General features: G+C 24.9%; 2 protein-coding genes across 4 annotated transcripts; one reads left to right on the forward strand and one right to left on the reverse strand.

The window, feature by feature from the left end:
- Positions 1–3,837: 3,837 nt before the first annotated feature.
- LOC145842614 (SUZ RNA-binding domain-containing-like) lies at positions 3,838–16,479 on the reverse strand. 2 transcript variants are annotated; one of them, XM_082950086.1, is made up of 5 exons: positions 16,387–16,479; positions 7,859–7,971; positions 5,147–5,281; positions 4,975–5,073; positions 3,838–4,401 (listed from the first exon to the last, which is right to left on the reverse strand). In XM_082950086.1, the coding sequence occupies exons 1-5, from the start codon at positions 16,432–16,434 to the stop codon at positions 4,260–4,262; spliced, it is 537 nt and encodes a 178-aa protein (XP_082806212.1). In that variant the 5' UTR covers positions 16,435–16,479; the 3' UTR covers positions 3,838–4,259. The 2 variants fall into 2 exon arrangements, with proteins under 2 accessions (XP_082806212.1, XP_082806211.1); XM_082950085.1 differs by having other exon boundaries at positions 5,147–5,314.
- Positions 16,480–31,776: 15,297 nt separating this feature from the next.
- On the forward strand, positions 31,777–57,691 carry LOC145841904 (activin receptor type-1-like). 2 transcript variants are annotated; one of them, XM_082949201.1, is made up of 13 exons: positions 31,777–32,116; positions 35,768–35,865; positions 37,477–37,600; positions 41,626–41,716; positions 42,061–42,179; positions 42,672–42,796; positions 46,085–46,211; positions 47,674–47,826; positions 51,127–51,271; positions 53,741–53,928; positions 55,633–55,769; positions 56,641–56,772; positions 56,945–57,691. In XM_082949201.1, the coding sequence occupies exons 1-13, from the start codon at positions 31,954–31,956 to the stop codon at positions 57,089–57,091; spliced, it is 1,749 nt and encodes a 582-aa protein (XP_082805327.1). In that variant the 5' UTR covers positions 31,777–31,953; the 3' UTR covers positions 57,092–57,691. The 2 variants fall into 2 exon arrangements, with proteins under 2 accessions (XP_082805327.1, XP_082805328.1); XM_082949202.1 differs by having other exon boundaries at positions 41,629–41,716.
- The last annotated feature ends 9,190 nt before the right edge of the window (positions 57,692–66,881 follow it).

The raw sequence follows: 66,881 nt of genomic DNA on the forward strand, positions 1-66,881 counted from the left end.
TATGTGACTTATTTGATACTTAACATTTATATTCTATTGTACTATACTTGACATTTATATTCTATTGTACTTAGCAAATTAAATTTATAATTAAGCATTTGTTTACAATTAAGAAATGGTTTGATGTCTATATTAAAATTTGTTTCTATAGGCTTTTACAAAAATATGCACTTGGTGCTGTAACGGATTTCTTCTTTTGAACAAAATATATAAGATATAAGAAAAATGTTAAGGAACAATTGTTTATGTTACTACAACTTTTTTTAATTTGACCTTTGCCCACATAAGGATAGACTTAAACTTAATCGCTTATTGTTAACAAAATTTCTGATATACTGAGGTATAACTAAACGTTCATTAATTAGTCAAGGAACATAAGTATACAAATTCTAAAGATATAGAGAGATGAGTTTGCATTTGAAAACATATTTTAAATTAAAAACATACAATAAACCTAATTTATACAGTATTAAAAAAATTAAAATAATTTTTATTTGAATATTTTAGAATTTAAAAATGCGTAACTAAACGAGAGTGCGTAACGTCCTGAGTGCGTAAAGATGCGAGAGGTTACTGTATACTAATAATTACTACACCTAGGAGTGGTACCTGCTACGTGTTAATTGGGTTCTGTTGACATTGATCAAGTCAAGAATGCAGCAAGTACTATTATCCTTTATTTTATTTAGACTACTACTTCTACTAAAAGCTTGAAAATTTAGTACTTCTTCTTTATTTTTAAGGTGTTTGTAAGTATTCGATACAATTAATTTAAAAATATTAAATTGTTAACTAAATTACTTTTTTAATAGATAGTAGTTTTTAGCTAGTTTTAGGATTATTGTTTTTAAAGGAAGTTATTTTATTTAATACTTTTAGTGTATTTAATTTGCCGCTTACTTACGTGGTGGTCTATCCTGTTATAGTTGAATCTGTAAGTATATGTAAATATTTTAAGTTATAAACAGTTTAAAACAAGTCTAATTTATTTTGTTCTACCTGAGAAAAGATTATTCCAAAACTTAAAATAACTAAACATAAAAAAAAAAGTATTTGAGTAAAACATCATATTTAGTTTTGTCTCTCTACTAATGTGTAGTTATCTTTGTATATATAATTTTTTTACTTAAACTTCTTAATGCTAAATAACTTTTTTCCTCGATGTAGATCAACGACGGAAAGGTCTTTCTATACACCAGGTGCTTTGAATAAAATACCTAACATTGATCTTTAATCGTGTTCAATAAATTTAAACTTTAGATCTATAAAACGAAAGGTATAAATCGTACAGAAGCTAGATACGCATATGGTTTGTGTTGGTAGCAAGTAAAACCACCCAGAGCATGTGTTAAAATATATCCCGGTTGTGGATTTTTAGCAGTACAAGCATATTCACGGAAACAAACCACCACTACTACGAAGCTATAAGAGCAAATGGACACGATCACGAATTAGCCTTTAGCTAGAACTACGGGAAAAGCAAAAACAAGAAAAAAAGAAGTAATCTACTTAACTTCAATTTTCTTATTTGTAAAAGTGCAGCGACCCGGGCTGCTATATGCTTGCTAGAGACCGTGGGTAAAAATTTTACGATACTGTAAATTTTTCAACAGAAAGACTGTTCTAGTCTTGTTACAAAATGTGAAACAACTAATAGTGGCAAACTATAACTGTTTTTTAAGATGAGTTCACAAGTTTACATTTCAAGTACATATATAGTACGTTGCTTTATTTAAGTCAGACTCATAAGTAATCTAATCTACCAAACTAATCATTTTCCATGTTATTTACATTACAACTTTGATAACTTTATTTAAAGAATATTCATTTTATGTAGATCAGTTTGTTATTAGTTTAAGTCGTGATCGATAATAAATATATTATTTATAAACTTTTAAAAAAATGACTGACTAGATTTTTAATAATTTATTTAAGTTACCAGTTGCTTCTTATACAACAGTCTCCTCTCGCGAATCTATGCACATTGTGTTCACAACAAAAGTGCGTAACTAAGGGAGAGGTAGCAAATATACTGGCTGTTTTCTTATATTACATTTAATTAAACTTAGTTTGAAACTTTCCCATATTTTCTTTTTCCAACACATTTTTCATACAGACTGTAAAAATGTCATATGTATACAAAGTTTTTTTCCCACTTTGTTCCATACCCAATTAAGAACAAACTTGTCTTGGTATTAGAGAAAGGTGTTTCTCTACTACCGTGTAAGCCAAGTTTAATCTCATGTGTGCGAGGAACAAATTAACTAAAAATAAAAGATTTGTTAAATTGATATGCAACTTTACGCTGTAATGTGAGGAATTGATCATTGTTTGATTCAAATATAAAGGGGAGGACTAAGACACCTAAAGCATAAACAGCAAACAATTTAGTTCAAGAAGTTCTTTATGGAAAAAACTAAAATTAAATTATAAAATTCTCAATTTTTAAAGAACATATTTCCTCCTATAATTTTTAAAATATTTATTTAATTTTTTTTAAATATATTCCTTTAATTATTCTTGCCAAAAAGACCTGGAAACCTTAAATCAGGATTGCCACTCGTTTTTTCAATTTTTTTCCAGGTTATCCAAATTTCTTCCAGGTTTTTAAAATTACACATATTTGGGTCTATTTTTAGTTATAAGTTAATTTCTATATATGAAACTGTGTTAAATAGTATAAAAACGTTGAATGATACTGTAAAGTTACTTTAACTGTGTTTTTTAATAATAAATTTTTTGATGATGTCAAAAGAATCTTATTTGTATGACAGATTTTTTGTGTCAAATCGAAATTTACTTCTGAAAATGTTTAGTTATTAAAAATTCCAGGTTTTTTGATCAAAATTCCATATTTTTCCAGATTTTTTTTCAAAATTTCTCAAATTCCAGGTTATTTTTGCCTAAATTGTCGAATTCCAGGTTTTTCTAGGTAAAGTGGCAACACTTTTTAATTTGAAAATTTAGATAAAAAAATCTTAAATTTGATATGGAGTTTTTAAATAACCTGAAAATTTGAACTATCTTAACATGTAGTCAAGGAACATAATATAACTAAGTTTTAAGATGTATAGAAGTGAGTTTGCAATTAAACTTTATATTAAAATAAGATAAATTATTAATTCAATACATACAACACGTTTAAATTGCAAAATATTTAAAAAAAAATCAATTCTGTTTTGATAGTATTTATGAGAATTCTAAAATTCGTAATTTAACGAAACTACCTAGATTCGCAAGAGTTTATTGTATTTTATAACTATATCCTAAATAGTTCTTACAAAAAAACTAAAACATTTAAAATACTTTAAGTTGACAAAATTGACCATACTTGAAAACAGATTTTGTTTTGTAATTAAATTATGATTAAAAAACTAAGACGTGTCAGCGTTGTTAGCTTTAGAAATTAGAAATACAAATATGTTAAATTTAACAAGTTTAAGAACGGTTAATCGATTTCGTTTGATAATTACTTACAGATACTTAAGAGTTAATGGTCTTACAAATGCGTGAAAGTTTTTATCTAATAATTAATATTAAGAGAAGTTTACTTATTTTTTTAAATAAACCATTACTTAGTAGCTGTCAATTGTATATTTAAGTAGTTTACATGTAACTAAATTTTTTTAATAAAAACTTTTTTTCTTATATCAGTAGAATAATTTTTTTTTAAATGTTAATAATAAAATGATGTTAATTGGAAGAAAACGAATAAAAATATATAAAAAAAAAGAAATAGAATATTGTGAACCTTTTTATTTGCAACACATGAAAAAAATCAATAATTTTTAAATAACTGAAGATATTACAACTTCTATAAAAAACATTAAGTCTGTATGTTACTGTTCAAGTTCTATTTTTGTTAATTTTCAAATACATAAGTATTCCGCTATCATTTATTTTTAGACTGAAATACATAACCATCTTTTTTATCACTCACTAAGATTGATATTTACAAAGTAAATAACTATCGTAACAATCATTTTTGGCGCTTAACTAACCTTAAAACTAGCACATCTAGCTGGAGGTCTCAGTTATTGTTTTTTTTTTTTTTTTCTAAAAACAATTTTATTGCAGAACTAATATTTATAACTTGCCATTTTCTATAACAGTTTAATTTAATGTTGTAGAAAAATTTAAAGGAAGGTGGTTTTAAGTGATACGGTAATTTTAATTTAAGTGAACTAAAAAAGTTATTAGAAAATTGGACCTGGAATTATGAAAACAACATCACTTAAGATGTAATAAAATGATTAAATTCATCTTAATTTGTTGTTTAAGATCTGTGTTGGTGACAACCCGTTACTTTTTCTTCCAGCCTTCTTACTGCCATGGTTAACCTGACTATTTCTGTTTTTGTTACCACGGTTTTTGTTGTTGCGTCGGTTGTTATTTTGTGTTCTGTTTGTATTTTACATTGCCATCAAATTCACACAATAACAAAATATTTTTGATTTTTAAGTAAAAGAAGGTTAAGTTTACTCTATTAGTATATTTAAATTAAAAACAAACATTTAAGCTTTACTCTCTGTATTAATCAGAACAGTGTATTAATTAAAATAATTAAACAACGGTTTATTACATTAATATAATATAAGTTAAAAAACCAAGTTGACTGTATTTTAGTATTTTTAAAAGATTTTTTAGTAATATAAGATTAGTTTTTTTAATTAAAATCAATATTTTTTTAACTTCATAGTTGCAATATTTATTTCATATATTATTTTAAGAAAGATAAAAAATTAAAAAACATAAACATGACATACTTTACTTTATATTTAACAAAAAACGTAATAAACCACAATCAAACTATGAATTGTATTCAATAAAACGATATAAAATTATAAAACAAATCGTTAGAAATGAGGCCTCTTTAACACATAATAGTGTTTCACAAAATAAATATAAATGTTTATTAAAGTTTTCTTGAATAAAGCTTCTTAAATCATAATTTAGTTAAATACTTAGGTTAACCTAAATCCTCCTTGAGAATTTGAAGCTTGTGGATTGTCAATCTTATGATCAATCTGCGTTGTAATCGGACCGTTGTCTTGTTTTCCCATGATACGCTCCCTAAAATATATACCTAGTTAAACTTAAGGTGGTAATTTTAAAAATACAAAAACAATTAAAATGATAAATTTACCTGACTCTATTGTAATTTTCTTCCCTTTGTGCATATGTTTTGATGTTAAGGTGTTGGTTTTTGGTAGAGTCTTCAACCTTTTCTTTCTGTTCTGGCCTCTTTAGTATCTTCATTCTGATTGGTGGAGAGGCTGGTCTATTATTCAAGACATGTTGAGGTGGAACGAATCTAATATATATACCTAACTATAATGACTGTTATATTATATAACTATTTCACATAAAAAACTACTATTATGGAAATCTTAACATTTGTGAAATTATCATATCGTAAATCAAAACTGGACTTGTTTTCTTAAAATAATTACTTCATCTACATTATCAGGTAGAATTTAAGTATTGTTAATCCTAAAGAAGTCTGGCGCTTTCAACTGTTTACAAGTGATTTAGCAGGAAAGTAAAATCAAACTTTTTCTGGTAGTTTTGTAATGACAAACCAAAACATAGTCAAAGCTAGTTTTAAGAATTTAATTGTTTAATATTCTCTAAAAAATGTCATATTGTAGTATAAAAAAATTAAAACAAGCACTTTGAACAGGGTGGGGCCACTGGTTTTTGAGAAATTTCTTCCAGGTTTTTTAGTCGATTTTTAGTTTAAAGCTAAATTCAAGGTAAAAAACTGTGTTAAACAATATAACAACATTAAAAAGATACTGCAAAGCTACTTTAAATGTATTTTTTTAATAAAAAAATTATGGCAATTCTTTTATATATATGATTGATTTTTCGTGTCAAATCAAAATTTTACTACTTAACAGTTAAGTTTTTTAGAGATTTTTGTTCAAAATTCTAGGTTTTAAGATTTTTTTCAAAATTTCTTAAATTCCAGGTTTATCCAGAATTAAAGGTTTTATAGCCACCCTGTTTGTCAATAAAAAAAAGAGGGTTTTAAACAAAATATATTCAGCCTTAGCATTATTGTATTTTAGGTAGAAAACTACAGCATAACAGATTTTAAAAACCAAACAATTTGTTTGCTACTTTTTGATTAGTTACTATAATATGTATTTCAGATACATTATCAAAAACAATTTATAATAGTACATTTCGGCTTATAGTTTTGATATTTTTTTTATATATGAAAGCTTTAAAATAAAAAATAAACATAACTAACAATATTTAAAAAAAACACCTTTGTATATAAAAAATTACTTAAATTGTATACATTAATGTTTTAAAATAACTTTCTTCATCTCATAAATGTTTACAAAAGTATATATAAATTTTGAAAGTTTAAAATAAGCTTAAATGTCGATCAACCAGCAAAATCTAAAAATACTCTGTATTTATATAAAATTATATAAATACATCCCAGTATATTGAGCATTTATTTTTAGTTAAGGCAAATAACTATATAATTTTATATATTCATTTATAAGTGCAGTACAATAATAAAACAATACGTTTATCAAATAGGATATTAATTCGGTGTTTTTTTATGTAATGTAGGTTAGAAATAAAAGTAAAAAAAGGCAAACTCTATTTAAGTATCTTTCAGACTTTTGCTTAACTTAGCAATAAAAACATCAGTAACATTAATAACTAGTAGAGTTTTTCTACGTAAGTACTGCTTTTGTTAATTTTTTTTTCTCTATGAACATAAGTATATTGTTATGCTTCATACTCGTTATACTCTTACATTTTTCAAGTAAGACAGTTGTTTTAAAAAAGATCTTTTTTTAAGTTAGTTGTTTTAAAAAAGATCTTTTTTTAAGTTAGTTGTTTTACTATAAATACAACCATTAATACTTTACGTTTTAATTCTATAAAAATAATGATTAAAAATAATTTTATGTTCAGCCCTTAAAAATTGTACGAAATAAAATATAATACATCTTTATCCAGTGAAAAATATTTACAGAAAACGAATATACTAAATCTACCTGTAATAAGTTATTAACTGTTAAAACTTTTTATAGTATAATTTAAATGAAAAAAACGTATAAGTTTTGATATTATATGATATTTAAACAGTTTAATAGAGTTACTGACAATCTAGCCTACTTTTGAATACCTGTAAATCACTTCTTAAACATAAAATATTATAAATATGAATCAATTAAAATACTTTATAAAAGTATAGGATTCTAAAAAAATTCTTAGCTGTACTAATTGAATAAATTCTTAATTCAATCAAAGAAAATATCTATTAATTTTAGTATTTACCAAAACAGTTACAGCCATGGTTGTAGTTATACAGTCATGAAACTTATAGAAAGATAACATAAGGTTTGATATGTTTGCTTATGTTCAGGGTTGCCACTCATATTTTAAAAATTTTTTCCAGGTTTTTAAAAGTCAACATTTTTGGGTCAATTTTTAGTTTTAAGTTAATTTATATAAAAGAAACTGTGTTAAATAGTACAAAAACATTTAAAAGATGCTTTAAAGTTACTTTAAATGTGTTTAATAATAAAAAAAATTTGATGATGACATATAAATCTTATTTTTATGACAGATTTTTTTCTGTCCAATTGAAATTTTAGTACTTATAATGTTAAAATTATTAAAAATTCCAGGTTTTTCCAGGTTTTTTGATCAAAATTCTAGGTTTTTTTCAAAATTTCTTAAATTCCAGGTTTTTCCAGGTTATTTTTGCCTAAATTGTCAAATTCCAGGTTTTTCCAGGTTTCCAGGCAAAGTGGCAAGCCTGTTATATTGCTAATTATATTACTATAGATAAAAAGTATTAAATCACAAAATTAAAACAAACGAATTGCTTTCCATTACAACTTGTGGTCTTTGCAGTATTTTAACAGATCCAACTGAAAGGTTCATTTGTTTATTTTTAGGCGCACAAATACTATGTAAATCCTTGTCTGAATCCTGTAAGTTATTTTTTTATTTTCAAACTCAATAAGTTAAACAACTTAACAACTTTTTTTTTTGGTCATACCATTTTGCAATCTAATTGGGAAGTTCTTACTTAAATTTTAAAAAAATCAATAAATGATTAAGGGCATAGGCAGAGTACACTACATTATTTAGAAATTCCTATTGGCTTTTCAAGTATACTTTATGAACCATTATTTATAAAAACAATAAACTTTTGAAATATCGTCAGTTTAATATTAAGGCTTGATTATACCACTTCAATCAACAGACCACAAGCTTTTGGTAAACTGATACCTGAGTTTCAGTCTACCAAAAGCTTCTGGTCTATTGATCGAAGTGGTATGATCAAACTTATATGTTAACTAAGTTTGTCTCATGGCATTCGAAAACCCAGGTTTAGGCTCTGTAGGCTTGTGTTAAGGGCATAGGGGGGTGAACACCTTTTTTTGAAATTTTATCTTATTTTATATAATTTTTACCAAGTCACAAAATGCTTTTTACTGATTTTAAAAATTCAAAATAATTTTTGAGATAAAGCCGGTCAAAGTTGGAGGCAACAATAGGTTCCATATGGGAGGCTCAAACTAAAATGGCAAAAATAGACTATTTCACTAAAAATCTATCTTCTATGTTTTTTTAGATAATTACCTCAAGCTTTCAGGAAATACTCCTTGATATATTTAGAAAATTCTGTCGGAAAGAATTTCAAAAAAATTTAAATTTTATATAAAAATTAACAAAAAAAAACTTTTGGACGATCTTGGTTGCGTTTGCCTACGACCAACTTGCTATACAACAGAGACTTTTGGATTCACTCAGCACCCATTCTCAGAACATGACCAAGCCAGCAAAGCCTGCGCTGACTGAAGGTAAAGTAAATGGTGGTAAGACTAGTACATCTCAACACTTCCTTGTTGGTGATCTTTTTTTGCCGAACAATTCTAAGGATACGACAAAGGCATTGTAGGTCAAATGTATAAATTTTCTTCTCCTGCATGCTAGACAATTTCCATGTTGCACTACCGTATAGTAGAGTACCGCATACACAGGAAAAAAAAATTTGCTTTTGAGCAAATACTTAATTTTTGGTTATCCCTAACTCTTGCAGTCAAATGAGCAAAAGTGCTGGAGGCTTTACTAATGCGTCAATCTATTTCTGTGTCCAATGAAGCATTTGACGCAATATATGAGCCAAGGTATACATAGTTGTTTACATTTTTGATATCCTTGCCATTGATTTTGATTGATGGTGTAGTTTCTGTTCCTTGACTTAGAACTTTTAATTAAATCAGGGCATGCTAATGAAAACGGACTCAGTAGTGTCTGCAGGTCTTGGGCAGACTAAGCCACAAGTGCAGCATCATCAGCAAAGAGAAGATCACATATTGTCAATCTTCAGATTTTGCTTTGCTCTTAGACTTGCAAGATTGAAAAGTCTCTTATCAGTGATCTACCAAATCCACTATTTAATATCTGGCCGATTCTAGTTCCAGATCTTTTCTCAAATTAAGATCCGGCCGGATCCAAAATGTTTTAAGTTTTACATAGTTTCAATAGAGAACAAACTTATAAAATTTATTTATTATAAAAATATTTTTAGTAAAAATTGTTTATTACAATTTTTTTTTTGTTTTAAAAGACACAATATTATTGTCTAAATGTTTTATTAAAACACTAGGTAAAAGAACGTTGTAAAAAAACAAAAATCTACCTATTCAAAATCTCTGTTTAAATATTAAATTTGAAGCTACTTATTTAACTGCTGCATGCGTGGTTCTTACTGCTGTGTTATTATATAAAAAAATTCAAGCAGTTCATCAAGGAGACTAACAAGATTACATTCATAAGCTGTAAAAATATTTTTGGGATTAAATTTGTTATTACCCACGTAGTTCTGGACACTTATTTTTAATTTTTTTTATCTTTTCAGCATTAGGTAGGTAGGTGGAGTTCCACCTTGTTTCAACATCTTGCACCAGTAACAAAGCTTTTTGCCTTGACACTGATGAAACTAAAGTGATTTGGATTTTTTTAGTTTCTCGCAGGCTGTAGAAGAATGCTGAACTTTATGAAAACAATAAATCTTTAATTGTCAGTTTAATATGCATGTGAATGAAACAGGGTGCTAAATAGGATTCTAACATCAACATACCAACCTTCATGTTAAATGTATTGTTGCGCAGAAAAACGTGAATGCCATTCATATTAATATCCCAATTTTCAAGCATCTCCTTTATGTTTTTACAAATATCAAAGCCAGTGTGAAAACCTTCTGTTTTCTTACAGTGCAAAGCTTGGTGTTAGTACTCCAACCTTTGATTTAATCAATGTGCTGTACAATAAAGATATAACACCCACATGTCACTTGTAGTGACAAAAACAAAGCTTCTGGTAACTTAGTTTGTTTTTTTATCTTCAAAGTCTGAGGGAGTATTGTATCAGTGAGGTACTTAGTGCTCAGAATCAAGTAACCTGGCACTAAAGTAGCCAACAGGTCTATGGAACCTCGATTGCTAGTAATTGAAAATATTTTTCCAACTTTTCAAAATTATTAAAATTGAAGTTTTTATCAAAAAATATGGTAATAAAATATTTAATTATAAGAAATTGAATTCAACTCTAAATCTTACTTAAATTAAAATCTAGAATATATATTTACTGAAATTTTAAAAGTTCTTAAGTTTATAAAACTATCCTGAATTATCTTAGGTATCCTGACCATGTGTAAACCCTGTTTTTAATAACTTATTTAAAAGAAGAACCAAATGGTATCTCCCTAAATTTATTATCATAAAACTTAAAAATATTTTCTACTCAAATTTTCATCAAAAGTAGATAAAATAATGGTCATAATTAAGATGAGAACTTGATAACATTTTGATAAACTACTGTATGTACTGCAGTTTTGAAACAAATTATTGATTAACTTTAGTTTAATTAGTACATTTCGCTTGACTAACTTTATATATATTAAATACTCAAACCACCAAAAATCAAAGTGTTTAAAATTGAAAGAAGCTGATCGCAGAAAAACAAAGTATTTCTTAACTAATTGTATACGGACCCAGCCAGAACCAGATTATTTTTTAAATTTAGGATTTGGCAGGATCTGCTTCTGGATCTTGGATCCGGTAGATCACTTTTCATTAGTTTTTGGAGCTTTATACCAGTTGTTGAGGAACGAAAAGCATGCGTTAATAGCATTAAAAAGAAGATTCCAAACAGAGTTGGAGCAAGCATGCACCCTTTTTTACACCACTTTTGATTTAAAATGGATCAGAAACACTACCATCATATTGGATGGATCTAGTCCAAAAAGGTTCTAGTCATGAATCATAGTCTAAAAAACTAGAAACTTAACCAGATATTCTGGATTTAGTGATGAAGAGCTAAAAAAAGGTCTAAAGTGTATTTAAGGTTTATTTTAAAACTTATTTATGCTAAATATCACAAGAAAATTTTTGAAGGTTGCACTAGATATTACTTGAAAATTTAAAAATTATGATAGATATTCTGGATTTTGAAATAAAGAGCACATCGCGGTAAACAGAAATTTCTTTTGCAATTTAAGATGCACAGACTTTGAATAGCTTGAAGACCCTTTGATCTAGCCAAGAAATTATTACATTACCATAATTTAATATCAGGATATTGTAATGTGATATTCTAAAACAGGGGTCGGCAAACTGCGGCCCGCGGGCCAATTGCGGCCCGCGAAGGGTAAATCTGCGGCCCGCGAGCACGTTATTTTTTTGAATGGAATGCGGCCCGCGAAAGAAAATTTTGTGGCCCGCGAGCATGTAAAAGTGGCCCGCTGAGCAAAAATGTATTTCAAGTAAAATTTTTTTCGGTAATTCGATTTAATTTGTTTAGTTTGGTTTTAAGTCTCTGTATAACATTTAAAAATAATTAGAAGAAGTTGCTACTTTAATTTAAAAATGTGAAAAAGACAGATTAGCATTCTAACAGGATATTTTTCTGAGTTTCATAATAACTTCTATTTTACAACAGCAAGTAATTATCTGAAAAAAGAGTGCTTTAATTTAATAGCAAGTTATATTATACCTATTTATTAAATAAACTAAATGCAAATGTTTTTCATTTTGTACAAAAGTGATGCACAGTAATTAACTAAAGTGTCATTTCTTTATATCTTAGATATTCTTTCCAATATTTTTTATACATAAGTTTCTTTTATATATTTTTTTTTGTAAATGTTATGTTTTAGTGTAAAAACATTAAAAATAACATAGTAATAAAAAAAAAAGGTTTATTTAAGTTTTGTTTTGACACATTTTAATTTTTTAGAAGTTTTCTTTGCACTTGAACTAATTTATATGCACACCAATTTAAAAAAATTCTCACATTTTAAACCACTTTTTTTTAAAATACTTTAGTTAGTTTAAGTTCACTTTATGCATAATTTTCTAAGTTTGTTTTTTCTACATGTAATATTTAAATTTGTACAGACACAATTAAAACAATATATATGACATAAACTAATATAGTTTTTGTTAGGTATACACTTTCATTTTTCAAACATTGATTTTGTCAAACTAATTTAACTTTTATGCTTTGCATATCAATACACACATTTGCTGTTTTTTGGAGCTACCTATTTAATTTAAACTAGATTTAGGAATAGTTTATAAACATTGACACACAGTCAGACTATCACTATTTGAGGACTTTAAAATCTCAGGCCAACTAAGTCAGTTTATAAGTTTTTGGCTAGCATTGTTTTTTGTATAGAAAAATATCTCAGGAATGTGTTTGTTAATTCAGGCTGGCATTTTTGCTTAAAAGAGTGGCAAATTACACTTATGATGTAAGTTTTGCTCAACCCAAAGTGTTAATTTCAGTTTTATTATATGTTATAATATATCAAGTTCAAGCTTTGAACTTGAAAATTTATGCTTAAAAATTTCGAAAAAAACTTGAATTTGAGAATTTTTGAAAAAGCCTTGAGTTTCAAACAATTTTTACATGTAAAGTAGTGAAATTTCGATTTGACACAAAAAATTTAGCAAATAAACATTTCTTTATTAAAAAATATACAAAAGTAGCTTAACAGTGTTTTTTAATATTGATATATGTACTTTATAAAACACTTTTTAAACTTTAATTAAACTTTGTACTAAAAATAAAAGAAGGAATTGTACTTCTAAAAACTTTTGGTGCATTGCACCTTTACTTGTAAAATTTCACCGATTGTTGTGCTTCGTGTTTGAACTAAACCAAAAAATTATACTAAAGTGTCAAAGTTAAAAAAACATCTCTAATAAAAATTCTCAGATGAGCAATAGTTTTTCTATCAGTGCTCTCATCTTAACATATTGGTTAAAGTCATAATTTGGTTTATGCGACTTTATAACCTTAATGCATTTTCAAACAGGACTTTTTGTTGTCATTGAAGAAATAAACAAAAGTTAAAGAATTGATGTAATGCTTAATTAAAAAGAGGTTTTTCTCTTCGCTAATGACTCAATTAAGTTTTATACTTTTGTTAAAAGTGTTTAAGAAAGTTAATTGTCCATTCCAGCTGACTTATATTTTTTTGGCGTGTAATTTGTTTATTGTTAATAAGTTTCGTTACTTCTTTATATTGTGAACTTTTTTTATAACTGGGTTGCTAATTAAACAGGCTTTTTTAAAAGCTTGAAAACTCAGATGTGTGAAAAATTTTATTTTAAACACTTTAGATTAATCTTAGATTTCCCAGAATAGTTTTTATGACTGTAGTGTAGTTTACTAATTGTAGTTTTTTTTTTGTTTTTTTACACTTTGTGTACTTTTTAATGATGATGATATTTTTACTAGGTACTTGAACTTGATTTACAACGATATACTAGATTTTCAAACTTTTAGTGAACTTAGGCTGGTTTGATACAACTCAGACATTTTTGCTTTTAAGTGACAACCATGTAAAAGACTAGTTACTAATAAATATTTTATTTAAGTATTTAAGATTAAATTATGTTAAAGAATTTGTTCTAGCTTTCTATAATCAAACAGGTATTAATTTTATTAAATTAACAAATTACTGTTTTTTTTAATGAATGTAAACTATTTAACATGCAAAAACTTTTTTTTGAAGTTAAAATTCTTAGAAATATGAAAAAAGGGGTTGATAATATAACAAATATATAAAAGTAACTAATAAATTGTCTTTTAAGTTTGGTTTTTATAGAGAGTTAAATTGTATGTAAAATTACAAAGGTATCAAATTTATCTTAGTAAATGCTTATGAAAGTACATAGTTTATTAACACTTAAGTATATTAGTCAATGTAAACTTTATTCTAATTTTATTTAATTTAATATAAATAGTCATTCATTCTATGTATAGCTTAAAGTTATTTAAAATGATAAGGTGAATAAAAGTATAACTTTTCTGTAGTGTGACTAAAACTAAAACCAAAAGATTATTCAAATGTCACTAAAACTAAAACTGCGGCCCGCGAAGACTTTGTAAACTTGAAATTTGGCCCGCGACCACCAACTGCCTGCCGACCACTGTTCTAAAACCATAATGAAGGGCAATAAAAGATTATTATCATGGTGTGTTAACAAAGGTAAATATGTTAGCAGAAGATTATATGCAACCAAAATATTCAAATATACAGTTTAGCTGACTTATTTTTAAAAAGTTTTAGAAAAAAAAGAAAATTTCTTAAAAATTTACTCATAATTAGACTAAAAACTATTTATAAAAATTTTAATAGGAAAAAGACTTATGTGAAACAGTCATTCTTTGCATTTTCAGCGTTCTACAAGGTGCTTATTAAACTCTATAACTTTGATCACTTATACCTTTATGGTTAATTTGAACTTAAAAACAAGGTTAAAAAATAAAGTATGATCAAAAAGGTGTTAAACTCAAAAAGTAGTAAAACTAACTGGTAACTTAGTTGTTAGCGTAAAAAATGTGACCAAACTTTTAAGAAGATGCTTCAAAGCTTCTGAATAATTAGTTTTAAATTGTTTTAATTTTTACATATACTGATACATTTTTTAATTTAGTAGAGGCAAATAAAACTAAATCTTAAAAAGTAATAATACTTAGATTACGGTTTTAGGTCAAATCCAATTTTTACAGACATGAAAACCAAAATATATTATAATACAATGGTTTTAAGCATAGATATTTTTTAAATGTAAATTAATAAATGTTAAGGGCATAGGGTGGGGGGAGGGTAAACACTCTTTTTTGGTTTTTTATCTTATTTTATATAGTTTTTACTAAGCTACAAGATGCTTTTTACAGATTTTAAAAATTAAAAACAATTTATTCTGTCAGAAAAGAATTTAAAAAAATTAAAAAGCTAAATTTAATAACAAAAAAAATAAAAAAAAATTGTTTTTTTTGTTTATTTTTTATATAAAATTTTTATTTTTTAATTTTTTTTTAATTCCTTCCGACAGAATTTTCTAAATATATCAAGAAACATTTCCTGAAAATATGAGGTAGTTATCTTAAAAAACTTAGGAGAAAATAGATTTTTAGTGATTTCTACTTATTTGCCGTTTTAGTTTGCGCCTCCCATAAGGAACCTATTGTTGCCTCTGACTTTGGCCGGCTATATCTCATAAATTGTTTTTAATTTTTTAAATCTGTAAAAAGCATTTTGTAGCTTAGTAAAATTATATAAAATGAGATAAAAAACCAAAAAAGGATGTTTAACCCCCTATGCCCTTAAGACACTGTCAAACTTTGAGTAATTATTCATCATAAATTGAGAATAAATAAAAAAAGTAATATTTAAATAATTTTTGTTTTCAAAATTATAAGTTTTATTTGTATGAAGACTTAAGAAACACTTCATAAAATAACTATTAACAGTAAAATTAAAAACATACTATATACAATAAACGCTCTTTTTCTACAATTTTGATTTAGTTAAAATAAAAGTCATTAAAAATCTATGTTCCATAAATCTAAGTTGTTAAACTTGTGGTTATTTTACTCACTCTTTTCAGGCTGGACATTGGACATTCTAGGTCTATGAACCATAGAATTTACGATGGCTATATTTACAAAATTCTATTTATGAAAAGTACTAAGTAAAATCATGTAAATTAAAATATTTACAAAAAAAAGTTTGATAGAATAATTTATAATTGAAGAAACAAAAAGTAAAAAGGATTACTTAGTTACTTTAACCAAAAAGTTTTAAAATTGATTTCATTAAAACTTATTTAAGTTTTTATATCTACATCAGATTGACTAGTTTAAATGAATTTTTTTACATATAATTAGTAAAACTATGCTATCATTTTACTTTTTTATTTCATAAGAACAGTTTTTAATTGAAATATAAATGCTTAATGTGCTGTCATTTTACATATATACAACCAAATTTTTAAATAGTAGCTTTTGATCAGAAATGAATATAAATGAACTTACAAAATTGTCAACATCTTCCCAGTTTTCACACACAGGGCTTTTTGACATGTCCTTTTTATTCTTAGTTACTTTGTAAATGTAATCTTACCTTCTAAAACATTTGTTGTAGTATTTTAGCCATAGTTTAAAAAATTTAAGAGATAATTAAAAACTTAACTTTTTAATATATAAATATAATATATAATTAATATAAATACCTTAAACAAACTATTTTTAAATAACAAGATTAATCTTAAGCTATATAGGGGGTCTACCTGGATTTTACAAATCAATCTTGTTTTGTAAAGTTTTATCCGAGCTATCAGACATTTCAACCCTTAAAAAAGCCCAAACTAAGTTATGAGATATAAGCATTCAATTGGTGAACTTAATAGGTTTTTTATAGAAAAAGCAAACTGAACTTCAAAAAAAGACTATTTCACTAAAAATATAGTTTCTCTTCATTTTTAACCAATCTTCTTTAAATTTTACAGAGAGTCTCAAACTAATACTTCAAGTTATTCAACGCACAATTTTTTTTATAAAATTGTTATTAATAAAATAGTGTTTTTATATTTCATAGAAATTTGAGTATGAAAAATGTGCGGTTCAAATGTTTGTATCAGAAACTTGTTATAAAAATTAGCATATCTTAAAAGTTAAATATAACCTTTAAACTCAATAAAAACTGGCTTGTAGTTTATACTGCAAGCTTTCATTTTAAAGCTTATCTTGTTTTCAGTAAAAAAAAAATGACCTCACCCACCCTATGGCCTTAACTGTTAAGCTTGATTTCTTATATTATTTATAATAATAACATTAGGTAGAAAACAAAAACATAGAAAAAAGTTTTAAAAAAAGATAAATTCTATCTTTGTTCACCTTATTTGAGTTTTACGAATCTCAAAAAATTTAAGCAAAATAGAAACTTTTAAATAAGCAAGTCTAAGCAAACTTTTATAGAAGTCTATTTAATTCTAAATATTGTATTTTATACTATTATTTTCAAGTCCTAAATATTATAAATTAATTATTTAGAGATATTAGGACAAAATAGAAAACTTCAGTAGTTATTCATAGAAGTACCTAAGACAATCATTAAAATTATTACTTTCAGTTATTAACTATCACAGAGTTACCACTCTCAGTGTTAAAAAACTGCCTGAGTGACCAAAAACTGTCGTGAGTGACCTCAAACTATACCAAGTCATATTTAGTGTTTTATAAACCATTAAAAAAAGTTTACCCATGGTAGAAAGCTTTTAAATAAATTTTAATACAAAAAATAAAATATACAAAAGTATTGATATTATTAACAATAACTAGAGTTCAATTTATTTTCAACAATTCACAATTTAAACTTGCATGTATAAGTCAGACAACACTAATATATGCTCATTTTATAATTTTTGTTACTGAAAACAAGTACTTATAAGTTATAAGAAAACTACTTTATTTGTGATTTTAAGACAAATAAACACAAATTCTAATTAGCTTTAAAAATAACTAAAATTTAATAGTTAAATAACTATTTTTACTGCATACTTAAACTTTTATATGTCTTAATTGTTTTTCAACACAAATTCGAATCATGATACACATGAAGTTCAGATATAAACTAAAAATTACAATAGTAATTCTTAAGTAATAAAAGGCTAGCCATCTATCTGGAGTTATTTATATTAAAAACAAAACAACCCAAAACCAACTAAGTTCTAAAAAGTTCTTAGTATCCTGACTAGTGCTGAATTACCCTTAGATTACAAAAATTTAAAAATACCTTGTGTGGCAACCCTGCAATCATTTGCTAAGTTTTTTTCTGCAACATCTTAATTTAATTATAAACAATCCTATTGTTAGATATCTTATAGTTTTGAGAAGTTTTTTTATTAAAAACAACATTTCTGTTCTGCTAGTTATAATTTTTACTTTATTTCTTAAAAAACCTTACAGTGGGATATCTTCTTATAATGCCATAAACATTTCTTAACAATTTAAGATTAATTAATTGCTAAAAAAATGAATAGGATATATATTAGGTTATTTTTGTATCATTTTTAGTAAATAAACACTGAAAAACTTCTACAGATGTTTGTATCAGAAACTTTAGTAAACTGGCTATATCTTGAAAACTTAAAAAATTCATGTGCTATAAAAGTATTTTATAATACATACTCTTTAGCTTTCAAATAAAGACGATTTAAATTTTTTTTTTTATGTTTGACCACTTATGGCCTTATTAGTGATATACTAGGATTGATAAGCAAAATATTACTTTTGTTCATTTTGTTCAATTTATTAGTCTCAGAATATAAACTTAAAAATTAGGCTTATTTGTAAATTTTAAGTTCTTAGAATCATTAGCAAGAGTAAGAATAAATAAGTATATGCACAAAAAGCTAAAATTTGTATGATATACACAAGTTTCCCATAAAAACTTATTCTAATTAAAATTAAGTTTAAAATAGTTATAGTTATACTGTAAAAGTACACATTTATTTCAAAAACAGAATTAGGTTTTCATTAAATTAGTTTTAATAATCAACTCGATGATTACGTCTTGAAAATAAACAAGCTTTGAACAGAGTTCGCACTCAAATTAGAAAAAAATGTAGGAATATTCATAAAAAAAGAAATATCTGAGAAAATTATTTTTTTTAATTTGTGTGGTAGATGGTGATGAAATCAACTATATTAGTTACTTTTTAATGTTCACATTTTTCTTTAATTATTTTAATATCAAACTTTATATTAACATAACTACTCTTTTAATCAGAGTTATGTTTACTAGTATAAAATATAATTTGAAGTGTAATAGACTTTGTGTATATTTTAAATAGTTCATAGCTTAAAATAACAACTGTATGCTTGGACAGTAAATCAAAAATCCAACAATAATGTCCATCTGATTATTTTTAGTTGCATATTTAAGCTTACATCATAAGAAAATTCCTACCTACTCTCTTTAATTTCTTTGTCAATATAGTTTTTAGCATATGGAGTAATCAGGATTGCCACTCGTTTTTTCAAAAAACATTTCAGGCTTCCAAATTTTTCCAGGTTTTTTTAGGTACACATTTTTGGGTCTACTTTTAGTTTAAAGTTAAGTTTAAGGTAAGAAACTGTGTTAAATAATATTTAAAAAATTGAAAAGATAGATACTGTAAAGCTACTTAAAAAATGCTCTTTAATAAAATAATCTTGATGATGACAAAAATGTTTTATTTATAGGATAGATTTTTTGAGAAAAATCAAAATTTTACTACTGAACATGTGAAGATTGTTAAAATTCTAGGTTTTTCAAGGTTTCTCAAAGTTTCCAGATAATGTGGCAACCCTAAGCATTGCTAAAACTGAAAATGTATGAAAACTTTGTAGGTTTCATTTGTTAATTTTAAGCTACCAAACTATTATAAAATATAGTTTTTTAAAAATTATGCAAGATCCTCTGATGAACAAATAGAACAAATACCCTCCACCTTTTTTAGTACCTAACCAATTCAAGCTACTGTAAAATCTGTAATTTAAAAACATTTTTTGGGAGACAAAGTTGAAGATGATTGAAAACAAGGTGTCAATAGTAAGTTTTTTTTTAACAGAATAAAACCATTTTGAACAACTTAACTTCCTTTTTTTTTTTTTGATTAGCCGCCAGATGCTATTTCGAGTTTAAACCAGGGTTGCCACTCGCTTTTTCAAAAAAATTTCCAGATTTTCCTATTTTCTTCCAGGTTTTTGAAAGTACACATTTTTTGGTTTATTTTTAGTTCTAAGTTAATTTCTATAGATGAAACTGTGTTAAATAGTATAAAAACATTGAAAAGATACTGTTAAGTTACTCTGAATGTGTATTTTATTAATAATTTTTTTGATAATTATAAAAAAATCTTATTTATATAATAGCTTTTTGTGTCAAATCAAAGTTTTACTAGTGAAAATGTTTAAGTTAGTAAAAATTCCAGGTTTTTCCAGGTTTTTTTAATTAAAGTTCCAGGTTTTTCCAGGTTTTTTGATCAAAATTCCAGGTTTTTTCAAAATTTCTCAAATTCCAGGTTTTTCCAGGTTATTTATGCCTAAATTGTTAAATTCCAGGTTTCCAGGTAAAGTGGCAACCCTGAGTATAGTAGTGTATATAAATTATTGTATCATTTGCTTTATTTTAAAAATAAAAGCAACTAAATATTTGAGTTTTATTGATTTATGATAAATAAATTTTATATATGTATTTTTTATATATAATTTTCAAGCCTCTAATTATGGTAAAAAACAACATTGAATTTAATATAATTTTAGCTTGATATTGGTGCAACATGATCCTAAGAAATTACTAAAAAATTTATATAACAAAAAAAAACATTTGTAATATTATCAAAAAAACTTCTATCATCAGGAAAAAAATGGGTAATTACCTAGGATGATGTCACACCAATATCAAACTGAAAATACACTATATTTGATGTCATTTTAAAAACTAGTATTTTATAAATATATATATTAGTTAAACTTATTTATCTTAAAGTTATAAAGCTTTAATATTTAATTGCTTTTATTTGACAACATTAAGCAAATATATTACAACATTAATTTATATTGATTATGATTTTGTTTAATAAACTCAATTAAATACTTCAGTTTATCATAACTAAATTTATTTCTTACTGTGTATTTATAAAGCTTGTTTAAAACAAAGTTTTTTTTTTAAGATTAAACATATTAGGCTTAAACATTGATCTTTAGCATATAAATATGGCTGAAAAAGACATCAAATATAATATATTTTCAGTTTGATATTGGTGTTACATCATCCTAGGTAATCTATTTTCTTCAAAAATACAATTTTCTTTTTTCTTTATTTATTGATTTCACATTTTTTTGTGCCTTAACTGTTCAATTGTGTGACCTGATGGCATAGGGATACTAATGTTGGCTTTGAAAACTCTCTATGGGTTGAAAGTTGCAAGTTCAAAACTCAGTGCCAACACATACACAAAAAATTCCAGATTATTTTAATTTATACCAGATTTGCACACAAACAAACAAAACTAAAATTAAATTGAATATGTCTGAAGTATATATATGGGAAAGGAATTAGGACCTTCCCATCTATGAGGCCAAACAATATGTTAAAATATGAAGCATAATAAATTAACTTTCATTTATAAACCTTCACCAAAACACTAAACATTTTTAATGTGATTTATTCCCATTGCTTAATTAATACTTAAAATTAATTGATAAAAACTTGTTTTTAAATATTATACTCATTTTATGTTCTATTTTTTATTGATGTAATCCTATTTATAGCTTACAATAGTAAATACATTACTCATTAGAGTTTATTAGTATGTCACTAAAATGTTTTGTTTAATTACTAAATTTAGTTTGTTTCTCACAAATTACAATTTTTGGTATTCAAAAATCTTGTAGAAAAGAGTACTTCAGCTGTAAAGCCTAGGCGCTTGTGATTAGTTAAAACTTAATTTCTTTTGGTCTAGTTTTAATTAATATTTTTGTTGTTATATGTTTGGGTAAAGTAAGTAAAAGGTTTATGTCCAAATTTAAATAAAGATTTCATACTAACAAAAGTTATACCCAAATCTATTAAAAGGATAAAAGCGAAACGTGTTTATGTTAAAAAATAGATTAGAACTAAATAGGTAATTTTGTAAAATAAAACTTGTATATATGTATTGTTTATTGACCGACAAAAAAGAACGCTCAAAATATATGGTCCCAGGACCTGACCTGGTGCACGAAAAAACCTTTTAGTTATCGAGTCGTACACCACTTGGATACCTTTTAAAGTCAAATATATACAGATTTTTGTAATCGTTTAAATCTAAACTAATAGCTTGTTAAAAAGTAGTTAAGGTAAAAACATAAAGTAATATACTTTATAAAATCAATTTACAGTGACAGTAGCTGAAAGAGTTGTCGGAAAGCATTTCACTTTCACATTTTCTCCGAGTTTTTTATGAGATAACTGTGGTTTAAGCTTTTAATTTAAAAAAAACAAATTAAAACACGCTTGAGTTAATAGCTACAAGTATTAAACTTATATTTCTGAAAAGTATGAGCTTAATTATCAAACTTTTTAATAAAATGTTAGCTTTTAGCCATCTCTAATCTATATTTCATTCTGTTTCACTAGTAATTTAAAAATTTTTAAAGGTGTAACATTTTTATTCAAAATATAAAGATCAGACAGTTATGTAGTAGACAACTATGTAAATTTCTAAAATATAATATTAAAAGCTACTACGCAAACTACTCCATTATTTTAAAAAAAATATTAAAACCCATCTGAAAAAAGTCCCTGGATCAAGCCGGATTCGGATTTTTTTTCTAAAATTAGGATCGATTATAGATCATAGCGAATTAAGTTGAATGAAATATATGACAAAAACTATTTGCACAGTAATTTTCTTTATTGTATTAACATAAATTCCACGGAGTTTTGTTAAAATAATAAGTACTGCATGAATAGAATAGAAGATAAAGTAGATAAATATGTGTATATACTAAAATATAAGCCATAGTTTTGTAGATTAACATTAAGGATTAACTGAAATACATTAAGGTTACATAAGGTTACATGACTAATATTTGTATAAAGTAACAAGGCAATTAAGTTATAATATAAACCTTCCCTTAAAAAACTTTTCACTAATTTTTTATGCGTAGAAGGTAAAAAAAGCATGCTTGTGTGTGATTTAAATACAGGCTTCTAAAATTAGTTGAAACTTAATATATAAAAAAATGATAAAGTGAACTAGAGACAGGCAAACAAGTTAAAGATTAAAAGATAAGAATATATTTAAATTAAGTATTAACTTAGGATATTTGGATAACTACATAAGTTTATATAAATTATGTGTACATGTGTTTAAGTTGAAATAAAAAGTAAGAAAACGCCTATAATTGGATATTAATTAAAAAAGAATTTACTGTTGTGTACGGTCAGTAAAATCTGTCACATATGCATACTTAAACAACAATAGCAGTCAAAAAAAGAAAACAATTACAAAATAAAAAACAACATTTTTCGAACAGCTGTGTACTGTACACAACCAATGGTTATTAATATTGCTAAAAACTTACATTTTTGAAATTAAGTTCGGATCCATACCCGGGTTTTGCCCAACTTCAGATCCGGATAATTTTTTCAAAATAAGATACGTGTGAGATCCGGCAAATCATTAGTTTTAACATTTAAGTTATAGTAAATCTTTACAATCAATTTTATAAAGTTAATTACGAACAGATACTTGTTTTCATAAATTTTTAAATTTACAGGTAGTAATAAAGTGTTCAAAAAATTTATAAATTTAAAGCGATTTACTTGGAAGTTGAAGTTACTGAAAAATATTTCCTAGTAAATGTTTTAATTTTAACTTAACAGTCTATAAAAACTTTAACATAAGCAGTAAGATGTCATAAAAAGTTAAAATGACATCATGTTCATTTGTAATAAAAAAACTAAACTTTACAGGAAGTAATAAATAATAAACAATTACAAGTAAATGTTTAAACTTTAACTTTGTTGTAAAGTAAGACTTGTAAAAGACTATAACTTTAAAATGATTTACTAGAAATATTACTAGTAAAAGTTTAAGTTTTATTCAATAACTAGCATTTGAATCATTTTAGAAATGTAATTGTTTTTTTTATCATTTTATTTAACTTTTTATTTTAATAAGTAGGTTAAAATGTGGCATTTTTTCTGGATTAAAAATTTTTACGTTAGTAGCTAAAGTTTCATTATAAATTGAAATGAGATCACGTTTTTGTAATAAAGACACTAGCCTTAACTTTACAGATAATAATAATGGGTTTACTATCATTTCTAACTCGCTATCATTTCTAACCCGATCACTTCTAACCCGATCACTTCTAACCCGATCATTTCTAACCCGATCATTTCTAACCGAATCACTTCTAACTCGATTACTTCTAACCCGATCACTTCTAACCCGATCACTTCTAACCCGATCATTTCTAATCCGATCATTTCTAACCCGATCACTTCTAACCCGATCACTTCTAACCCGATCACTTCTAACTCGATTACTTCTAACCCGATCACTTCTAACCCGATCACTTCTAACCCGATCACTTCTAACCCGATCACTTCTAACCCGATCACTTCTAACCCGATCACTTCTAACCCGATCATTTCTAACCCGATCACTTCTAACCCGATCACTTCTAACAAGATCATTTCTAACCCGATCACTTCTAACCCGATTTAACCCAATCATTTCTAACCCGATCATATCTAACCTAATCATTTCTAACCTGATCATATCTAACCCGATCTTTTCTAACCCAATCTAACCCGACAATTGTTAGCCCGATCTATATTAATATATTTGTTTGTTATTGTTTTAAATAAGGATTTGTTTTAAAAACAAATTAATCTCAACAAGGTTGTTTTTTTAATGAGATTTAGTTAGTTTTGTTTAAAATAAAACTTAATGTTCAGATAGTTTTGTTAAAATTTAATTTTTGATATTCTTTGTTATTGGAAGTTTGTTATCGTACGCTAGACCTAGGTATAAAAATATGGGCCAGTTATATTGAATGCCACATAACAAAGAGACGCGAAACTTATATACCTTTAACTCAAAAACTATAGTTTTATCTAATATTTATAGATTAACAGCAAAAGAATTTAACAATTTTGTATAATACTAATTGACTTATTTATGATTAGAAGGAGAATGTTTTTAACAAATTTGGTTTTAACTTCTTAATAAGCAAGTTTAACATCAATTCTTTCATCGATCAGTGAGTTCTAATAAAACCAAACATAGCTGCACAATCTTTCAATTTAGAATTAACTTTCACTTTCTTTCCAACAAAAAACCTTCACTTAAAAATTCAGCAACACAAACGAATTTCGATTTAGTAAACTATTTCAATGATTTTAGTGCAGCAATCAGCAAAACAGTCTGAATTATGCACTTTTTCATTAAAAGTTGTTCATGGTTACTTTTATAAAATTCTTTCAGAATATACTAGAATGTCAGAGTTAAAACAAAGAACATAAGTTCATGATTAAAATTTATTTTTGTTCAAAAATCAACCGGTTATACACATCCTGACTTTTAGAGTTAGGTTATGTACATTTGTGCAACCGTTTTGTATTTCATTGTTTTCTTATCATTTATTTTTGTCGCTTTGCAAAAGCATAATCGATACAATTAAAATAAAAATTATTGGAATTAAGGTACAGACACTTGTAAAAAAAATAAAAAAATAAAGTGCATTGACTGACCACTAAATTTAAAGTCCAAAGCACATTAGGAACACAGGTTAAAAAAATATCTATCGAAAATATTGAAAAACCTTGTATTATTTACAGAGGAAAGGCGCTGCTAACAAAATTAAACTATAGAGTTACCCAAATTCTACATATTATATCAATGGTTTACAATGGTTTATTTTCGTTAGGTTTATAAATCAATGGTTTTTTTCGTGGTAATTAATTATTTAAATAAACTTAAAATGGATTAATTATTAACTGTAGTTAATTAGTTTTAAAAAGCATTACGGAAATTCTAAGTCTTCTGTCTTCTAAAGATTAAGTATTAAGTTTTGATAGTCGTCAATGTAAGAAATATAATGAGTTTTGCAGCCATTAAAGACTACTTCGTACTGTACTTATTTTTTGAAGAGATTTTAATAGTTAATATACATTTCTTAATTATGGAGACCAGATTGGCAAGTTGCATTCAAATTTAAGGCGAATTTATAAAAATACAACTTTTTAAGAATATTAGTATCAGTATATATGAAACTCGAAATAATACAGTTAATAAAATTTAGTAATCGTAATTAGTATGGTGGTTTCATTTAAACTGTTATTATTAAATTCTTAGTTCTTAAAATGAAAGTGTATACTGTTTAAATAGTCAAAAGTAGAGGTAGACGTTTTTCAATATTTAGAAACCGTCATTTACTAGAGCTTCAATTTAATTTTCTTTCTTTAAGCCAATGGTAATTTATATTTAAATATTTGATAAGATATATTACATAATAAACTTAACTATAAAAGTTAAGTGTCAAAAACTTATTGTTTTGCTTTTTTTTTCTTTCAAAATATGATGTATATAGAGAAAAACAAATTTACATTTATCATGAAAGTTTAAAAAATTTCAAAATTTAACATTGCAAAAACAGCTTCTCACGATTAATAGTAGAAACTTCTTTAAAAAATTTCTTGATATCTTTTAAAAGTTATTGTACTACAGGTTTCCAAAAACACAAGAACTTAAAATTATTCAGCGAAAATTAAATATGAAATATGAGTATAAGTTACTTGATTAATTTATTTATTTTTAAAATTTATAATAAAATAATAAAATTTGTTTGTATTGTGAAACTCTAATATAGGTTTCAAAGAAAGTTAGAGGTGCAAAAATTATTTTTAGAAATTTAGAGGTGCAAAAAAAATACCGTGAATAAAGTCAATAGATTTCAAGCTGGCTTTACTGTAATGAATAAAAAGTAAATGTGTTGCGTGTAATAATCATCTGAAAAAATAGTTGATTAAAGGAAACAAAAAACTTGATGTAGTTTTTATAAACTTTTGCTTCTAGTTATACTTAATATAACTATAATTAATTTATTACCTTATTTCAAAATGTTTTTCAGTACTTATTTCGTTTATACTTACGTTATTTCAACTGTTCATAAGTAAATTTCAAAGATTTTTTGTCTACTAAAGTACTAATTTAAGTCGTAATTAAAATATTTTGTATGTTATATAGATTTTAGTGAAGGTTTTAAAGAAGATAACCTGGGCGAGATTTGATTAACCTCGGACTTGTTATACAAATAAACATGTCTGTTTAATTGTTAGTGACTTTTTTTGCTTTAGGACTAAGTAGGAATTTATTAATGATGTGAAATCAAGACACTCAATCGACGTAATATGCTTTTGCAGTTTGTTATACGACATAACTGTTTTAATATCTAGGTTATACCTAAAATTCAGGTTTTTACACTTAATATAACAAAAGTATTTAATTTCTACTAGTGTTTGTTTAAATTCCATTATCTTAATAGGCCTATGTAAGTTGTATAACAATTTGTAAAAGTTATTAAAATGAAGCTTAAAATAACCTACTATAAATCGCTAGTACATTAGTCAGCAATAATACAACATTTACAACAGACTTACATTGTAGTTTTTGGACCGTAATATAAATGTTTTTGTATCTGAATATTACAATTGTCAAGGTTTACTTTTTAAAATTTACTTATGTTAAAATTATTATAGTCACGTGAATTATTATAAGATCCAACTTAAGTATAGTTATAAGTGCTTACTTTAAAATCTTACAAAGAATAGTTCAAAATATTGTAAGTAAACGATTTAGTGAATTGTATATTATTAACGAAAAACGGCTGTTAAAGTAGATTTAAAAAACAAAAAAATATGAAATAATAAAAAAAAAATTGAAATTATGTGTAGGATGAAATATTAAAAAATAAGGTGATAAATTTTAATAAAACTTATGTTTAGTTAATACTAAAGTTAAAGTTCACATTAAAATAATAATGTTTTCAAGAAACTAAAATAAAAATACTTTAATAATTTTATAAGACTATTAGTTTTTAAAGCAATCTATATTAAAAATAAGAAATAAAATAAACAAGTAGAATGGGTTAGAAATGATCAGGTTAGAAGTGATCGGGTTAGAAGTGATCGGGTTAGAAATGATCGGGTTAGAAATGATTGGGTTGAATCGGGTTAGAAGTGATCGGGTTAGAAGTAATCGAGTTAGAAGTGATCAGGTTAGAAATGATCTGGTTAGAAGTGATCGGGTTAGAAGTGATCGGGTTAAAAGTGATCGGGTTAGAAGTGATCGGGTTAGAAGTGATCGGGTTAGAAATGATCGGGTTAGAAGTGATCGGGTTAGAAGTACTCGAGTTAGAAGTGATCGGGTTAGAAGTGATCGGGTTAGAAGTGATTGGGTTAGAAGTGATCGGGTTAGAATTGATCGGGTTAGAAATGATCGGGTTAGAAGTGATCGGGTTAGAAGTGATCAGGTTAGAAATGATCGGGTTAGAAGTGATCGGGTTAGAAATGATCGGGTTAGAAATGATCGGGTTAGAAATGATAGCGGGTTAGAAATGATCGGCTCCCTAATAATGTGCATTTATGCGGCTCTGGTAGTAAGCATATAATGAAACAATGAATATCGAAATGGAAATGAAACACTATTAACCATTTGTTCATGGGGTGCAATGGCAATGCAACTATGGACAATTTAAGTTCTTAAAAACATATGCAAGACATTATATTTTTCAAGTATATATTAATTTTTGAGATAAGGTTCTTTTTGATACTTAATTGAAAAATCGAGTTGTCAGATTTTGTATGTTGAGCTCTCTGATTTTGCAACCTCAAAAAGCAACTGCTTGTTAAGTAAAATATCTTTAAGTTAAGATTGTTATGTAAAAAAGGCTTCTGCTCCTATGGCCTTAATACTGATAACTTATTTATTTAAAGCTTGAGTTGGTAATTAACTAGGATGATGTTGCACCAATATGAAACCAAAATTATATTCATATTATTTAATTTCTCTGCCATTAAAAAAAAATATTCGGTTATGATTAACTTTAGGTGGGCACCAATATCAAAGTGTAATTCGATATACAGGAATTTTTAAGCTTTTTTTAAATAACTTTCAGTTTTATATTGAAAATAAGTATAAAATTATGTACTTATACTACTGAATGTAATTTTAGGTGACTCTTCAACTGTATATAACAGTGTCATTTCAACAATGCGACTTTTAATGATTTTTTATTCCTTTAGTATTATGGTTTATGTAGGTTACATATCGCTGTGAATAAATTATAAAAATTAAGTCGGTTCCTAGGCCTTATTAAAATCTAACAATAGTGTCATTACAATTAAGTGTCATTTCAAATTATATTTTACATTAATAGATAAATTAATATTTTCTGTTATTTTCAATAATAATAATATTGGAAAGCTAAAGATATTTTATAATAACAAATTCTTTTTTTTTGTAATATTATTAAAGTATAGATTTTTAAAAAACTTGAGATCAGTAATAAAAACTATATTAAATTAAATAAAGCATAAATAGTATTATTTTAAATTAATTACTATTTTTGAAAAAATTATGTTAAATAGTTGTCATTTAAATATTATCCATCAATATTTTATCGTATTTGTAACTTCATCATTGATTTATAAACTTTTACCTATTTTCATTTTATACGATTTTTTTAAACTATTTTGTCATACAATAACTTACTTTAAAATTAAAAAGCTAGTATTTAGTTATATGTACAACACTACAGTAATATCAAGGACTTTATTTATGAAACAAAGTTAAATAAAAGTATTACATTTTTGACATAGGAAAAAAATTGCTGTTTGCTAATAAATCGTTTAAAAACTATTTTAATTAAAAATTAATGTTTATAAACATATCAACTCTAACATTTGTACCTTAATTTCATAAAAAAAATATTCAAGTTATTTTGATTATTAAAAGTTTTTTACAGTTATTAAATGAGAGTTGTTTTTTACCAGGAGCTTTATGTTTAAAAGTAAAGTTTTTCATAGTAAAAAAGTGTATTTTGTTTTTTTGTTTGTTTATTATTTTGTTTATGATTTTTTTTAAAGTCCAAGTATTAAATATTTTTTTTTGAAATTAAGGTACAAATGTTAAAGTTAATATAACTATAAACAGTAGTTTTAAATTTATATAGTTTTTAAACGATTTATTAGCAAACAGCATTTTTTTCCTATGTCAAAAATGTAATAGTTTTATTTAACTTCGTTTCATAAATAAAGTCCCTGATATTACTGTAGTGTTGTACATATAACAAAGTACAAGCTCTTTAATTTTAAAGTAAGTTATTGTATTTACTTAGTTGAATTTCCACTATAATTAAGAGTTGAATAAGGCCTAAAAACCGACTTATTTTTTGTAGTTAATTCACAGCGATATGTAACCTACATAAACTATAATACTAAAAGAATAAAAAATAGTTTAAAAGTCGCATTGTTGAAATGACACAGTTGTATACAGTTGAAGAGTCACCTAAAATTACATTCAGTAGTATAAGAATTTATTATTATAAAATATATTTAGCTTCCTGATGTTAATATTATTGATAAGAACAGAAACAATCAATTTATTTATTAAAGTAAAATATAATTTGAAATGACACTTAGTTGAAATGACACTATCGTTAGATTTAAATAAGGCCTAAAAACCGACTTAATTTTTATTATTAATTCACAGCGATATGTTACCTACATAAACCATAACACTAAAATAAAAAAAATACTTTAAAAGTCGCATTGTTGAAATGACACTTTTATATACAGTTGAAGAGTCACCTAAAATTACATTAAGTAGTATAAGTACATAAGCAGGGCTTTGCCCTGCTTATGTACTTATTTTCAAAACAAAACTGAAAATAAATTAAAATAAAGCTGAAAAATTCATGTACATTGAATTTTACTTTGATATTGGTGCCCACCTAAAGTTAATCATAACCAATTATTCTTTAACTAAGTCAATTTAACGAGAAGAAAAAAGACTTGTCTTAGGACCTGGTGCACCAAGAACCTTTTGGTTATTGAGTCGCACACCACAGATCTTGTCTAGGACGCTAAACCATAATTTATCAAAACAAAAAAATAGACTATTTCTTTTATAATCTATCTTTCCTATGTTTTTTAAGATAATTACCTCAAACTTTCAAGGAATGTTCTTTGATAAATTTAGAAAATTTTGTTAGAAAGAACTTTAAAAAATTAAAAAGGAAAATAAAACAGTTTTTTTTTTGTTTTTTTGTTAGAAAATTTTTATTTTTTAATTTTTTTAAAAATTTTGTTCCGACAGAATTTTCTAAATATTGCAAGAAACAGTTCCTAAAAATTTGAGGTAGTTATCTCAAAAAACCAACTAGAAGATAGATTTTTAGTGATTTCTAGTTATTTGGGCTTTTAGTTCGGCCTCCCCAACAAGGATCCTATTGTTGCCTCTGACTTTGACCGGCTATATCTCAAAAATTATTTTGAATTTATAAAATCTGTAAAAAGCATCTTGTAGCTTAGTAAAAACTATATAAAATAAGATCAAATATTAAAAAAAGGTGTTCACCCCCCTATGCCCTTAATTGTCAAAGAAGAAATGCGTTAAGAAATAATTAAAAAGAATATTAATGAATATATAACAAAACTAAATTGTATTATAATATTAGCTGGTTCAAAGACATGATGTACAAAGGAACCTTTTGCTTATCAAGTTGTACACCACTTGGGTACTGTTTAACATCATTGTCCAGAACTAATTGATAAAAGTTAAATAGAGTAAAAACTTAGTTTGAATAAAAAAATTATATCTAAATTATAATAGCTTGTATATTAGCATATAATGTTCTCACAAATATTACTTTAATTTAAGCACAACAATAATTAAAAAGTTTGAATTAAACAACAAAATTTTAAAATCAATTTGCAATTTTAGTTAATAATTTAAAATAGTTGTTCATGAAATAATTAAAATTGACCTGTTTTAAAACATGAAAACTCCCCTCCATGAGAGCAAGGGGCGGAAAACTAAGAGAATTGGAGGGGGATTTGAAGATGACAAATTAGAAATTCCTAACTATAAAAACACTGGGAAAGAGTGTATGTGCATTGATGACTGTGGTGGTGCACCTACTTGTGAACTTCTTCCAAAAGGTTTTTTTTAATGTATTTTTCAAAATATTTGTGTCTGTTTATTATAAAAAAATGAGACTTCTTTAATCATTTAGTTTAGTTTTATAGCAAACTAGTATTGTGAAAAATATTGTAATATTATTTTTTACTTAACTTATTTATACAGGGTTCCTTATAAATTTTCAAAGTAATCCAGTCTCAAAGACCAAAAAATCTGTTTAAAGATTTTGATATAAAATCTATTTGCTAAAAGGCCCTGATTTTTATTAATAAAATTTTTATTAAACTATTTATATCTATCTATATAATATGTCATTAAACATATTTTTCTTATTCTTGTTGATAAATTATGTAGTTTTATTAAGTTTATTGTAGCTATTATTATAAACAGTGTTTTTATATTAAATTTATTAACCTGAAAATTGGTGTTTGCGCTAATTTTATTTTACTTATCTACTGTGCACAAATTTTTAAGACTTAGAGTACCACTGACTTAAGCCAATGTTCATCTTTCAATTACTTTTAGTAGCAGTTTTTTAGTTGATATTATTGTACTTTCTTCTTCATTTATTCCAGTTTACTTTTATAAGTTTGTTTTTACTCAGTTTTTGCAAACATTTTTTTACTTGTGTTTGAGTAAATATATAATAACAGAATGAAAAGCCTTTGCTACAAACATTGGTAAACTATGTGTAGAAGCAGCAAACTAGTACATCAGTATAATAAAAACAGGCCTAATCAACATTTTATTTTTTAAAAGTTATAAATTAAAAATTAAGTTTAGTGCAATCTGTTGTACTGGAAATATAAACTAAGTATAATGAAGAGTCAATTAAAAAGTCAAATAAATGCTTAATTTTTTTTTTAACTGAGTTATTGATTTATAGATATATTTATAAGACTATGTTTTACTCTACTAACTCATGAGACTAATGAGCCCACCAGCTATAATAAATATCTAAATCAAATAAAATTCTGTTTGAATAAGACTTTTATTATAACCAGTTATCTCATTAATCTTATCAGTTGAGTGAATTATTGTATTGTAAATAATTTTGTAATTTTTCACCTTGGAATAAGTTAAGGGCATAGGCGGGGGTAAACACCCTTTTTTGGTTTTTGATCTTAATTTATATAGTTTTTACTAAGCTACAAGATGCTTTTTACAGATTTAAAAAATTCAAAATAATTTTTGAGATATAGCCGGTCAAAGTCGGAGCCAACAATAGGTTCCTTATGAGAGGCCCAAACTAAAACGGCAAATAACTAGAAATCACTAAAAATCTATCTCCTCCTACGTTTTTTGAGATAACTACCTCAAATTTTCAGGAAATGTTCCTTGCAGTATTTAGAAAATTCTGTCGGAAGGAATTTAAAAAAAATTATTTAAAAAAAATTTTATAATAAAAAAACAAAAAAAAAACTGTTTTTTTTGTTTATTTTTTATATAATTTTTTTATTTTTAATTTTTTTAAAAATTCCTTCCGACAGAATTTTCTAAATATATCAAGGAACACTTCCTAAAAGTTTGAGGTAGTTATCTCAAAAAACGTAGGAGAAGATAGATTTTTAGTGAAATAGTCTATTTTTGCCGTTTTAGTTTGCGCCTCCCATAAGGAACCTATTGTCGGCTCCGACTTTGACCGGCTATATCTTAAAAATTACTTTGAATTTTTTAAATCTGTAAAAAGCATCTTGTAGCTTAGTAAAAACTATATAAAATAAGATAAAAAACCAAAAAAGGGTGTTTACCCCCCCTATGCCCTTAAGATCTTTGATTGTTACTCTAACTAAATTAAGAGTATACAAAATAAATAGTTCTTTGACAAATATAATATTATGTTTGAATTGATAAAAACTATCTTTAAAAATAGTATCCTCTATAAAAATTTGAGTAAAAAAGTCTATAAATGATAAAAAAGAGACATAATTGTTAATAAGTTCTACCATTTTAAGAGCTAATACAAGTTTGCTAAAAATAGTTTTTACCAGCCAGTTCATAATTGATTTAACTTGAAAAAAAATTAATTACATAAAGTTGAAGAATACTTATATCTTTGTTATAGGAAGGTTTTTAAACAGATATATATATCATTTGCAACTTAGTATATAGAGATTACTCATTTTTTATTCTAATTCACAAAGCTTTTAAAAACTATACGAGTTTCATTGTCAACAGGTAAATGAAAATGAATTTGAAAGTTTTTTTCTTTTTAATATCTTTTTAATTGCACATGCTGTCAAAGCTATGACATAGTTAAAAACTATAAAGTTTTGAAACTATTTAAACAAAGCAAACTCTACAGCCTGGAATTAGTATTCATTGAGGAAGAACAACCTAGGTTAAATACGCAAATAGCATTAAATGGAAAAGTAAAATTATTAACAATTTATTAATTAACATATCTTTACTTTACTTTTATTTGCTAAGCTCTAAAGTTTGTATTTATTTGAATTTATTCATGGGTCATAATTTAAATTTATTTTTTAAACTGTTTCACTAACCAAATTAAAAAAAAAAACATTTACCACTTGACAATGGAACTCGTATAGTTTTGAAAAGCTTTGTGAAAAAAAAAGAGTAATCTCTGTATACTAAGTTGCAAATGATATTGAAACACTTATATCTTTAATCCTAAACAATATTAAATGACTTTTAAAGGTTAAAAAATTATTTACTAAGTAACCTTACAGTGATCACTTTATATATTTTTTAAATTCACTATGTTTTTATACATTATAGAACAAAATGAAAAGTCATTAACTATATGAAAGTTTTTTATATACTTAAAATAATTTTAAAACATGTTTTAACTTTTAAACTCCATCCAAATCACAATTTAAAAAATAATGATCCCTTTAAGCAGGGTAATCATAATCTTTGAAAAACCTAAAATTTGACTATTTAGGCAAAACAACAAGGAAAATCTAAAGTTTGAGAAAATTTGAAAAAGCCTGGAACTTAAAACAGGTTTTATATGTAAAATAATGATATATATATATATTAGATACAAAAAATCTGTCTGTCATATACTAAGTATATGAAAAGTAGTTTTTATTGTAACATTACAAATTTTATTTATTATAAAACACATTCAAAATAGCATTACAGTATCCTTTTCGTATTTCTAAACAAAAGTTTTTGCCTTAAGTTTGATTTTATACTAAAAATGAACAACAAGTTTGTAATTTTAAAAAACCTAGAAGAATATCAGAAAATCTATGGCAACCCTGCTTTAAGTAAAATTAGTGTTGTATTGATTTCTGGATTTTTTTTTATTACTTTCTTTAATTTTTTTAAGCTTTAAACTTTAATTATATAACTTTTAACTCATAACTTTAGTATAAGTATACTTAAATACACAAATAAATTTTGTCACAGACAGTTATAAATATTATTGAAAAATAGTCCAGCACTGTTAAAAAAAATTAATCCAGAGAAAAAAATTGTTTTTTTTTATGACTTACTCAATTTTATTATAGAATTCTATTGTTTTTATGTATAATTGTTTATTGAGTGAAATCTAGTGTAGTAGAAACGTTGTTTAAGATATATTTTATTTCATATAATTGAAATTTTACTAACAAATATAGCAATGATAAGCGTTTTTTATTAAAACATTTCTACCTTGACTTTGAGAATAGATTAATTTAATTCAAACAATTCTGCAGCAAAATGCTACAAAGTGATCAGAATAGATGATTATGGAGATGTATATGAAAGAGCAGGATGTTTAAACTCTGAACATACTCATTTACAGCAATGCTATGTAAGTCATACTGAAATTTATATTTAAAAATTATTTAAAACTACAAAATATCAAAAATGAAGTTCAGTAGTTCATACCACTAGTTCTATAGTTTATTCAACGATAAAAAACGCTCAAAGTATTTGGTCCTAGGACCTGGTGCACAAAGAACCTTTTTGTTATCGAGTCGTACACCACAGATACCTTTTAAATGTCTTGTCCAGGACAAGTGTAATTTAAATAAAAATTGTGTAATATAAATTAAACTAAAGTGTAATTTAAATTAGTTAAATTAATTCATATTCAAGTATAAAGTAATACTTAAAGAAATAAAAGCAAAACTAAATTGCGATGAATTGTTCTGATATTTGTTAAAAGGAATATAAAAAAGCTTAATTATATTGATAATAACTTTATTACTCTTTACCCTTAAGCTTAACTTTAATTTTAAGATTAGAAGTTAAAAAAAGTAAAAAGTTAAATTAAAAGAAAAGTTTTATTTTTTTTTGTGACAAAATAACTAACAATCTTCTTTTTGTTCATGATTTTTTTGTAAATGTTAAGTAAAACTTTTTATCCTACAATTAGAATTAAATAGTTCTCATAGTGTCTTTATTTTTAATTATTTTTTAGTTATTACATGTTTATATACTACAAATAAAGCTAGCTTTTTATATTTTTAACTGGATAGCTAAATATTTTACTGACTTTTAATAAATACCTTACAATTATTTTTTAGTTTAAGTATTAATTGTATTTGATTTAACAAAAGTTAAGCTTTATATTTCTGATTGACTAAGTTTACTTTTGGTGTCAAAATTTACTACCATATTTTTACTAAATTAAGGAGTTTCGAAAAGGATTATAAAATATTTTTTTGGAATTATTTTACTATTGAAAAAAAAAAGCTTATAAAAGCAAACTAACCTTTTTAAATGAATATTTAAGATTTTTTGAAACTTTTGTGACATTCATATTTAAAGCCTTGTTTTAAATAAAAAATCAATGTTTGAAAATTCATAAAAATATGTAAATAGAAGTCAGCTTAAAAATGTAATGTTAGTTTTTCCTTAAAAATATATTCAAGTTAATTTCAGTGTGATTCTTCAGTTTAATTGTCTGTAGAATTTTACAGTTTTTAAATATATATATCTTAAATTGTTGATAATCTTTAAATGTTGTAGAAAAATATCGGTTGGATATCAGTTTTTTTTTTCTAAAATACATTGTTTTTTGTTTAGTAAGAAGTTTCATATCAATAGTGAGTCAACTTTAAATAAAATACGTTCTTTGAAGTACAAAATTAAGTTAGTTTCCTACTATAGTTATAAATTTAATAAAGTTAATAAAAGTAAATTAAGTAAATGTGAATAAATAATTAGAAGTTATAATCTTGGCTGAGTAAAATAAACAAGCATGTGTTTATGTATATGCTTATATACAAATGTTTTTAAAATTTAAATATCACAGTTGTTTTACCTGCAAAAATTATATAAGCTAGTAATATCTCAATAAAACTTCTAAACTTTTTCATTTTATTGGTTTTTCTTTTCGAACCAAGTTTTGGAACCTTTTTGTAGAATAATTATTTTTGATGGTTAATTTTTAGCTTAAATTTTCAAAATACCACAGGGTAATCCAAGCTTTGGAGAACCAACTTCATTCGGCTGTTGTGACAATACTACTATGTGTAACAAGTATCTTAATTTAGATTTACCTCAGGCTGAGTTGACACCAAGTGAAATTGAGTTTAATGGTTAGTACATAAAATAGTCAGTAGTTTTACGATAAAGCTTGAGTTTTTTTTCTGCTAATTTTAACTATCATAATTAAACTACGTAAATTTGAAATGTGCCATCTAGCCTAACTTAAATATCAGTTTATTGAAATTTAGCTTTTTTTTTAATGCCATAAAAATTTTGAGAGTTATATAAGTTAAATTTTTTCTGAATAGTTACACATTTTTTACCTATACATAATAAACAAACCTTTTTTAAATTGATATAAACTAAAGTAAAAAAAAATAGTTAAATACATTTTTGAAATTTAACTGTAGTTTAAAAGTTTTGATTTTCAGATAGTTTTAAGTACTTTAATCAAATAATTATTAAAAAGAAGTGCAAGAAATTTAATAGTTAAAGACAATATTAATTTTGACTTCAAAACTTATAATCTTTTTTATTAATAGAACCTGTTAAGTTGTAGTTTTATTTAAAAAAATTAAGGCTAGACTTAAAATATAAAAATATAGATGAAGTTGTGTAAAATGATATTTAGTAAAAGTTTTTTGGTATAGCATTTGTTAGTGTTCAATATTTTAAGTTAACATAATAACAGTTTAAGAGTTTTGTATAAAAAACAGCAGTAATCTGTTTTGAGAATTACAGGGTTGCCACAAGGTCAGGAAAATCAGGAAAAGTCAGTAAATATTAAGAAAATGACAAAAGTGCTGAAAAAATGGGAGTTTTTGAAAAAATGTAAGGAAATTCAATAAATTTCACAAAATTAAAAAAAAACGTTAGATTTTGTTTGTTTAAATTTACAAAATTCCTTATTTTTCAAAGCCTCCAAATGGTGAAAAATCAATTGAAAATCTTCTAAAGTCAGACTAAAATTGCGAAATTTTCCTAGGAATTTACAAAATTATTTATTTTTCAATGCCTTCTTCTGGTAAAAATTAGTAAAATGTCCAATAGAAAACTGCAAAGTTTTTCTATTAATATACTGAACAACTACCCTACTTGAGCAAGCAATTTTTGTATGCTTTTTGGTATTGATGATCTGTGGCAAGGACACTTCCATAGTGAAATTGTGATATATACACAAAAGTATATTTTGCGGAATTGTAGAATCAAAGTGTTTTTAAGTAAATGATTAAGTTCTTTATAATTAATTTAAGCACTAAGTTTGATGTTTTATGTAACAAATATATGTGTATAATTTGCCTCTTTATATATTTTTAAAAGTTGTTTAAATTTGAAAAATAAGTTATAAGAGAGGTATATATGCCATGGTTAAAATTTCTTATTTATGATTTTTTGTAGAATAACTGATGTTTTTAAAATAAAGAAGAGTAGATTTATTTGTTACAAATTTTATACTAAATGATAAGAGTAAATATAAGATTGAAAGCTTTATATAGTTTCAAGTGTTTTATTATGTATTTTAAAACAAGTATAAATTAAGAGTTTGATTTAGAAAAATGCAGAAAATTTTAATAAAAAGTCAGGAAATTTTACTCAGCTTGATCTGTGGCAACCTTGGAATTATATACAGTGACCTCTCGCAAATCTACGCACTCGTTTGGTTACATACTCTTGTTTAATTGCGCATTCGAGAATTCTCATTAATTACAAAAACATTATTTGAAAAATCTTTAATATTGTAAATTTGATGCAAAATCAGCAAAAATTCTCTGAAAAGTACATGATATGAATATCATATATGTGTAGATTCGCGAAAGGTGACTGTAGTATATTTTAGTTTCGTTTTGTCATATTTACTTTTTGTTTATATGTTAGTCGAAATGTTTATAATTTATAGTAGGGTAATCGAATAGGTAGGAACTAAATCTCGATAATAGAGTCAAAATTAAAAATTAAGTATTAGATTTTCTCAAACTAATTAAGTTTAATTAAAGAATACATGATCTTAATATTTTTAAAGCAATTATAACACTATTTTATATTTATTCTTGCAAGACTTTATTATGCAAACTAAGTTTCGGTCAAAGACCTCGTCTTAAATATAATACATAAGCGAAAAGAAAATATATAAGCTAACATTCTGGGTCAGTATAGAGATTGTTTTCAAAAAATAAAATTTCAATTTTTAGATTCATGTTGCTTAATTACATTGTTGCCCAGAAACCTGGAATCCTAAAAAAACCATAATTTGACAATTTAGGCTAAAATAACCTAATATTGAATAAAACTCACTCAAAACCTGGAATTTCAAACAGTTTTTACATGCTAAGTAATGAAATTTTGATTTCGCACAAAAATCTATCATAAAGATGTTTTTTTTTGTTGTCATCAATATCTTTTTGTTGAAATTAAATTTAAAGTAGCTTAGCAGTTTCTTTTCCAATGTTTTTATACTATTTAAGACTATTTTTACGTTATACTTAATTTTATACTAAAAAACTTAAAAAGTCGTAATTTCAAAAATCTGGAAGAAATTTATCAAAAATCTTTGGCAACCCTGTAATTAGTTATTAATTTTATTTTGTGGTTTATTTTTTAATATATAGTTACAAAGCTAGTTGGAAAATTAGGTAGAATTATCCTTTTTCAAATCTACTTGTCTACATATAAGTATTAGCAAAATAAGTTCCATAGAGTTTTTTTCTTATTAAAATGAGTCACGATATTTAGGATGCCTTAAATCTAATGACGCATTTGCTGTCATCGTATCCTTTTGCGCTAATTCTGACTATACCGTGTTTTTTTGATTTCAATTTGTAAGTGACTTATTCAAATAACTGTTGATTCGTTATTTGTTTTCAAAAATGTTTTTCAAATCTGACTTCTTTGCTTATTTGTTTACATGCCTATAATGATTTTTTTATACATTAATGTATTTTTTTATTTTAAGCTCTTTTAAATGCTAAAATTACAAACATTTAGAACAAGTATAATGGTTTGAAAGTTTTATCAGTTCAGTTATTATTCTTAACATGCTAAGAATATACACCGAGTTTGTGCCGAGAATTACCTGGATAATAGGTTCAAAATTCTATCCCGAGCTAGAAACATCTACCATCTATCAGTTCTAGAATCTTTGTTTATTAGAACTCACGAGCCAAAAATTTGCAAATAAAGTGATAATTACAATTTAAAACTTTATAAATAGCGTGTTTTTAGTAGTATTATTGTTGTCGTTTTTGTCGTATTTTGTAATGTGCTTTTTATTTAATTTAGTTTCAGGTAAAAATTTCTACTATTTTAAATGTTTTTGTTTTAGCAATTTTGTCTTATAAATTACTTCAAATTCGCTTATTATAACTTATTTCTATTTTAAACTTTTTTTAAACAGACTTTTATACTTTATGACGTAACTATTTTTAGCTAGACTTTTCAAATTCATTGTATATAACTAAAATACACTACAATATTAATTGTTTTTAGCAATATTACTCTGATGATGCGCTAAACGAAATTAATTAATAAACTTTTTTCTAAAATGAGTGAGTTATGTTTAAATTTTATAGTTAAAACCAGTACCAAAACCAAACTATTCATAAATTTAAAGTATAAGCTTCTTTAGGTGCGTACATTATCGATTTCCCTACTGTACTTTAATTTTTAAACATTTTTGGTGCCTGTAAACTTTTTTTCATATGTAGATTAGGATTTTTATCATTTTCATATTTGCCCAATTGGTAGAAATTAAAAAAGAAGCTTCTTTTAATTAGATGTCGCCCCTTTACAGGTTAATTAAATATTTATTGTTTGCCCTTTACTAGTTATTGTCCCTAACAGCCAATATCGCCCAAGAGGCAACATTGCCCACTTTTAGAAACCCTGGAGTAGATAATCCATATATGTTTTACAAAAGATTTAGTATAAATAAAATAAGCTTTTTAATGAGAAATTATGAGTTGTTATTGGCAATTTTTTTACTATAAATTCATAAAAAAAGAAAAGTTTACTATCTTATCAGTGTTATACTTTGTGTTGTTTTTCTGATCATTTAAGATTAAATTTTTTTTTAAGTATTAATAAGTTGATTATAAATTTAATTGTCAATTGTACCTTCACTTACAATGATTTTTTTTAGAAGATCAAAGAGATGTAATAATAGAAGGTGGAATAGTATTGGGATTCTTTTTTTTACTAGTAGTTGCAATTGTTTTTGCTTATCAATTCAAGTAAGTTTTATAAGTATGTTTTATAAATTTCTATACATAAACTCATATTGATAGAAAGTAAACGTTTTAGAAAAAAAAAATATTATACTACAGTAGGTTTGAGATTAAGTAATTGTAGATTTAAAAACTTTATAGTAAATTTTGGAGAAATAGTTTTAATTCTCAGTTTATTTCTTTAAATTATTTACTTAATTTTGATTTTTTTGTAATGTTGTTGAGGCATCTTCATTGTTGACTCAAGAGTATTTGTCTAAATATGTAGTGGTAATTCAAGTGTAATTTTTGATTAATTATGTGGTTTTATCGTTGTTTTTCTGTTAATAGTATGACTTTTCTTGCTAAAGATTGAAAAGAGAAGAAAAAGATCGTAGAAAACAAATAGAAAATGAAAACAGAAATGCAAGTTGTCTTATTCTTACTAATACAAATAAGAAGGGAAAGAAATTTACTCCGTATAAAATAGGTTGTGATAAGATTTAAAGAACTAGCTAAGGGTGTTGATAATTATTTTAATAAAAAAATTGATAAAAAGATATAAGAAATAAAACTGAAAAACTAATCTATATCATTTTTTGTACTGAAAATAAAAACAATCTTTAAATAATTTGATTACCAAACTCCTTGTTGCAAAACAAATTAATGTTTTTATTACTTTTTAGTTAAAAATTTCAATTAAGTTAAATTTTCTTTAACAGAAATTTTATGTAAATGTTATTTGAGATCTGTTTGTTTTATACTAAACAAGTTAGTTAAATGTTGTACTTTTTAATACACAATGTTCTGAAAAGAAAAACGATTAATAATACTAATACCTTTTGTTACTATTTTATATTTTTTTCTCTCGAAGTGTAGTTGGTTTTTTTTGCATCAACTTAATTGAAATCTGCTTCTATAAGTTTTGTAAAAGTTATTTTCGTCTAACTGTAATTTTAGCCTCATATGTTTAATCAAACAGATATTGAAACAAGTTCTGGTTGGCCACTTACTTCTTCAGGTTCTGGTTTTCCCTTACTTATGCAACGAACGATAGCGAATCAAATAAAAGTTTTGCATGAAATAGGCAGTGGAAGATACGGAACTGTTAGTTAAGTAAAATTTTTTTTTACAATCAAATAGTATAAAGATATTTACCACTCACTTGCTTAACATAGCATTAATTTTTCTTTTAGCTTCATAGTTCTTATATTTATACAACTCACAGGTTTTGTAGTAACATTTTTATAACAAAATTTTTCTTTATTTATATAATACACACGCTTCTTATTTATTTTTTTGGTTTTGAAATTATTTTTAGCTGATATTTATACCAGTCATATACAACTTACCCCTCTGCATGTTACTTATGTATTTTTACATGTATTTTTTGTTCTGTGTCTGCATGAATTTCAGGGCTCGTGCGCGTCAGGCTAAGTCAGGCTTAATCAGTTTTTTTGAAAAAGGTTGAAAAACGTCAGGCTAAATCAGTTTTTTTATTAAAAAATTTGAGAATCCCAGTTTTTCTCAGTTCAAATGCTTGAAAATTTTTGATTAAAAAAAATTGAGAAATCTTTTTAAGATCAAATTGAAATGTGAATTTATTTCTAAATAAAGATTTATTTATTAATTCTGTTCTTTTGTTGATGTAATTTGTATTAAAGTTGAGTATCACTAAGGCTTCCGTAAGCACAGCCTGCATTTACTGTTTCTTGTTTAGTTATTTCGTTAGTTGTTTGGTTTGTTGTTCCTGGTTTAGGAACCAGAACAACTAATAAAATAACTAAACCAGGAACAGTAATTACAGGCTGTGCTTAAAAGAAGCCTTAGTGATACTCGAATCTAATACAAATTGCATCAACAAAAGAATAAAATTAATAGAAAATTAATAAACTGGAAAGAATATAAAATTTAAACAAATAAAAAATACTAGTTTAAAGTGGTTTCTGTTTTTTTCATCGATTTTAGAGTTTTATTGATACTTAATTTAAATAAAATTTTTTACATATTTTTTAGTTAAACTGTTACTTATTTAAAAGTTTAAAAACAAAAAAAAAGAATATTTGGTAAGTTAATACATCAAGCTATCTAAAAAAAATTTCAATTGAATATCAAATAATTTATTTTTTAAGTACTTTAACATTCTAAATTTTTAGTTAAAAAAAAAAAACTTTGTAAAAGTTATTAAAAATCAAAAATTATTTTTTTAAGTTTTAGATGTTTGTTTAAGTATATGCTTTCGTCAATTACCCTTCGTACTAAACAAGTATTAGATCAGTAGGATTCTTTTATTTGTTTTATTTTTTGTTTATTTAATTTCAATCAAATTAAAATTTACGTTAAGTCTTAGCACTTGTTATATAACTTAATACCTGAATTATGTGCGTTGTTGCTATTTGATTTAAATTGAGCCATAAACAGCTTTAGTGCTAGGTTTGATTATATGAAGTTTAAACTTTAGAAAAATAAAAGTTTACATTTAACTAGTAAAAAATAACTTAAAGATTGTATCTGTAATTAAATATACCTTTAAGCTACTAAATAAACTAAAAATATTCATAAATGTTGAAAAAGTCTCATAAAGTATAATTTAAATACAAACATAATAGAACTGTATAAATAAAAAAAGAAACAACGAACAGTTTTTTTATTACAAGAGCTTTTTATCTTTAAATAGCTTTTACAGCGCTTATATATTTTGATTTTACTGCTTAATAATAAGTTGATCATTTTTTATGTTTAAGATTTAAAAAATTATAGTAGTGAGCTAGTTTTTTTATGACATTTAAAGTAGAACAATAACTGAGATATATAATATAGAAATTGAGATGTCAAGTAAGAATAATAAAATTTAGACATCAGTTACAGACTTTTTGGCGCCACTAAAATATTTGATACTACCTGTTCAAATTTGAACTGATTGTTTTGAAAGAAATATTGTTTTCATGCTTTTCAAAAGATAAAAGTATTGAAAAAAAAACTAAATACATATAGGCTATTTTATTTCAAAATAAAATAGCTGAAATTTATGGAAGCCTTAAGTTAGCTTTTAGTTTATTAAGCTGGTTTCTATTTATTAAACTGATTTAATAGAAAACGAAATAAAGTTTAAAGCGGCGCCAATACTTGAAATAAAACTGGTGAGCTGACAAGTTTCGGTTTTGTTTATTATATTTTAATTGATTTTTAAAAGCTGTAAATGCCTCTACAGATTTTAGCTTTAATTTTTTAATTTCTGAAACTAAATTGTTTAAACTTTAGTTTAATTGACATGAGCTTATTTGAAATGTTAGTACTTAGTTTTGTATTAAAATATTATATATTTTTTAAGCATAGATAAAACTTTAGTCTTATATTAGTCAATAATTTGTATTATTTACTCAAATATATATTTAAACATAAATTAGATTTTAAGTATATCATTAATTTAAAGTATTACTGATATGTTTTCTGAAATAACGTAAGGCTTTTTTTTTAAATATGATATTTAATACTTGTTTGTATTTATCAAAATATTTTATTAATGTAAGATCTACTATTGTTTTTTGATAAAGTTTTATAGTTCGATAAGTCAGATTTAAAGAAGATATTTTAATATAAAATATATAATTCACCAAAAATTTAACTTTAAATAAAAACCAGTTTGCATAACAAATATTTTTTTTTATGAAACTTAAACTAAGCTAAAAGCCATGATTTGTTAAAGATTTTACATATACTTGCTATATATAATGTATATATGGTTTTTTCTGTATAGGCTGATCAAATTTTTATATAATACTTGTGTTTACTTTAGAATTACTTTCATAAGTTCAGTTGTACAGTTTTAACAATCTTAATATTGGAAATTTTTATTTGTGATTTAATACTAACTATTGAACTAGAAATATTATTATATATAACCTTTACATTTCACAAATCTAGTTTGTAATACTTAGTTGAGATAATTTTTTAAATTACATAAATGAACTTTTTTTAGAAGAGCACTGGCGAAAAAGTTTATTCTACTTTGGTCGTCTTTTATTGTAAAATTTGAAATAAACTGAGTATGAATAACAAATAGCTTTTTGTATATACTGTTATTGTCATAAATAGGTAATAGTTTATACCGCTTTGTACCAATATTATATATTAATCAATTAGCTATATAATAACCTTTAAAATTTTTATTGTTTGTTTAAAAATCGGAACATACATTTTTCTAATATTTGCTAAGTACGTTGTAAAGATTACTGATAAAAGATAACAAATTATAGCAAATTTAGGTATAAAAATACTAGTTATAAACTGTTCAACTTATGGTCACTAATTTTATCTTTTTTTAACTATTTAAGTATACGCGCTATTTGTGCTTGATTCTTTCTGTAAAAAGTTCAAAACAATAATTTAACTTAGGTAATGTTAGGGTCATGGAGAGAAGAGTATGTGGCTGTAAAAGTTTTTAATTCTACAAATGAGGATAGTTGGCAAAGAGAAACTGAAATTTACCAAACTGTATTACTGAGACACGATAACATACTTGGTTTGTTAGCTTTTTTTTTGACATATACTTAATAACCCTTACTTGTAGTATTAAGTTCAAATTTAGTGATATTTTTTGCAAATGCTTTAAAGAATTGTTATCGATACTTATGTTTTACGGTTACACAAGTAAATATTTTTTAAGCCAATGTATAAAAATAATAAATGAAATTTAGTACTCGTTTTATTGCTTTGAATTTGTTTATTATAAGGTATTAATTAAAATTAACTTTTTTCGCTTGTAAATATTAGCTAAACCTTATCTTTGACGATATACATTTGTAACAATAATAAATAGATTATGTACAGTAGACTACCGCTTAAGTACGCACTTTTTTTGGTACGCACCCCGCCTTAAGTACGCACTTATCCAGAAACACAAAATGAATTTCTAAATTTTTTATATATTTTTTTATAATTTTTTTCACTCTCACAACTTTTAAACTAGGGTGAGTAATCCTGAGTAGTCTAAGTGGCCTGAGATTGTGACAGTCCTGTTATTAAATGTTAATAAACTAAATAATTACTTAGTAGTTGCAGAAAAGTGAAAAGAATAATGATATTTGAGCTGTAATGCTATAAAATACATAAATCTAGATGACAAAGTTAAAAAAACCTACAAATACAACATAGTTCAGTCATAATTTAATTTAAATGTACACACATTGATGTTTTAAAATTGTTTGGTAAACACAATGTAGTTTGGTACTTTCCCTCTAACAAAACAAAATATGGAAAATATGGCTTAATATTCTTTGTTATATCGTTGACTGACATTGACTTTCTTTATTAAATGTACGTATTAGTTATGTAGAAACTTTAAAAAAAAAAAATCATTTTAAATCTATTACCAAAAATTTCAGATTAGAATTATGTATTAAACTTTATTTAAAATAAAAAGACTTGTTTGTTTGGCTCAATTATTTGGTGGCTAGTTGTAAGAAAGAAAACACATAATTAAATTTCATATTATACTATGTCATCAAAAAGTACGTACTACCCGTGCTAAGTACGCACTTTTTGGTCGGGTTCAATTTACGTACTTAAGCGGTAGTCTTCTGTATTTAAATAATTATCAAAGCAAAATCAAGTTTATTAGATTATCTGTACAAATAAATATAACACAACCATGACATACAAGCATAAATCAATTAGTCTAAGTTAGCCCATTTCGAAAATGCTAGTGTAAAGGTGTTTTGTGTTTTGTTTTATTTGTTCTTAATTAATTTTTATTTTGAGGGGAAAACGTTTTGTTGTAGTATGTCACATATTTAAGACCTAAAATTAATAATGAAACTTTTTCTTCATCAAAAACAAAAAGGAAAAACTACGTTTCGATAACAAACATACTTTTTATTGCTTTATGATTTAATTTTATTCACAATCAGTATGTTAATTTTTTAAAACAAAAAAGCCTAACATTTATTTGCAGATATTCTTTATTTAACTTTTATCAACAACAGGATTCATTGCAGCAGATATTTGTGGGGTTAAGAGTGTTACAAAAATGTACTTAATCACGGAGTATCATTCGAATGGAAGTTTACACGATTATCTAACGAATTGTCTTGTAAATATTCCTTGTATGTTTAAGCTTGTCCATACTGCTGCTTGTGGTTAGTTGAAAATTTTTACATTTATGTTGAAATAAGTTTTATATTTTTAGTTTAAAATAAGATAAAAACTTTTACCAACTATTATTGCTCTTATAACATATTAAAACTGGTTAAAAATATTGTACAGCGAATTAATTAAATAGTTGTTATTAGAAACAAGGTTATAGTTTTATACCTTTCTTTTACTATCTTAAATTTATAAAACTAAAAGTATACAAAACATTGGAAAATATGTTGGTGATTAAGTTCTTTTATGCTGTAAAAGTTTTATAGATATATAAAAATTACAAACTTGTTTGATTAAGTAGTTTAGTGGAAAAAAAAAGAAACATTGTTTAGTTATAGTATTAAGTTCGTTAAGGTTATGCTTATGAGTAAAAGTACTTTGTGGACGCTGGCATGCTGTAGCAACGAAAAAATGATAGAATAGTTTTATTTTATAGCTGTATTTTTTAGGTTTTATTAGTAATCTACCGAATCCGAATCCAGATCCTAAATTTTAATAAAAATCTAAATCCGACCGGATCCGAATCCAGTTTAAAAAGACTTATTTTCTGCAATCAGCTTCTTTCAGTTTTATACTTAGATTATTGTGTTTTTGCTTAAAAAAACTTTTTTATAGAAATCTTTACTGCTCATTAGCGCATTCATAATTTAAAATAAATTAATTAAGATTGTTGTTTCTTACAGTTAGAGAATTAGTTGTTTTAAAGCATTTATTGTAAAGAAGATCGCATATATGAAATTAAATTTTATTTCAAAAATTTGTGTAAATAAAAGAAAAAAACGTATAGTATTAAGATTATTATTGAAATTAAGAACTGTGGAACTATGTAAAATTGTTTTAATTACTGATTTTGTTAAAAAGAAGACAAAAAGAAAAATTTTAAAATACTAAAAATGAATTTGACCTGAAAATTTTGGCTACGAAAAGTCTAGAAAAATTAAATGAAAGTGTCTAGTACTACGTAGTTTACAATAAATTTGACTAATTATATTGTTTCAGCTGAAGAATGGCATCTTGTTAGCCACATTATTGAGCTGCTTGAAAGTTTTTACATATTAAAGCAGCAGTGTAGTAGAAACAAGTCATTTCTGTCAAGTGTATTTTCGCATGCAGAAGTACTGAATTTTATTTTTGATTTGAAATAGAATAGTCCACCAGGTGAAAGTGGTACTACAACCTTAGCAACTTTGGCAGAAAATATAGAATTAGCTTTAAAAAGAAGGTTGTATACTACAAATAACAGCTCACACATAAACCTTTATGATAACAGCTTGTTGTTAGTCACGACAGCTGTTGAACCATGGTATCGATTTTTTCCTCCTAATTTCAAACAGGAGGTTGAAGTTAGAAGTAAAAAAAAACATAGTTTTCGTTAGACTCGTCAAAGTAGTCACTTTTCTCTAGCACATCCTAATAATCTTAAAACTCAACTATCTACAAATGGTGTTCAAATAATTTTTTGTCGTTCTACTCCACGTTTAAAACAGAAACAAGTACAGTAACTCACAAAAGCGAGTAACCAGATTTAGTTTATTAAGAGATTGGGACAGAAATTAAGTTTTTTTTTCTGAAGAAGTTTTCTTTAACAAATTAAAGAAGCTGAAGTCTTATCTAGGTTGAAGTTAAACAAGAAAATATACCCTCATCTCGCCAGGTTTGTAAAGAAGTATCTTTCGGCACCTCAATCTTCTGTTTATCCTGAAAGTTTATTTTCTGAAGCTGGTAACTTGTACGAGCAAAAGCAAAGTTGATTGCTTCCAAACACTTTTATTTCTTCATCACATCTTTAAAAAGCTAGAATAGATTTTTTTGTTGCAAAATAGCGTGGAATAGTTTATTCTAACTTATGTATATAAAAGTATAATTTAAGCTTTCAAATAAAGATTAATTAAAATTTGTTATTTTAAAGTGATTTAATATTTGTTTTGTTTTTCTTTTACTTCATACGAGATACAAAATTCAAGTTCAATAGTAAAACTAGCTTGAAATCATATCTTAAAATTTAAATTGATATTTATTATAGGTAGATTTTTTTTGTCTTGTTAGTTCGACGTTTAATTTTTTTTTTGTCAGTGTTCAAAATAAATTAATATAAGAATAACATTGTGTATCTTTTTTAACAAGTACATACATGGTTAAATATTTTTACTAAACTAGTGGTATTGTAATTCTTAAGTTTTCTACGTTGGTTCTCTATTAACACTACATAGAGCTTCAAATATTTATGATCCGGATCCGGCCGGATACTAGTTTAAAAAGCAGATCCGGATCCGGCTGGATTTGAATATAAAAAAAGAACCGGATCCGGCCAGTTATGATCCGGTATATCATTAGGTTTTTTTCAGCACCAATTTTTATTTTTTTAACGAAGTATCACTATGTATATATGATTACAATTGTTCAGGATAGTTGTGAAAAGTAATTAATTGTAAAATGTACATAAAAGCTACAAAATAAAGGTAGTCACTAAACAGAGGTTAGCAAATCTTAAATTAACAATTTAAATTGCTTAAAAATACTATTTTAGGTCGGGATTTAAAAAAAGTCTTTGCGGGACATATTAGTATTGTACTAAAAAAATAAAAATAAAAAATTAAATCAAAATTCAAATCAAATAAATTAATTAAATTTTAAGTGTGGCCATGCGGCAGCAGTTTGCGAACTCTTAAACTAAATAACAAAGTAAGGTAATCACTTTCGAGCTAATATTTGTCAATCATTAAAGCATAAAAAAAAATTGAAAGGAGTTTCATATAGAGTCAGACTTAAAGATAAAAATTATTTAAAAGTACTTTAAAAGTTTTAAACTTTGTAATTTAAAAAAGATTTAATGCAAAATAACAGCAATGAGTAGTAATAAAGTTATAAAAAACACAAAAATAAGTACGCTTGACAAATTTAAAAAATAAGTAGAATATTAGTTAAGACATACTTTCTAAATTACAAATCTAACACATACCAGTTTACTTTGGTAGATACCACCTTACTTTATAGAAATTATTTTTTAAATATCTATAGCACTGTTTTTTTAATGATAAAATTTGATTTATGTATGTTATGTTGTATAAAGTGTTATGAGTTTAATTTATTTAGTTTGAAATTTGTATTAATACAATTCAAATTATTTTCTAGAGTAAATATTAAAAACTGTTTACATCAATAACATTTAAAAAAGTTTTAATAGTTTTGTTGTACGTATTTAAGTCAAATTAATTTTAAAACTTATTGTCTATCAATTTATTATTTATTATAACTTTCTTTTTATTTAGAAATTAGGCAGAATTTTTTTGTAGGACTGGCGCACCTTCATATAGAAATCACGGGTACCAAAGGTAAACCAGGAATCGCACATAGAGATGTCAAAACAAAAAACTTGTTGGTTAAAAAAGACGGGAGTTGCTGCATAGCTGATATGGGACTAGCTGTAAAATATTGCAGGTAAAGTTCTTTTCTTAAAAGTAGCTGTAGTTGTATTAATGCTAGATCAGGGATCGGCAGTTTTTTATAAGTAATGGCGCGCATTTTCTGAAAAAAAAATTGCTTGCGGGTCGCCGTAGTTTAAAAACTTATAATAAAAAAAAATAAAAAAAATCAAAGTTGAACTGAATTAATTATTAAGCACTAGTCTTTATTCTTAGTCTAATTAAGAGAACATTTGTAAGGAAATTTTATAAAAAGCTTTAATTTGCTTACGTAAGTTCTTTTTTCTTTGAAGTACACGTAGCGCGTCAGGTACATCTGCTCCTGCCGAACATAATTTGCTGACCCCTGTCTAGATGATAGTCTGATTAGAATTTATAGCTTTTATACTGTTTTAGTAGTGTTTTTTTATTTGACTTGCGTCAGAAAGCTTCTATGCAACTCAAATGTTTACAGCTAAATCAATATTAAACGGTTCAATAATAAACGGTTTGTTCAAAAAATTTAACGAAGTATATTAATTGTTATTTATTTAACTACTTTCGATTAATACTTATCAAAAACTATATCTTAGTAAATTAAAATGAAATTATACTGTAATAAATTATATTGTAGTCAGAACATTAAAAGTTTACAAAAAATGAAATGACGTAATAAAAGAGTGTAGAAAGGCCCAGTTTACATCAGCAGAAAATGTTCGGTTATCAGACTAAACGTTTTAAATTTTTATATTTTGTAATTTTATAGTTTTGTTTCCTTAAAAATTTTAAAAAGTGTAGTTTTTTTACTGTAAGTTTTTATCGTTAAATTATTTTAATTAGGTTTTGAATCTAAAAATTTTTAATAATAAGCGGTAATGTGTTTTTTAGCTTCAGCATTTAGTTAATTTTTCTACATTTGATCGTTACGTCATTTTATATTTTATTAACTTTTAAACTTTTGATTACAATATAGCTTTATATCAGTTTCACTTTAGTCTTATTTACTAGGATACAGTTTTTGATAAGTCTGGTGCGAAAGTACTTAAGTAACTAATAATGAAATATGATTTGTTATATTATTGAATAGGTTTATGCATCGGAAAAAAAGTTGTATAAATTGTTTATATTCAAAATACAGTATATTTAATTCAGCTTTATTTTATATTTCAAAAACTTATTGCGCTTGTGTAGATTTTTTTTTAAATTGAAAAACCTTAAAGCATTTGACTATAGCTAACAAAAATACCTTTTCAATTTTAGTTAAACTTTAAAAGACTACAACATAGTTTTATTAAAATGGTATTTTAAGCATAAAACTGTTATGATAAGATTAAAACTTTCTTTCACAAAATTTTTTGTTTTTGCTTATAGCTTTCGTGTTATTGTCATCCTTCAAAGAATTTAAACTTGTATTTTGAATATATTGAAACCTTTTAATTTAAAAAATACGTAAACAAACAAGACACAATTACTTATGTATATTTTTAAGTTATAATATTTATAGTTTTGCCTTGAGAAAACAAACATTAAAAGAACTATAAAAATGATTATGTTTATAAGGATTAATAAAAAGTTCTAATAAAAAAATACTTTTATGTAACACAAACGAAATGAAAATGAAAAAATGATGCTCTAAACATTAAGTAAAAAAAAAAAAAACGTTTGAAAGTTTATAGCATTTACAACTTGTGAGTAATGGGTAATTTACGGTTAGTTTTGTAATTTGAAGTGCCCTTTTAAAACAGTTCTTTAAAATTGTTTATATTAAAAATAACTGTTTTGTAATGAAACTTTTAATTATTTATAGAAATTAACTCTTTTATAAAAAATAAATTTCACTTAGTAACGTGTTCAAGATTTTTTATTAAATTAGACAAAGTTGCATAGTGTAATATTTTTTTCTTCAATCATTGTAACCCATCCATTCTGAACAAATTATTTATTAAAAAAAACAAAAGTTCAAACAGAAAAAAAAAAAAAAAAATTATTTTCTACCAGTACTATCTTATTTTTTAAGTTTGCTGATTTCTTAAGCTTTGTTATTTTGTTTTAGAATATTTTCTTATCTAATAAAATTATTTTGATAAAAGCAGATTATATTGTAATTGATGGTAATTAATTATTGTTTTAAAAAATAAAATTATACATTAATATTTATAAAATGTTTCAGACAATTACTGATTAAAGATTTATATATTTAATTTTGACATAATTTAAAATAATCTGACTCTACATTCTTTTTTATTTTTTTAAATATACTAAAGTAAACTCAAAACAAAGTAAAATAGTTTTTGAAAAGAAATTATCTAGAACAGGTAAGCTTGTTTATAAAAAAATACTCATTAAAACACTGTTATAAAAATGATTCATAAAACTAAAAAATATTTTTTGTTTGCTGTATAAGAGCTCACTAATAATGTAGCCCATTATAATGTATGTAAATAAGTTAGTTTGAAAACCGTTGTTGCATTTAAAAAAAAGTCATATATACTTGAATTGAATTTAGACAAGAAAACAAAGTAGACCTTGGCTCATCTTCAGAAGTAAGACTTGGAACTAAAAGATACATGTCACCCGAAGTTCTAACTAAAAGTTTTGATTTAGATCTATTTGATGCATATAAGCGTTCAGACGTTTATTCGTTTTCACTGGTTATGTGGGAAGTTATTAACAGAACTATGTTAGAATATGAAGGTAATTATTTACCATAGTATTTTTATTAATAAGTTTTATGAGAAAACTGTATTATTTAAAGCTATTGAGATTCAGTGTTATAAAAGTTTTATACAATTTAATAATTTTAGTTATTCTTTTTTTACACTTGTTTACTCTTTTCTACTAGTACTAAATATTACTTAGACTAAAAATCTGCTCAAAACTTCAAGATCATGAATTATTCTCCAAATATAAATTAAAGTAAATACTTTAGTATTACAAAATTATTTCTTATTTTTCAAGTATTGAAGAACTTACAGTTGTAATTTGAATTTCATAGTTGTTTTTGTTGTTGAAGCTGATGCTTATAGAGGTTTTAGTATATTTACACAGGTGGTTACTGAATTTTGATAGATTAGTAGAAAAACATCTACATTCTTACAAAGTTAAGTCTGTATATTGAAATTTAGTACGTAGTTGCATCTGTATATCTTTTTTCGTTTCTCATTACAATCTGTACCTGTAAAAACTATAAGAGACAAATTGAAGGTAATCAGTAAGATTTTTATGCATTAGTATTGACGAGAAGGGAAAAATAAACATCATAAAAGTTAAGATGACTGAAAACTTCTTCAATGTAAGACTAGCAATCTAGATCACTTTTAATCATTCTGATAAAAAAGTTATTTTTTTATTAAAGCATTCACTTTTTTTTGATACTTTTGAAAACAAAACGTATGTATTTTAAGTTAAATGTTTTCAAATAAAATTTAACAAATTAATTTTCTTCTTTTTTTTTTTTTCTGTTTACACTTTTTTTTATTAACAAATTTAGCATGAAGTTAAATATTTTACTGTACTCTTTTTATCTCTAATTAATTCAAATTTAAATTAATAATAAATAAAATTTTAATTCATTAACAAAACTTTTTTTGAATCAACGAGTCATATAAAAAGTTCAAATTAACAGTTAAAATTTTAATTTTGGTTGTTTTCGATACTACATAAAATGTTAATTTTTTTTTCTATAACTTTTTATTATTATTTGCAGTCTTTATAATTTTTCACACAATGGTATAAAAGATTTACATAAATTAATTCAAAATATAACATTGTTTAAATTTTTTGTTTCAACTAACACTTTCAAAGTTTTTGCATTGATTAGGTAAGATATGTTGCAACTTTATATATATTTATAAACTAACTGTAAAGCTATCCATTTCGTTTTTTAACTAGAAAAAGATTAACTAATGAATGAAAACAATGTGATAAAAAAGTAAATACGAAAGCATACTTTGTGAGATATTTTTTAAACAATAAGTCCTCACAGAATTCAATAAAATTGTTTTTTGATCAGTGAAGTTTTTTAGGCTTTTATGACAACTGTATTTGTTTTTATCTTGCTTAACTTTAGTTTATTTTGAATGATATCTAAAAATACTATTACAGATATTAAACTACTAATAATTTGTCAAATGTTTAGAAAGTAACCAAAATAGTTATCACTATGCTAGTTGTTAATATAAAGTTTAAATTTTTATATTGTGAATAGGTTTGGGAATAAATAAATAAAGTATTCAAAATACTTAAAGTGTTTAATTGAAATATTACAGGTAATTGAAGTCATTTATTTAAAGTAAAAATGTTATATTAGAGATTTTAGTTTTGATAAACTAAATTAACTCATTAAAAAGTGTAAGAAAAATGTTAGTAATCTTATTTACTTTTAAAAAATTATGACAGAAAACCGTAAAGTACCAGAATATAAACTTCCGTATTACGATGTAGTTGGACAAGATCCTTCGTTTGAAGAAATGAAAAAAGTTGTCGCTTTAGCACAAATCAGACCTAAAGTACTTGAAAAATATAATGACCATACAGTTAGTTTTGTTCATTCATTAAAATTACAGCCTTTAAGTTACTTTGTACTGTTCAAAGTTTAGAAGAAACTGTTTCTTTTGAAAAGCTTTCAAGTTTTACTAAAAGTTACTCTTTACACTACAAAGTCAATCACTTTGTTCAGTTTAAATTGTTGAATTTTATAATAAACCGAACCGTTTGGTTCAAGAATTTTTTAAACAAAGATTAATATTTTCTAATATGTAAAAGCATAAGGTTTGAACTAAAAGTCACTTTTTATAGAAAAACAAAAATTAAGTTACCTTTTGGATACGGTCACGTCTGTTAAAAGTTTATGATATTTATCAACAATTTTTTCATTGTCAATTTTTTTGGGAGTTTTAAAATACAAAAAATATATCTACTTTTTTGTTTTTTGAGCAAAAGATCTCAAAATTTCAGTTAATAATCTTAAAATAGTTTAAAATCTACCGTGTATTGTACTTTTAAATATACATGAATAAAATTTAAGAAAAATAAAATCAAAAAAAGTTGGTTTATAACACTTTTTTCAAGTATATTAAAAATATTCTGGTCAATAGTTAAAATATTAGTAGTTGATAAAGAGTAAAAGGTTAAAAATGATTAGTTTTAAATTAAAGGAGAATATAGGTTTTTAGATATAGATTATCGTTTGAAAGCTTTGCTTAAAACAGTTTTGTTAAAATTGTAATCCGAAAAAGTTGTTTTGTTTTGAACTTAATGTGTATAAGTATTTTTTTAATATTATACAGTATGTTAATTATATGTAGTGCTTGTTGCAAAAATACTAATATGTTTTTAGAGTTGATATAGGTTAAAATATCAACTCTTATTCTTAATACGAGTTTTGATGTTTCTTAAAATAAATAGCTTTTGTCTTCGTACTGTCAAACAATGAGGGAGTGTTGGTCGCATAGACCTGAAACCAGATTGACTATGCTTAGAGTAAGGAAAACACTTAATAACCTTCGAAATCAACTGGACACTTTTAAATACAATCAGGTTATTAATTATTTAAACTAGTTTTTTCGTTAAAATTGATAATGCAAAAGTTTGTTTTTAGATGTTATGAAATAAGTATAACTAAACATCATAATTTTTTAATAAATATAGTTTTTGCTAAAACAGTTGTTTATCATGTAAAGCTTTTTTTGACTAAATTCTAAATTGTTAGGCGCGCACTTCAAGTATGACATCATTCAACTTAATGTCAACAATTGGAACTTCAGAAAATAACAAATCGGGTACTTTTGAAAGTCTAGTTAATTCGGAATTTGTTTTGATTGGAGACGAGAAAAAACATCTTAACCCAACCCATTGAATTAATAAAATCTGTGTTTTTTTTATAAAGTCAAAATCAAAAAGTTAAAAAGATGTATTTATTTGAAAACTTAGAATAAAAAAATACTTGACTTAAATTTTAAAGGATCTTTGTTCTACGAAATTCAATATTAGTAAGTTCAAAGTACTAAAACAAAAACTTACTTGCAATTTAACCTAGAATATTGTTTTGTTTTTTATTTTTTGTCTATTTTTTTACGAATAATTTGTTAACAATTGCATTAAGAAATTGTTTGTGAAAAATTCAAAAATCTTTTAATTTTAAGTATAGTTTGTTATCGGCGGACAATGAAAGAAACACTTACTAAAACTTGTAGATAATGTAGATTGTCGTTGTTTAATAGTTTTTTATTTTCATACAGTACATAACATTAAAAGTTTATAATTCTTTTTAAATTGTGTATCTTAAGCTTTATGTGTTGCACTTTTTTGATACATATATGTACAAATCATTTGCTTTTTCTTTAAGTTTACCTCAATAAAACACATTAATTTATATACGGTGCTTATAAATTAAAACTAATGCCTTTTTTACTGTTTTTTTTTAATATTCTGAAATAAATTTAAAAATCATACTAAAAAACCCACAAGATACACTATTTTATTCAGAAAAATACTAGTGTTAGTTTTTCAATACTATATATCTTTTTTGTATATCCCTTTTAAGTGTGTTTTATACTTTATGTTGTATAAAAGTGTTATTGTTTATGACTAAAGCTTAAAGTTTTTTCATATTTTGTTGAAAAGATGTATAGTTTGTATGTGTCATGAAGTGTATATTTTCGTTTTAAATTAGTACTACAGATTAAACTATAACGTATACTTTGAATACTTTATCAAACATTTCCATTAGTTTATTTGAAGTTTTGTTTAATTATGAAAATATATATTCTCTTTTTTACTATTGTTCTTTTGTTTAAAAGCAACAAGTGTTTCATAATAAAATTTTAAAAATGTACTTGCATAGATTTAATTAAATAATAATTTTAGTTCATTATTATGTTTTATGTATTTAAAATATGTATTAAAACTCCTAAATCAATATAAGCAATCTATATAGTTTGGTTTATATTCCATCTAGTAATTAACACCTTAGTGTTTCTTGAATAAATTATAATAATAAAGCTTAAAAACATACATTAAAGTTCGGTCATTAGTATAATTACTTGCATAAAATCTAAAGCATATAATAGATTACTTGTTGCTACTTGGTTGTGTTCATGCAGTGATATCATTAAGTAATGTTTTTTAAGGTCATGCAACTTTATACGCAAAATAAATTTAAAGTTTTCTCTGTACTTTTAAACAAAAGCTATTCAGTTTGTATATCAAGCAGAAATATTTTCAAGGTAGTATTTAAAATTCTATTATAACAATTTTTTTCAAGGTTAGGCTAATCAAAATATGAATCCAGTAATTTTTTTTTTAATTTCAATATTAAAACTGTGTTAAGATAAACTACTCTCAAAAAACTTTTAAATTAAATATTTTACTAAATAAATAATAATCGAATAGTTATTTAAAAAAAAATACAAATTTTTTCCACATATAAGTTTAAAACGTTTCAAAGAGTTACTCTCTTTATCAATAAAAATAATAAGCTAAACTCAAAATACTAAAACATATATTTGCAAGTAAATTTAAAGTAAGGAAAAAAAGTATGACGTAGTAATTCAAAATTGTGTATAACTACTTTTAAATAGTTAAGTTCTTCCAAGAAAAATACTTTTAAGAAAGAAAACGCCAACCGATTAGATATTAACGACAAAGCCTAAAACATGCATTAAAAAAAACTCGTCCTTTAACTTAAACATTTTGTTTAATGTTATGCAGTGCAATTTTTTTTTGTCATAAAAAACTAGGTTTGAGGGGTTAATCATGAAGCAAGCTCAAATGACTTAAAAAATTTTAAAAATATTTTTCTGCTAGTCACTTATTTTCATAAATGTTTCAAAATGATTATTAAAATAAGTTGCTTTATACATTTAAAAGGTCCGTTTTGAATTAGGTTTAAAAATATTAACATAATGGTATACTACCAGTTCAAACCCGTTTAATTCCCACCAAAGTTAATTTTAGTTTGTCAATTCCAACTCGATCAACTCTTATTTGAATTAATTACCATTCGATAAATTTCAACCTAGATTTTTACCAGCAAAAACCGATTCCCATCTGGTCATTTACCACCCAAACTAATAAAGACCACTTAATTTTCATCTAAATTAATTCCAATCTGTTAGTTTTCACAAAAATAAATTTCTACCAGATCAGTTACAAACTGTTAATGCTTACCAAAGTTTTTTTTCAGCCAATCTATTCCAACCTTGACTATTTCCAATGCAATCAGTTCCCATCTGTTTAATTATCATTTTGATTAACTTTAACCTGTTTAACACCAACCCAAATTTAATACAATCTGTACTATTCCCATGTATTTGAATATTTCTAATATAGTTACAACCAGATGATTTCAAATTCAACTTACTTCTCGTCAGATCAGTTACAATCTGATAATTTACAACCTAATCAAGTTTAATCTGGACCATTTCCATTTAAATAAATGTCCTTCGTTTAATTACCACCTAAATCAATTTCAATTCGTTTCATTATATTCTGTAATATTCTATTTAATTTTACTTACAATCCTATCGGTTCTAATTCAGTTTTTAATTATCTTTAAAAAATATCGACTATCAACCAGCTAAATAATTTCAAATATACTTAATTTTCCTAGAAATTTTTAAAATTCTATTATGTTATCAATCAATTTATTCTACTGTTAAACGAGTTAAAAAATTTACACTTATAATTTTTAGTCGATGTAAATTTTAATTGTGAGAATTTAAAAGTACTTTAATTTCTAATTGAAATTATCTTTTTTTTTACTTTAGCTATTTCAATTGTAGTTATGAATATTAAAAATAAAAAGATTTTCTAGTTTTTGTTATAAAAATGTGGCTTTAAAAATTGAACGAACATACCTAAAACTTTTCTTTGTTCTTTTTTTTAAACACTATTATATTTATCAAAAAAATAAATAAGTTGTTTTAAAACTCAAAACTTAATAACTTAAATTTTTTTATGTCTAATTAAACAAAAAAAAAAACGCAATTATTAACTAAAATATAGCTGAAAAAATGTTCAAAAAGTTGTTTTAAGGACAGAAATGTCGTAAATTTATACTTAATTTTCCCTTAATTGAAATATTAGAAGAAATATTGTGATGTACACTTCAGATCATCTAGACTATACTATTTAAAGTGTTTATTTTTGATTAACACGATACTACAGTTTTTTAAAATTACCTAAATATATATATTCTCAATTTTTTTTGTTCAAGCCTAATAAATTTAATTTCAAGAGAATATATGTTAATAAAATAAGGTAAATATCCGAAAAAATAAAAAAACATTCATGTTTATTATATACAAAACAATGTTTCACTCTTATGTTAAGATATAAGAGATCATCAATTTTTAAAATAATTCTGAAAAAAGCTTTTGATCAAATAAATGGAAGGGATATAAAAAAACAATAAGAAAACAAAATAAAATAGAAAGTACTAAAAAACTTATGGTTTAATAAACTTTTGTTTAAAATAAAAATTCGTACTATTACAACATTAACTTTATTGCAGTTAACAATTATTTATTTCATAAACGATATTATAACAATACCAAAAAATTCAAAAAAAACTTATCTTACCCGAACTAACTATTATTACATTTATATTCTTGCTAAGTTTCTAATTAAGTGTTTAATTATTTTGATTACTTTGTAAGAAGCTGCTTTTTAAGTTTAGCATTTCTAAATATTTTTACTAGTTAAACCTGAAAGTTTGTTTTAAGTAAGTATTTTATTTTTTGTTAACGCTTTTGTAAACATATGTTTACCTTAAAACGTTGTACTGTTTTTTGTGTACCAAGTTTTCATTTCTTAGTTAAATTTATTATTGTTATCTATTTATTTTCTATTTTTAGTTTATTTTTCAATTAAAATTATATTTACAAGTTATAAAATTAGGTGTCTGTTTGTTTACTTATTTCTATCAAACTTTTACTCATCTGTATATGTGGTTTGGGTTTTGTTTTCGGAGCCCAACGTTACACAATAAAATAACAATAATAACAATAATAAATAACTAGTTAAGGTACTTTTATGTGTTATCTAAACCAACTTATCTTTGATTCTTAAATTTATGAAGGAACTTAAGTAATTTTAAAGCGAAAAAAATACTAAAACTCTGCCGCATTTGATCTTAAAAACTTATAAAATAAATGAATAAGAAAAGAAACAACACCAGTTAAAAAAGACAACTCGCTCCACGTTAAAATATAGAATTTAGCTAGATTTTTTAATGAATGAATAAAGTCAAATTGCCATTTCACTGTGAAGTGTAAGTTTTTGAAACACTAGATTTATTGAAAATTTAAGCATTTTAAAAGTAAGGTAGCAGGAATAAGTTTATTATAAAAATAAATAATAAAATTTATATGTTAATCTTGAAATACTATAGTTTGAAATGTTGAAATTTGAGTTGTCAGAATTTGTTTTTTTTTAATTTAAATGGATTTAATACTAATCGTCGAAAATTTGAAGCATCAGGGCAAAACTATATAAAAGACAAAGCCGATCTGAGAACGTTTAAGCCTCGAAGAAAAAAAAAAGTTTAGGTATGTCAGTCTAGTCCAGGATTTCCCAAACTCATTTACTGAATTGCCCCCTTTTCGGAAATTTGAAAAAAAATCGTCCCCCATGATTTTGTAAACATTTTTTTCTTTTTTAGTACGTTTTTTTGAGCCAAAACAGTTGTTTTAGAAATGTAATTTAGTCTGTAACTTCTTATGCAAGCACTTTTGGGCTGTATTCAAAGTAATTTACAGGGCTACCAAAAATAATTTACAGTTATTTTCTTATTAGTCCAGTAAAGTGTATTAAAATAATTAAATATTAAACAGCCTTTTGTAATGTGTGATCAATTGTTTTTAAATATGAATTGTTTTGAAACTAATGAAACCTTTAAGTTAGTTGTGGACAAATTTTGTAGTCAGCAAGTCATTTTTACTGAAAATTTTTTCTAGTCTCGACTTGTTAAAAAAATGTACTTGCAGACTGCGTAATTTAAAAAAGTAACATGTAAAATAATTAAACATTTGAACAAACTTGTAACAAATTGATTTACTGTTATTGTGATCTAGGAAGTACTATTGTTAACTGAAAACCAATTTGAAAGCGTATTTCAAAGTATTAAGTATCAAATACCTAAATTTTAATTGTTTTGACAAGTAGTTTTTAAGTTACTTAGCGGGTCGAAATTTGACTGGATCTGGATCGTACGTTACCTATCTAAAATCTTAACTGAAACCTGACATTATATTAATCTCTTATATAACGAATTTCGGACATTTAGAAGTGAATGCTAAGCAAATCATTTAAGTTGCGTAGCATACTCAAATTATTTTATAAAAAGGCATATTCTAAAAATACTTTACCATAGATTAAAAAACTGCAAAAAAATGAACAGCTTATTTTACACATAATGAAATAAATATTAAAATATCATTGCTGATCTAGTTTTAGGAAGTTTGACTGACTGGTTGATTATTTTATATGAAAAGTGGTTTTATCAATAGCTTTTTTAATGCGGAACAATTATTAAATTCAATGCTAAAAGATGTTATAAGCAAGTTATTTGTAAAGTTAATAATTTAATTTTTAACTTTTTAAACTATATGTTTCGTAGTAGAAAACCATGAAACAGTATTTGATTTGGAATAAACTTTAAAAAACTAAACCTTAACACTAACACTAATTTAATTTATTAGTTTGAATTTAAAAAAATTAAAGGTTTTACAGTTAATTTTGTGAACAGAAAGTAACCAATTAAAAAAAAATATTAGATTAGAATTTTGTTTTGTAACTGAAGCAGTCTTTTTGGTGGCTTATTTAATTCTGTTTAAAAATGAATTTGTTTTCTAGCTACCAACCTATAGTAAGTTAACAGAGGAAAATAGTGAAAAATTAAAAGCTAGGGTTAAAATATTAAAATAAAAAACACATTTAAATTTACAAAATATTTTGAATTAAGATGAAACAAAAATCAGTTGTACTAATAGTTTGAAACTCCTTATAATACAGAATTTTTAAAATATAATAAATCAAGTTAGAAAATAAAACTGACTATAAGAATCTTTTAGTGAAATATTTAACAGAATTTTAAATAGAGACCTCAAATCTGGACTCTTTTAAAATCAAAAATATTTTTTTTGAAATAAAAACTTTAATGGTTTACAAGATTTTTTTACTTATACAGATTAAACAAGTTATAACAAAAATCTGTCAAATAAACATCTTTTAAACAAACCTTTTATATACTTTATTGAAGCTAAGTTTAAGAAATTATAAGTTTGAACTTTTTTTTGGGTAAAAAGTGCGAACTCAAGAGGAAGTTTACTATAATTAGTATTCATTAGGTTTTAAGCATACCTGTTGTTTAGTGAATAACTTAATAAAATTGTTATTATAAAAAAAAAACTACTTGAATACAACACAAACCAGCTTAAATAAGAAATTTTTTAAGAAATAAACTAAAATTGAAGACCTTACAAAAGTTAATGTCTGCAACTATAGTCTAATATAATGTGAAGGATGAGCTTCATGACTGCTTGCAAGTTTTTTATATCTGGTTCTAAATCAATCAAATATAGCCTCAAGTCACCTCTTTTACAAATATCTAGATTATATTTTTTGCTTAAGATGTAGATAACTGAACTAAAAGCTTTCTCAACAACATAGCTATAAGGAAAAGCTATAAATAAAAATCTAACTTCCTCCCAAATGATTCGATACTTTTGCCTTAGTTTTTGTTGAGTCCAAAAGCTTTCATATCGTTCTTTGGATAAATTTATTTTAAGTTCAAGGTCAGTTTGTAAGTCTGAGAAAGTTTCCTGTAAATTAACGTTTACTTCAAAAAGATCTGCTTCGAAGGGGTCCATAATCCACTTCGGAACGTTTAATTGAAAAACGTCAGCAAACCTTTTATCAATATCACGTTTAAGCTGTTCCAGATGAGATGAAAATACTTCTACTTCACCTTAACTTATTTGAAGTTTTAAGTTTTTCAAACTTGCAAACTGTGAAAACTAATAATTTTTGAAATTTTTCCATACAGATCAAGTTGGTTTCAGAAACTGGTTATCTTACTTTTGACTTTTACAAGATTTAAGTTTTTACGTTGTAAAGTTTTGTTCAGATTGTTGATCTTACCATATAAGTCTGACATGTAAGCAATATCTATTTTTATTTTAACAAGATTGTCTGTTAATATCTTATCCATTTCAGAAAAAAATCAATTACTGAATTAAAAACAGCCAAAAACTTTCTAAACAGTTTCCTTTTGATAACCATTTCACTTCTGTATACACTATCAACTTATCAAAAACCTCATCATTGTCATTGCACAGCTGTTTAAACAGACGACTTTGTAAAGCATGTCTTTTTATTTTGTTGACAGCTTTTATCACAAAGTTTAATGAGTCATTTAAATGGACGCTCAATTTTTTTACAACTAAATGTTAGCGATTTATATCACAATGAAATAGTAAATATATCAGGGTTTAACTCTTTGTTATATGTGACTTATTCACAATAATTTCCTATCATAGACGGAGCACCATTCTGTTTCAATTCCTATAAGATGTTTTTAAGATATTTTATTTTTTTCAAAATACTTTTTTACTTTTTAAACACAAACCTTTCTGTGCTAGGCGTTTTCATTAATTGGGCTAGTTCTTTGTATGTTGTGTCATTAGCTATTTAACGCACGCAAACAAGAAAAAGACATTCATTTTACGGCAAAGTGGACTCGCCAAACTGCATCAAAAAAAATTATTGCACATCATTCGAACTAACTTATGTTAAACATATTCTGAAATTTCATTTATACGTCTTTTCACAGTGTTGTTGCTTAAAGGAATATAACATAGAACATTACTGGTGTTTTTATAATAAATGACTTTTTTCCGAACTTGTTTTAAGACAGGAAAAAACGTTTATTTCCAATGTTGTTAGGCAGTCCTTGTTTAGCAACTATGAGAGACAGATAATAAAAAGCTGATTGTCCATCTTCAATATTTTGTGTAGATTTCTTGAACATGTTAGTTGTTTTACACTGTTCCGTTTTGTCATCTCGACGTTTTCTAAAAAAACTCTACATTCTTGTCTACAAGTTCGGAATAAAATTTATACTTTACGTAAACAAAACGGACTTTTTTGTTAAAGTTTTACCTCACGGTCAAATATTTAATGGCAAGCGAAAATTACCAAAATAACAAGATATAAAGTAAAAATTTTATGACTGCCCAAAATTATAAAATTGCCCCCCATTCGCCTCCTTATTAGTTATCGCCCCTGAACAAAATTCGCCCCCCGAATTACTAAAATCGCCCCCAGTGGGCGATATCGCCCACTTTGGGAAACCCTGGTCAAGTCAATAATTTTTCAATTTGGTTACATACTTTTTTATAAAACAGTTGTTAAACAGAAAAAATATATAACAAAATAGTAGTTAGTAAATAACGAAAGCTAGAATTTTTTTAGAAATATTCAAAACATTTCATTTAAATAAGGTTCTTTTTTAACTTTATAATTAAAAGTCGACATAATTTACATATGTAAGTTTGTTTATGAAATACTATTTTAAAGTTTATTTTCTTGTTGCTTGCAACATAAGTTTTGAAAAAGTATTTTGTTTTTTATAAGTGCTGTTCATATTAAATTTTTGTTTTATAATTTAGCAAAAAAACTAATTTTAAGTTTTAAAAATTACTTGCCGTGTTATTAAATACGTTTTAATTTTGTCAAGTTTTTAAATTTAATTGTGTCCTTCAGGAATTGGAAGCCTTATAAAAATGACGGACGAAATTTGCTAGAAACAATGTTTTGCAGGATAAGTTCTTTACAATGAAAGCCTTTTTTAAAAACTAATACAAAAATAAAGCTATCTAATTAATTTATTAAAAGGAAATTTGTTCAAAGTTTGCACAAGTGATAGCTTGCAGTCAAATTTTTGTCGATTGCTTTGAACAGCTGGCTTCTTAGATAAAAAATGTCGCTGGTGAAATATTTTCGCTTAAAGAGCTGTAGTTTATACACACATTGTGTACTAAAAATTTAAATTATTAGGTTTCTAGTAATATTTACTTTTACACAAGTTTTTTAAAACGGGTAGTAAAATAAAAGTTAAATAACTATAAAATTATACAAAATAGTTTATTCAGATTAGTAAAATTCCTCCATTCAAAATTTACTAACGTGTAAAGTATTTCTATTCACCAGTCTTTTGAGGTTCGATTTTTTTATCGTGTTCAATAAATATATGAAGAGTTAAAATTAATTAAAAGTAGCTTGAGTGTAGTACTGCTACATGAAAACTAAAGTTTAAATAATTTTGTAGATTCATCTAGTTATAATATATTTTAAAATTACTTAATTTTTGTGTAACACTTCTCAAATTAAACTGTTCGGATCTAAAAAAGAATGTATTTAAACTAGTTAAAAATACAGTATTACAACGTGCATGTTTAAACGGATTGGAATTGATGCTAAATGAGCGAGTTAAAAAAAAACAAAATGGAGTTAATCGTATTTCAGTTAATTTAGTGAAGATGAGAATTGATCGAATTAGCAAAAGTAATGATTGGAATAGATGAGAATTTACAAAAAAAAAACTTTATTTGGATTAGGAAAAGAGTTATATCGTAATTAAGGTG

Source organism: Thalia democratica, chromosome 8, assembly GCF_965202585.1.
Source record: "Thalia democratica chromosome 8, ktThaDemo2.hap1.1, whole genome shotgun sequence".
Classification (NCBI taxonomy): domain Eukaryota; kingdom Metazoa; phylum Chordata; class Thaliacea; order Salpida; family Salpidae; genus Thalia; species Thalia democratica.

Excerpts from the sequence above, each read along its gene's own strand:
- LOC145842614 (XM_082950085.1), bottom strand. The coding sequence starts at position 16,434 with ATGTCAAAAAGCCCTGTGTGTGAAAACTGGGAAGATGTTGACAATTTT. Across the intron at positions 7,972-16,386 it reads GGGAAGATGTTGACAATTTT|GATTCAGACAAGGATTTACA; the intron begins GTAAGTTCATTT and ends AATAACTTACAG. Across the intron at positions 4,402-4,974 it reads AATTCTCAAGGAGGATTTAG|AACACAAAATAACAACCGAC; the intron begins GTTAACCTAAGT and ends AAATACAAACAG.
- LOC145841904 (XM_082949201.1), top strand. The coding sequence starts at position 31,954 with ATGAAAACTCCCCTCCATGAGAGCAAGGGGCGGAAAACTAAGAGAATT. Across the intron at positions 42,797-46,084 it reads GCAGTGGAAGATACGGAACT|GTAATGTTAGGGTCATGGAG; the intron begins GTTAGTTAAGTA and ends AATTTAACTTAG. Across the intron at positions 47,827-51,126 it reads TGTCCATACTGCTGCTTGTG|GACTGGCGCACCTTCATATA; the intron begins GTTAGTTGAAAA and ends ATTTTTTTGTAG.